Source organism: Brassica napus, chromosome C9 (genome assembly GCF_020379485.1).
Source record: "Brassica napus cultivar Da-Ae chromosome C9, Da-Ae, whole genome shotgun sequence".
NCBI classification, from domain to species: domain Eukaryota; kingdom Viridiplantae; phylum Streptophyta; class Magnoliopsida; order Brassicales; family Brassicaceae; genus Brassica; species Brassica napus.
The window spans coordinates 32,680,614-32,752,702 of NC_063452.1; the positions used below are offsets into that span (position 1 = coordinate 32,680,614).

The 72,089-nt window shown below is 45.4% G+C and overlaps 1 protein-coding gene across 1 annotated transcript; it reads left to right on the forward strand.

The window, feature by feature from the left end:
* Positions 1-23,965: 23,965 nt before the first annotated feature.
* LOC125593191 lies at positions 23,966-25,118 on the forward strand. The gene is made up of 2 exons (XM_048769450.1): positions 23,966-24,278; positions 24,350-25,118. Exon 2 carries the CDS (start codon positions 24,353-24,355, stop codon positions 24,920-24,922), a length of 570 nt encoding a protein of 189 aa, XP_048625407.1. The 5' UTR covers positions 23,966-24,278; positions 24,350-24,352; the 3' UTR covers positions 24,923-25,118.
* Positions 25,119-72,089: the final 46,971 nt, after the last annotated feature.

Consider the following 72,089-nt stretch of genomic DNA (forward strand, 5'->3'; position numbering starts at 1 on the left):
GATGATTTTCCGTGACTCACTTGGTACAACGGAAACTGAAAGAAATGCTTTGGTGATTGAAGATTTCTCGTAGAAATTTTTAAACGAAACTGGCTTTCTAAAACTGGAAAGGGCTTCAATACTTTGGCTAATCGTCGAGTTTCAGTTTGATATTGGTATATGTTTTCTGTACGCATGATTGCGACAAGAAATGATGTATAGTCTTTGAGATTATGTTCATCATCGTCTGGATATGTTGCTAGCATTTAGACGAATTTTAGATTGTCGTTTGCCTATTTGAGACGATTTGCAAGAGTTTTTGAAGTTTGGGAGTATACGAGTATAGTATACGTACCTACTCCCCCTTTTTTTTTAAGAAAGAAAACAAATGAATCGATACTTTAAAGGGTTGTGTACGTTTCTTCTTCTAAGGTTTGAAATGATCAATAATCCTGGACGATTTAAAGACGACGCTTGGACTGTGATTTGGTTTGTTTCAACTTTGACGATTTGGAATATGTCGGTTCCGAGAAAATTGCTAGAAACGAATCGATTTTAAGACGACGTTCATGTCTCTAGTTTTTTCTCTCATTAGGAAGCGAGCTTGATATGTGTGGCGATCGTTTCTCGTTTTTTGGAGAGTTTAGATCGGTTTGCAAGATCTGTCTGAACAGTTATGGAACGATATATCGAGACAAGAAAAATTGCCTAAGACTTAGTTCGCTAGACTATCCACCTAGGTTTTACGTTCCCTAAAGTTTTGTGGCAGTCTCAAAGGCGTTTTTATTTCTTAGTAATTTCCTACGAAAATTCCAAGTCTGATTTCAAAAATTTCAAGTTGGAAATACCTTAGTTCTTTTGAAGACGCAGTTTTGTCTCTTCTCAGTTTTGCTTGCTTATTTCCCCTTCCTCTTCTCGTGTATGTTCGCCATTTTCAATATTGGTCTTTATCCTTTAAACTTGACATTTATCTTCCGAACTTGGCTGTTATCTTCTCCTTAGATACGACGTCAATTTTTATAAAAAGGTTCAAGCGAGAAAACAAGTCTTCTCCTTAGAGGCGGCTAAGGTGTTAAGTTAACTAAGTTAACGGTTGCCGTTTTATACGATTAATCTGAATCCAAGCGAGAAAACAAGTCTTTGCGGGTTTTTTTTTATCGTAAAGTTTCAATGGTAACTCCAATCAAGACAAAACAAGAGACGTTTCGATCGAAATTTGAAGGAGAACACAAAGATGGAGGTAAGGGCGAGTAGGAGCAAGCGAAGGAGTTTAGACGAGTCTTACTTGTTTTTGTCGTAAAATCTCAATGGAAACTCCGATTGAGACGAAACAAAAAGCGTTTCGATGAGGATTCAAAAGAGAACCTAAAGGAGGACCTTTCTAAGGCCTGACAGGTCGCTATGTAGCGAGTGAAGGTCTGACAGGTCGCTACATAGCGAGTGGAAGCAAGCTAAGAAGAGTTCTACTTGTTTTCGTCGTAAAATCTCAACGGAAACTCTGATTGAGACGAAACGAAAAGCGTTTCGATGAGGATTCAAAAGAGAACCTAAGGGAGGAACTTTCTGAGGCCTGATAGGTCGCTATGTAGCGAGTGAAGGTCTGACAGGTCGCTACATAGCGAGTGGAAGCAAGCTAAGAAGAGTCCTTCTTGTTTTCGTCGTAAAATCTCGACGGAAACTTCGATTGAGACGAAACGAAAAGCGTTTCGATGAGGATTCAAACGAGAACGCAAAGGAGGACCTTTCTGAGGCCTGACAGTTCGCTATGTAGCGAGTGAAGGTCTGACAGGTCGCTACGTAGCGAGTGGAAGCAAGCCAAGAAGAGTCCTACTTGTTTTCGTCGTAAAATCTCAACGGAAACTCCGATTGAGACAAAACGAAAAGCGTTTCGATGAGGATTCAAACGAGAACGCAAAGGAGGACCTTTCCGAGGCCTTGCAGGTTGCTACCTAGCGAGTGGAAAGTTGGCTTGAGCTCGGTCGCTACGTAGCGACCGAGCTGTGTGCGTGCTCGGTCGCTACGTAGAGACCGAGCCGTGTTCGTGCTCGGTCGCTACGTAGCGACCGAGCCGTGTGCGTGCTCGGTCGCTACGTAGCGACCGAGCCGTGTGCATGCTAGGTCGCTACGTAGCGACCGAGCCTTGTGCGTGCTCGGTCGCTACGTAGCGACCGAGCTTGGCTAGATCTCGATCGCTTCGTAGCGACCGAGCTGTGTAATCGATTTCCTGCGCTTCCTTTTTCCGCGATTAACCTAGGGGTTTTCTGCGGTTTTTGGGAGAACAAGTTTTACCTTCCGAAAAGTTTTCAGAAAACGTGTTTTGGTAAAACCCTTACGTATTGAAACTTCTTTAGCTCGGAAATGAGCCAAACTTACGGGATTTGATAAAATTTAACATTTTCCTTTATGTTTAGACAGAGAAATCGCAAGCTCGTCTTGTAGCACTTCCTGTTGGCGAAAAGTCACAGCTAGGTTTTTTTTTTGGCCATAAGCGCAGTGGCGGCTGGGGTTGTCTTACCAGCATTGTTGCGAACTCCGATTTTGTCTTTCGTGTTTTCAGACATTGTTTTGATCAAGCGTTTTGTGGAATGGAAGTTTGGTTGCTACGTAGTGACTGAGCTTTGGCTCGAACTCGGTCGCTACGTAGCGACCAAGCAGAGCACGTGTTTGGTCGCTACGTAACGATCCTTTTGGAGCTCTTGTTCGATGACTCGCGTTTCTACCACAAAGCTTTTCGTAAAGAAGAATCTATTTCGAAAAAGTATTTGTCGAAGAATTTTTCTACGTTTTGCTTCTTCGGGGATTTGGACGTTAACTTCGTCGTAACCGTTTTCGACCCCAACACTACGTAGCGACCGATCTTCGGCGAGAGCTCGGTTAGCGACCGAGCCGTGTACGTGCTTGGTCGCTACGTAGCGACCAGCTTTTGCGCTGGTTGCTACGCGGCAACCTTGTTCGAGTCTATCTCCGATTTTTCGTGAATGTGTTTCCTCCGCAAGATTCTTCGTAAAAATAAATCTTTTTCTAAGATTTATTTTTCGTAAAAACCTTAATGCCGATATTTACGGACTTTCAGACATTGATTCCGCCGTGACCGATTTTGACCCCAACAGTGAACAACAGGTAAGATCCTAGGCCACAAGGGCTGTCGGTATGTTCGCTAGTCTAGCCACCTAAGTTCTAACCCAGTCGAGTCGCAGTTCGATATTAAAAACGGAGAAAAGCCTAAATTGCTCTAAGTATTAAGTTTGCTCTTAGAATGCCCCTTTTTCTCTTCGTCCTAGGTCCTCCTTATATACTCCTCCTTAGGTTGGTTTATCTCTTCTCGGGCCGGATTTGTCGTGAAGCGGGCTTTTCCATATTTCTTTCTTCTTTGTGATTATCTTCGGAAATTTGACATTTATCTCTCTCCGCGGACGAGATAAACCGTCATACCAGTCTTTGGGTTCAAGTCTTTTGGGACCAAAGATGGGCTGTTGTCCGCAATTCGGACCCTCTTTGGGCCGTATCGAGACTTAAGCGTTTTTACGATTTTACTCGCGAAGTAGCCGTTGGTATAGGCATGGTTCTTCCAACGGAACCCTATTTCTTCGCATAGCCGAGGCAGTTGGTGTTAAGTTAACCGTAACCTGCTCTACTACGAAGAATAGGAAACTGTTCGAGAGACATAACCTTCCCAACTTCCTGAATACTTTTGACGATGTTTTTAGACGGAACATTGGTGTCGTATCCACGGACCAGAAGACTGAGTTACGGAAACATCGGACGAAGATGCATGTTATGGGATGGGACCGGGTTCGGAATGGTCCATGGAAAATTGGCCGTGCTCGCCGGGCGAGCTGGCCCGTGTCACGGCCGTGCTCGCCGGACGAGCTGGCTCATGTCGCGGCCGAGCTTGCCGGGCGATCAATTTCGGCTGTTCGTTTTCTCGGCTTTTGATTTGACCGAGATTCGGTTTTTCTGAGGACTTTCGGACATCGATTCCGTCGTGACCGATTTTGACCCCAACAGAGTTCCAATCACAAATGATAACTTTGGATCTTTTCTCCAATCTTTCAAAATCCTAAAAACCTTGCTGTGAAAATAATAAAACAAGAAAACCACACCCTGTCTCTAACATGGCGGCAAAGTTTATAGGGTAAAACTCGTCAGAGGTAATCTTGTAAAATGGTGAAGACTTGGGCTTCAAGTCGGCTGTGACCAAACGGGTTTTCTGCGCGCTTCGCTGTCAATCGATACACAGATGTGAGTATCGATCGATTATTCCTCTCCAATATCGACCGATGTCGAGCTCGATGGTCATCTCGGGTGCTTGCTCCAAATATCTCCAAAATCCTCCAAAATCATCACTTATCTCCAAAACACTCCTGATCTTATAAATATAATAAATAGACTCTATAATATAATAATTATTAGTAAAAACACCTATAAACTATGGATGAAAATGGGTCAAATCCATAGTCTATCACCACCGGAAGCTCGGCCGATATCATCTTCAAAAACACCCTCGAAAGAATGGAAATCGTTCCATCCGAAATCGCGGAAGATCCAAATTCGAAAGTAGGACTCTCGGGGGAAGCTACCATGACTCTCGGGACAATCAACCCCTCGTTTAAAGACAGCAGCGTGACAAAAATCTTGGAGTTCTAGGTCATCGATAGACCCACATCGTATAACGCGATCGTAGGAACTCTGTGGCTGAATTCCATGCGAGGAATCCCCTCAACATACCACATGTGCCTCAAATTCCAAACCCCTCGTGGGACCGAGACCATCTAGGGAGATCGGAGAATCTCGCGAGTTTGCTTTGCTGCGGAATTGAAACGAAAAAACCTATCGGCCGAGTGTCCGCCTCAAAAGAAAAAGAAATCGTCTGTCATTGACAACGCCCTAGAACAAGAAAAAACTGAACTCTTTTGGCAATCACGAGTAGCCGAAGCTTTGGAAGCAAAACGCGAGCCGACCAGCAAGCCCGTAATCTCGGTATGCTTAGACGAAGCATTCCCAGATCACTGAGTGGAAATCGGCGCGAACCTAAGTGAGTCTCTAAAAATCAAGCTCATAGCTCACTGAAAAAGAACTTGCATACGTTCGCATGGGCCGCAGAGGACATGCCGCGGATTGACATCAAGGTCACATGTCACGAGCTAAACGGTAACCCAACTTTCAAACCTGTCAACCAAAAGAGATGAAAGTTGGGACCCGAACGCGCAGGTTCGGTTAACGACGAGGTCGAAAAACTCCTCAAAGTCAGATCCATAACAGAGGTGAGGTATCCCGACTGGCTCGCTAACCCAGTCGTTGTCAAAAAGAAAAACGGAAAGTCCGAAGGATAGCTTCCCATGCCACATATCGGTCAGTTGGTCAAAGCAACGGCAGGGACCAAACTCTTATCCTTTATGGACGCATTCTCCGGGTATAATCAAATCATGATGAACCCTGATGATCAAGAGAAAGCCGCATTCATTACTGACCGCGACACTTACTGCTACAGGATGACGACGTTCAGTCTTAAGAATGCAGGCGCAACTTATAAACGACTTGTCAACCGGATGTTCTCCGAACAACTCTGAGAAACAATGGAGGTGTACATTGATGACATGCTCCTGAAATCCCTCGGAGAGCGGGATCATATTACTCACCTCGAAGAGTACTTCGAAAGGTTAAACCTGCACAATATGAAACTTATCCCCGCTAAGTGTCGGTTCGCAGTAGCGTCAGGAGAATTCCTGGGATACCTCGTTACCTTCCGCAGAATCGAGGCCAACCCTAAACAGATCACCGCGCTAATCGAGATTGCATCCCCAAGAACGAAGCGAGAGGTACAGAGATTAACTGGGAGAGTTGCAGCGCTCAACCGCTTTATCTCGAGATCAATAGATAATTGTTTATCTTTCTACGACACCTTGAAGAGGAATAAAAAATTCGGGTTGACCGAAGAGTGGGAAAAAGCTTTCCAACAGCTGAAACACTACTTAGCCAAACCCCCGGTACTCGCAAAACCCGTAGAATGAGAACCATTGTTCCTGTACATTGCCGTACAAGTTACAGCCGTGAGCGGCGTCCTCATCCGAGAAGAACGCAGCAAGCAAAAGCCCATCTTTTACGTAAGTAAAACTTTGCTCGACCTGGAAAGTGTTCTTTCGTGTGATAGAGTGTTCTGATAACATTCGGGTTTTTAGGATGTTTTCCGCTGTGTTAAAAGGAAGTTTCAAAAATATCGAGTCTTGGACCGGATATTTCTTTTTGGGAGTATACGAGTGTACGTATATGTGTGGGAACCGAAATTCGCACTGTCAATTTCCGTTTAAATAAGGAAACTAGGAAACCCCTAATTTTCCAGAGGTCCCGGATATCTGCTAATACCACACGCCAAGCAATCAGAACACGAAACGAGAACAATAATAAAATAAGAAATTGAAAAAGAGAGCAAGATAGTTCTTATTCTGAATCTGCGTTTAAGCGTTTACAACAAGGTAAATTCCTGGGCTATGACAGCTGTCGGCGAGATTCCTAGTTCTAAAACCCTAAGACGGCAAAAACCTAATTGAGTCGCAGCTCGAATAACAAAAACGAAAAATTGCCTAAAATCGCTCTAAGTGCTAAGTTTGCTCTGAAAAAGTCCTCCTCCATGCCTCTCGCCTAGGACTCCTTATATACTGGCTCCAATGTCGGTTTACGCTTTTCCCCTTCTGCCCTTAAGCCGCCATAGCATAAAAATGGAGATATTCCATTTTTTCCGATCTTCGTAATTATCTTCAAAATTTTGTATTTATCCGCGGAAACTTAACATTTATCTTTCCTCGTGAACCAAGCGTAAACCGTCATGCGGCTTACGGGCTGTTGGTTAAGAAATTGTAAGTTGGGCCTCAAGTCATGTCTTAGGTCCCTTTGGGCCATCTTCCGACTCGAAGCGTTTATTACGGCTTCTTTCGATAAAGAACGAACTTTCCGCGGTTTTTACGGTAAAGTTTGATCGATAACTTAGAATGGCGGGGAATCGTGAAATGGGTTCGCTACGGTCTTCGGGAGATAGCATCGAAGGGTAGACGAGAATGCATGGACTAATGTCGTATCGACATTTCGGAAGAGCTTGGTCGCTACGTAGCGACTGAGCTCCTGCTCGAGCTCGGTCGCTACGTAGCGACCGAGTTTTGACTCGAGCTCGGTCGCTACGTAGCGACCGAGCGAAATGGACGTTCGGTCGCTACGTAGCGACCGAGCCTTGGCTCAAACTCGGTCGCGACGTAGCGACCGAGCGGAGCACGTGTTCGGTCGCTGCGTAGCGATCCTTTTCGAGCTCTTGTCTGATGACTTGCGTTTCCTCTGGAAAGCTTTTCGTAAAGAAGAATCTATTTCGAAATAGTATTTGTCGAAGAAGGTTTCTACGTTTTTTTTTCGGGGATTTGGACGTTAACTTCGTCGCAACCGTTTTCGACCCTAACAGTTAGCCCCCAGCTCGTTAGAGTCGAGACTCTAGCGGGCGGTTTGACGATTTTGGCGAAGCTAGGCGTATTGAACGAAGTTTATTTCAAACTCCACGGAAGAAAATTCAAGATAAAGTGTTTATTAAGAAATATAAAATTCCGAGCCCATACTTTTATAAGTAGTGAGCTCTTGTCATTCATTTGCTCCACACCTTCCTTTCTTCAATCCTCCAAAACCTCTCTAGCTTCAAATCTCTTGTTTTTAACATGTCTTCTTCCCATGGTGACAAGCGAAGTACTGATGTGGAGATGGGCGAGGCCACTTCTCCGGCGCCGATTCCGACTTCTCTGGTCGAAGCGCCGGCTTGCGTTGCCGACCATCTCTCCTTTCGAGAGAAATTAGTTCGTCGCCAAGCCGAGAAAGAATAGGTTCGAGCCGGCGCCGAGTTACCATCCTCTTCTGCACTGGCCGTTGCTCCGGGTCATGGGACCGAGGGCGTAACTCCGCGAGATACGGGAACTCTCGCAGGCTCGGTCATTCCGGATGCTTTGGCTTTACCTACTGGATCGTCCACGACTCCGATTCTCGTCGAAGATAAGGAGAGAGCTGCTGACTCTATGCCTCCTCCTCCGGCCAGGAAGGAGTTCGTTCTAGCGCTGCACGCTCCTAGTGTTGTTCTGGTTGCTCAGCCTAAGGGCCAGAAGAGGAAGTTTACCAATGGTGGTGACGGGGAATCTTCGCAGCAAGGAGACTCGAGCATAGCGTCGGGGCTTCGCGGAAAGGTTTGTTGCTCACTTACTTTCTTGATTGCTACATATTTCTCTAAAAGACAAAGAATCCCTAACTTTCTTCTCGTTTCGTAGTTCATGTTGTTGATCGACGGGATGATCAGAGAGTGCGGTTCTGAGACCAGTCGTCTTGCCGGGGAGTTGTTGGAGCTGCAGGGTAGATGGTCTGAAACCGAGGCCATGCTGACGGCTGTCAAGGATTCTCACTCTGTGAAAGTGTCGAAACTTGAGGTCGCGATAGGGGAGCTCCAGAGGGATCTCGGGAAGACGGCGAGTTCATTGCTTAAGGAGAAGAAAGCCAGGAAGGCCAAATCTTCGGATGTGCGTCGTCTTCAGCGTCAGATCGAGGGCTATGTAGGATTAGCGAGCCGCGGGATTTGAGAGGCCAAGGACGCTCTTCGTTCTGAGTTTCAAGCTCGCTTGTCGAAGATTTACGCCTTTCTGGGCTCTCTCGAATGCATCCGGAACAGGGATTTAGCCTTGGCGACGATTGAGGGCGGGATGGCCATGGTTCAGTCGTTCCAAAGCGAGACTCCTCTGACCTTAGAGGCCGAAGAGGCCCGACTGTCTGGCTGCAAGGGAGATTTGGCAATCGTGGATGGAGATTTCGATCTCATCCTATCTGACCTGAAATCCGCGTGCTTTCTACCGACGTGTTCAGAAGGCCCGGAGGGGAAACATCCGGTGCTCGGAGAAGGCGGACGTGATGTGGCTCCAGGTGTGAATGAAGTGACGGGTGAAGAGGGAGCGTGAGCTCTGAGGATGACTTTGGTTAGATCTCTTGTGGGAGATTTTTTTTATGTTTGACGTTTTGGCCTTAAATGGCCTCATTTCGTGTTTCGGGACTGGCCGTATGTGGCTTTGAATCCCTGCCGCTCTGCGGCTTTTTTTATCACAAGATGATCGAGTTACATTTGTCATAAGCTTACGTATGGCGTGGAAGAAGGGTGATGAGTTGTCGTCTCATATCCTTCTTCGATGTGAAATGTTTTGTTCGAGATCTGTTTCGAGATTTTTTCCGCGAGATATCGACTTCGCGGGATATCTGGAGATGTCAAATATAAACATAGAGGCATGGTTTTGGGATCTCATATCTTTTGGATATCATGCCTTAGGATGTTAGAGACCAGTGCGCTGGGTTTAGGGCAAGACCTAGGTTTACTTTCGGTTTAAAGATTTTATGCGGTGACTAGCCGGCTATCGATTTATCTCTTGTGATTTTAACCTGATTCGTACCGTTTTAAAGTCCGCGATGGGTTCTCGGCTTATATGACTTGTTAGATATGAATCGAGCATCTCTCCGGAGACAATTTTTAAGCCACCCGGAAGTGCTGGACCAAAATTTTGGGTTTCTTTTATAGCGCTATTATCCTTGTGTCGGATGTACGAGAGTCATCTTCGTAAGATGGCTATGTCTGTTTAGGACGTTCAAGAGTTCGATGTGATCAGCACTGAACTTGGCGGCAGATGCCGTCGTTTAGAGTTTTTTCGCAAGATATGTGTTTAAATGTTCATCATTTTTTGACGGAGTGTCCGTTTTCGTCGTTCGGAAGAAGTAACCCTCGAGGCATCTATCGTAACGTCTCGCGATGCCAAAGGCTACTTCTTACTAAAGGCTGATTTATTTTCGAATATCGAAAATGTTTTGTGGATAAAAGATAATTTGCTTGGTTAAGATATGTCGGAAACATCGAAGGCGCGGTCGGATGTTTTCGAGTTTGAGAGTATACGAGTATACGTATCCACTCCCCCCCCCCTTTTTAATGAGGGGGGACAGCTGAATTTGCCTTTCGACAAACTGCCTACGTACTCCTTATGGAGATCAAGCCGTCTTGTAGTTCGGTCATTGTGAGTTGGTTTGTTTAGTGATAGTATTTTTTGAGATGCATCGCGTTCCAGGTCCTTGGAATTGTTATGCCTTGCATGTTGGCTATTTCGTAGGAGCCCGGTCGGAAGACTTTTTCGATTTTATAGGGTCCTTCCCAGTTTGCTCCGAGTTTTCCCGCGTTTCGTTCAGCGTTGTTTTGGAAGACTTTGCGAAGGACTAGATCTCCCTGATTGAATCGGCGATTCCGTACGTTGGAATTGTAGTACTTTGCGGCTGCGTGTTGGTAATTTTGGATTCGGATGAGCGCTCGATCTCGGCGCTCGTTAATGAGCTCGAGATCGTCGAGGAGCATTGCACTGTTGAGCTCCTCTCGTTCGGGAAGTAATCTTCTTCGAACACCGGGGAACTCTACTTCTGCGGGAATCATGCATTCCGTTCCGTACACCAGAGCGAAAGGGGTTTCTCCTGTTGCTCGCCTCGGGGTGGTACGGTGGGACCAGAGGACTCCCTCGAGTTCGTCGGCCCACCTGCCTCTTTTGGCCTAAGCGTTTCTTCAGTCCGTCGAGAATGGTTTTATTTATTGTTTCAGCTTGTCTGTTACACTGCGGGTACCGGGGCGTTGATTTGTTAAGCCGTATCTTCCATTTTTCACAGAAAGCCTCGAACCGGGTCGAGATAAACTGAGATCCGTTATCGGTTACGATTTCGTAAGGAACTCCATGCCTACAGATGATGTTTCTCCATATGAAACTTTCGACTTGAACATCTTTTATCCTTGCGTACGAATCTGCCTCTACCCATTTTGAAAAGAAATCGGTGAGGACTAAAAGGAAAAGCTTTTGCTTTGAATTATGAAGGGGACCGACGATGTCCATGGCCGAGCGCATAAAAGGATAGGGCGATGTGATGGAGGAGAGAACTTCGGCTGGTTGTCGGATGGTTGGAGCATGCCTCTGGCATTTTTCGCATTATCGTGCGAACTTCTCGCAATCTCCGATCATCATTGGCCAGTAGTATCCATGGCGCTTGATTTTCACTGCCAGTGATCTTCCGCCGGAATTATTGCCGCAGGACGCGGAATGTACTTCTTCCATCACTTTTCTCGCTTTTTCACCTTCAAGGCACGTCATGAGTGTTCCGGAGAATCTCCATTTGTAAATTTCGCCGTCTACTGTTACGTAACGCGCGGCCTGTGTTTGGACTTTGCGGGCTGCCCATTTCTCGATGGGCAGGTGTCCGTTGATAATGTAGTTTCGAATTGTCTGCAGCCATGGGGTATCGCAGCCGTAATCAGATTGCTCTGATTGCGGTTGTATCGTAACTTATTCTTCGTCATTTTGGCCTTCTATGAGGTTGACGACGATTGGTGGTCTGATGGTCGGATGTTCGATGAACTCGACTGGAATTACCCTTTTAAGTCCTGGGTCAGAACTTGATGCTAAGGCCGCGAGAGCATCTGCCTGGACTTTTTCTGAACGGGGAATTCGCGTACGGGCAAAACAGTCAAACTTTTGAGCTAGTTTTTGGACCAGTTTGAGGTACGCGTCCATCCGTTCGTCCTTGGCTTCATACTCTCCGCTGAACTGACTTGCCACTAACTGGGAATCGCACTAAGCGTGGATGTTTTGTATTTTCAAGCCGTGAGGCAAACGCAGTCCTGCGACGAGTGCTTCGTATTCGGCTTCGTTGTTTGAGGCGTGGAATTCCAGCCTGAATGATTGCTCTAAGATCTCGCCTGTCGGAGATGTGAGACGAATTTCGATGCCTGAACCCAGCTTGGACGAGGATCCGTCGACGTGAAGGAGCCAAATGGAATTTGGTTCCTCGTTGGTTATGGTCGCTGTCGGTAATTCGACGAAGAAGTCCGCAAGCACTTGTGACTTTGCGCTTGTTCTCGGTCGGTACTCGATATCGTACTCGCTCAGTTCCACCGCCCATTTGGCCAACCGGCCCAATTGACTCGGGCTATGCAGAATCGTTCGTAGGGGAAAAGTCGTGAGGACGACGATCGTGTGGGATTGGAAATACGGTCTTAATTTTCGGGCCGATGTTACGACCGCGCATGCTAATTTTTCCATTAGCGGGTACCTAGATTCGGCATCCAGCAAGGTTTTGTTTATTTATAAAATAGGTTTCTGTTCGCCGCGTTCTTCCCTGATCAGCACGCCGCTCACAGCTGTTGCTGATACAGCGATGTACAAGAACAAAGGCTCCTCCTCCACGGGTTTTGCGAGGACTGGAGGGGAAGCTAAATACCGCTTCAGCTGTTGGAAAGCGTTTTTGCTTTCTTCCGACCATTCAAATTTTTTATTTCCCCGTAAGACATCATAGAAAGGCAGGCACTTGTCTGTTGATCGATAAACCGGTTAAGTGCCGCGACTCTACCGGTCAGCCTTTGGACTTCCCGCTTATTCTTTGGCTAAGCATCTCGATCAGTGTGTTGATCTGTTTTGGATTAGCTTCGATGCCGCGGAATGTGACTAGGTAGCCGAGGAATTCCCCTGATGCCACGACAAACCTGCATTTAGTCGGGTTGAGCTTCATGTTATGGGAATTTAACTGCGCGAAACATTCCTCGAGATGTGATACGTGATCCTTTGCTTGGAGGGATTTGACGAGCACGTCGTCGATATAAACCTCCATCGTTTTACTGAGTTGTTTAGAGAACATACGGTTCACGAGTCATTGGTAAGTTGCGCCAGCGTTTTTGAGGCCGAAGGGCATTACCTTGTAGCACACGATCGGTGATGAACGCAGTCTTCTCGCGATCGTCAGGGTTCATCATAATTTGGTTGCAACCTGAGAAGGCGTCCATGAAAGACAGAAGTTCGTTTCCCGCCGTTGCTTCTACTAATCGATCGATGTGTGGCAGGGGGAAACTATCTTTTGGACAGGCCTTGTCTGACTACTACAGGGTTAGCGAGCCAGTCTGGATACCTCAGTTCCGTTATTGACCCGACTTTAAGCAATTTTTTCGACCTCGTCGTTGACCGCGGAAGACCGTTCAGGTCCTAGCTTCCGCCTTTTTTGTTTGACGGGTTTGAAAGATGGATCGATATTTAATTCGTGCCACGTTATGTTAATGTCAATCCCTGGCATATCTTCCGCGGCCCATGCGAAAGTATTGAGGTTCTTTTTTAGACATGTTATGAGCTCTGTCCTCAATGGCTCGCGGAGAATGGCTCCGATCTCGACGCATCGTTCCGGAGATGTTTCGTTGAGACAGACTGTGACCACTGGTTCGCAATTTGGTTCGTATTTTTCCTCTAGGGCCGTGAAGTTACGAGACTGCCAGAAGAGTTCAGCCGAATCTTGACTTCGGAGACCTTTTTCTCTGTTTTTCTTGGAGTGGTCTCGAGGTCTGGTTTTTTCGTTTTTGTTCTGCGGCGTAACACACCCGTGATACTCTTGGGTTTCCCAATATTACCTCGACTCCGTTAGGGGTTGGAAACTTTAGGCAAAGATGGTACATTGATGGGATGGCACGCATGGTGTTCAACCAAGGCGTTCCCATGATAACGTTGTAAGATGCGGGACGGTCAACGACTAGAAACTCTGTGACTCTTTTCACGGTTCCGGCTTTGACTGCGAGATTAATCGACCCGTAGGCCATGGTTGTTTCTCCCGAAATCCCAGTAGTGGGCTAGGGTATTTCATGATTTCGGATTGATCGATCCCCATTTTCTCGAGAGTATCTTTGAAGATGATATCGGCCAAACTTCCGGTGTCGATTAGCACCCATGCGACGTCGATATCTCGGATCGTCAGTTCGATAACAAGGAGATCGTTTCGAGGTTTGGCTTGATCGACCGTTGCTTCTCCTTGAACGAGATGACGTTCGCGCACGTTGAGTCTTGCATATCGTTCCTGATCATTGAGTGGCTTTTGCGGGTTAGATTGATCAGTACCCCCCTCCCCTCTCTCTAGCGCCAAACTGTGGGAACCAAAATTCGCACTGTCGATTTCCGTTTAAATAAGGAAACTAGGAAAACCCTAATTTCCCAGAAGTCCCGGATATCTGCTAATACCACACGCCAAGCAATCAGAACACGAAACGAGAACAGTAATGAAATAAAAAATCAAAAAAGAGAGCAAGATAGTTCTTATTCCGAATCTGCGTTTGAGCGTTTACAACAAGGTAAATGCCTGGGCTACGAGAGCTGTCGGCGAGATTCCTAGCTCTAAAACCCTAAGACGGCAAAAACCTAATTGAGTCGCAGCTCGAATAACAAAAACGGAAAATTGCCTAAAATCGCTCTAAGTGCTAAGTTTGCTCTGAAAAAGTCCTCCCCCATGCCTCTCGCCTAGGACTCCTTATATACTGGCTATAAGGTCGGTTAATGCTTTTCCCCTTCTGCCCTTAAGCCGCCATAGTATAAAAATGGAGATATTCCATTTTTTCGATCTTCGTAATTATCTTCAAAATTTCGTATTTATCCGCGGAAACTTGACATTTATCTTTCCTCGCGAACCAAGCGTAAACCGTCCTGCGGCCTACGGGCTGTTGGTAAAGAAATCGTAAGTTGGGCCTCGAGTTATGTCTTAGGTCCCTTTGGGCCGTCTTCCGACTCGAAGAGTTTATTACGGCTTCTTTCGATAAAGAACAAACTTTTCGCGGTTTTTACGGTAAAGTTTGATCGATAACTTAGAATGGCAGGGAATCGTAAAATGGATTCGCTACGGTCTTCAGGAGATAGCATCGAAGGGTAGACGAGAATGCATGGACTAATGTCGTATCGACGTTTCGGAAGAGCTCGGTCGCTACTTCGACTCGAGCTCGGTCGCTACGTAGCGACCGAGGGGAATGGACGTTCGGTCGCTACGTAGCGACCGAGCCTTGGCTCGAACTCGGTTGCTACGTAGCGACCGAGCGGAGCACGTTTTCGGTCGCTGCGTAGCGATCCTTTTCGAGCTCTTGTCCGAAGACTCGCGTTTCCTCCGCAAATCTTTTTGTAAAGAAGAATCTATTTCAAAAAAGTATTTGTCGAAGAAGGTTTCTACGTTTTCTTTTCGGGGATTTGGACGTTAACTTCGTCTCAACCGTTTTCGACCCCAACAATATGTACCTATTCCCCCCCCCCCCCCGCCCTTTTTAATGAGGGGGGACAGCTGAGCTCGTCGTATGAAGAATTGCATACGTACCCTCTTCAGGGATCAATCCGTCTTGTGGTTCAGTGCGAAGTGTTACTTAGTGGTAGTATTTCTTGAGGTGCATTGCGTTCCAAGTTCTCGGAACTTTTACGCCCTGCATATTAGCGATTTCGTACGTGCCTGGTCGGACTACTTTTATGATTTTGTAAGGTCCTTCCCAATTGGTTCCGAGTTTTCCGTCATTCCGTTCGGCGGTGTTTTGGAAAAAGTTCCGTAAGACTACGTCGCCTTCTTTGAATTTATGGCTGCGTACGTTGGTGTTGTAGTACTTTGCAGCCGCCTGTTGATAGTTTTGAATTCGTATAAGGGCTTGGTCCCGTCGTTTGTTGATTTGATCGAGCTCGTCCAGCAACATTAGATTTTTTGAATCTTCTCATTCTGGAAGTAATCTTCTGGGTAATCCGGGAAATTCGACTTCCGCTGGGATCATACATTCGCTTCCATAAACGAGAGAGAACAGAGTCTCTCCCGTTGCGTGCCTCGGAGTCGTGCGATGTGACCATAAGACTCCTTCGAGTTCTTCGGCCCATCTACCCTTTTTGGCATCCAATCTTTTCTTAAGCCCATGGAGGATGATCTTGTTAATTGTTTCGGCTTGGCCGTTGCATTGTGGGTATAGAGGACTCGATTTGGTCTGTCGTATCTTCCATTTTTCGCAGAAGGCCTCGAATCTGGTTGAAATAAATTGGGATATGTTGTCCGTTACGATTTCGTACGGGATACGGCTGTAGACGATGTTTCTCCACACGAAGCTTTCAACTTGGTCGTCTTTGATGTTGCGTACGAATCAGCCTCGACCCATTTCGAGAAGAAATCCGTCAAAACTAACAGGAATTGTTTTTGCTTTGATATGTGCATGGGTCCGACTAGGTCCATCGATCATCGCATGAACGGATATGGTGCCGAGATTGACGAGAGAACTTCTGCCGGCTGATGGATAGTAGGAGCATGCTTCTGGCATTTTTCACATTTTCGCGCTAAGTTCTCGCAATCCTTGATCATCGTTGGCCAGTAGTGTCCGTGGCGTTTGATTTTGACTGCGAGGGATCTTCCGCCAGAATGGTTTCCGCATGATCCGGAGTGAACTTCTTCCATTATCCTTCTTGATTTCTCTTCTTCCACGCAGGTCATGAGTGGCCCGGAAAATCTCCATTTGTAGAGTTCTCCGTCGACCAAGACGTATCGCGCGGATTGGGTCTTAATCTTTCGGGCTGCCCATTTTTCCGCTGGGAGTTTTCCGTCGGTGATATACGCGAGGATCGTTTCTGTCCAATGTTGGTTGAATCCATATTCGGACTGCTCTGGATCCTACGTTGCCTAGACATCGACTTCCTCAGGGTCGCCGTTGGGTGAATCGATTAGGTGTACAATGACAGGTGGCCCGATGCTAGAATGCTCTATGAACTCCACGGGGAATACTCTGCTCAGACCTAGATCTGAACTAGATGCCAAGGCGGCTAGGGCGTAGGCCTGTGCGTTTTCGACCCGGGGAATCCGGGTGAGAGCGAATTGATCGAAACTTTTAGCCAAGTGTTGAACAAATTTTAAGTAAGTATCCATTCTCTCGTCCCTTGCTTCGTATTCCCCGCTGTATTGGCTAGCCACAAGTTGGGAATCACAATGAGCGTGAATGTTGCATATCTTTAGGCCACAAGCCAATTGTAAGCCTGCGATTAGGGCTTCATACTCGGCTTCATTGTTTGAGGCGTGGAATACTAGTCGGAATGATTGTTCCAACACTTCCCCAGTCGGCGATGTGAGCCTGATCCCGATTTCGGAGCCTTGTTTGGAAGCGGATCCGTCGACATGGAGGGCCCAGGTCAAATCGGGCTCTTGGTTAGTCGTGCACCCTGTAGGGAGTTCTACTAAGAAGTCGGCGAGTACTTGCAATTTTGCGCAAGCTTTTGCTCGGTACTCGATGTTGTACTCGCTCAGCTCGATTGCCCATTTTGCTAACCTTCTGGATTGACTGGGGCTATGCAGGATCGTCCGCATTGGGAATGATGTGAGCACTACGACTGTTTGGGACTGGAAATACGGCCTTAGCTTTCGCGCTGACATTACGACTATGAGCACCTGTTTTTCCATCATCGGATAACGTGTTTCCGGAAGTCCGTATAGGGCGATAACAGTTAGCTAAACACCTAGAATTGCCTATACGAGGAATTTGAATGTTCTTTTTAATCGACGTCGTTTTGAAAGCACTCTTTTTATGAAATCGTAAAAACGCTTAAATCAGAAAACGACCCGAAAAAGTCCAAAATGCGACAAAGAGCCCACTTACGATTTTATGCGGAATCAAGCCCAATCGTTACGACAGTTTATCATTTATTACCCAGAAGAAGATAAATATCAAGTTCGGAGGATAAATGTGAAGTTTCCGAAGATAAACACAAAGGTCAAAGAAAAATGGAAAGTTTCCGCGAAGTGATAAACTCAACCAAAGACGAAAAAGGAAGGGGGAACCGAACTTAGAGGATATATAAGAGGAGCCAAAGCCAGAGGCGAAAGAGGAAGATTTATTGGAGACCTAGAAAAACTATGCTAGCTTAGGCAAACTTAGAATTTAGGCGGCTCGATTTTACTTAGACTCTTTTCATTCTTGTTCTAAGATTAACCTAGCTAGCGAAACTCTGTCCGTCTTGTCTCACGAAAATCTTGTAATCTCGTTCTTTTGTCAATCAATAATACGCCGCCGTGCAATTTACTTCCGATATTATGTTATCTTTGTCTCTTTCGTTTTTGGTGGTTTATACAGATAATCCGGGACTTCTGGGAAATTTAGGGTTTCTATCTTTCCTTATTTTATGGAAAATCGACTGTGTGAATTTTGGTTCCCACAATCATATTCCTCAAGTAAGTACTTGAACCTGTAATTACTCAAATAGACTCTATATCGTAATAAAAATACCTTAAAACACATATATACAATGGTTATAAAGGGTAAAATCCATGGTCTATCAACTCCCCCAGAATTACTCATTTGCTTGTCCTCATGCAAAACATACTAGATCAGTCTATCTTAGAGAGGTTTGAAAACAGCCAGGATTCACAGAGTTAAAACTAAGAATCATCACTTTTATAATGTTGCTAATCGCATCAATGAAATCCTAACTTTAGAAACACATCATACATTATCCTAGTATAGCAACCAAATTCACCTAGCCAACAACTGAACATATCTTATCTGACATTATCCTCTACTAACCTTATTTCTTGCATAAATAAAAGTGTAGGCTAAATCTTGGGAGTATCGATCAAAGGACACATGGACTCTTACCCAAGCAGGTATCTGAGTAGACACGTAGTCTTATTCTAGGTTTCTTTTCTCCCTATATCTCTCTTCTCTGAATCCTTTTATCTCAAATCCAATGAAAAATGATGCTGATGCAGTGCATCTTATTCATCTTCTTTTCAATTTTCTTACATTGGCAAAGTGTAGGCGAATAGTGAGGTCATCGGTAATGTACCTACCCCTCGCTTCCAACGATGTGTGATCATTCCATTAGAGAAGAATAATGGTGTCGAAGGAGACACTCCTATCTCTCTAAACCGCAGGAAATCATTTCAATCTTTTTTTTTGAATGCCTGAAAGAGGAATCCGATTCAATGTATAGCAAGCCCCAAGACAAGGAGAGTTGAGATCAATTAGGTTCGAGGTCAGCATTGGTTTCTTCAAACATTCTCAGAAAGTGTTGTCATAGTTGATATGTTAATCCACTTTAGTATCTATAGTGCTTTCTGCAGCCAGTTAGTGTAAGAGTGGCGTTATAGAGTCGTTAGATGACAAGTGAAAACTTTGAAGAAGTTCATTATCCCCTTCTTGACTCGATAAAACATTTTTTTTCTTTGGAAACATTTTTTAAATAGAAATCATATAACAAACTAGTATCAGTAAATACCTCCCCCAAACTTAAACTTCACTGTCCCCAGTGATATCCAGTCTAAGATTGGTTAGAGAATAAATCATAAGTACTAAGTTAGATGTTAGACAAGAGAAAAGAATGTGCGTACCCTTTTGTCTCGAATGTCGATCGACATGAGTAAATCTTTGTCGATCGACAATAGCACCCATTTGTTTATCGACGTAAGCACCTCTTCGTCGATCGATGGCACAGAGACAGAAAACTTTTGTGCTTGGTATAACGTGTGGAAAGGTCCAACTCATCTCAATATGAGTTTCAGTCAGTGAAGTTAGCTCTGTTAGACATTCCAAACACATGCAAGATCAGTAATAGATAAACTCCAGTCATAGCATAATAGAATAAATTCGAAAAGTAATCCAAATAGTACGATAGAAAAAGAAAACATTAGTAGATAGGTGTGGGAACCAAAATCCGCACTGTCGATTTTCCGTAAAATATGGAAAGTTAGGAAAACCCTAATTCTCTAGAGGTCCCGGATTATCTGCGAAAACACACGAAGAACAAAAGAGACAAAGATAACAGAATATTGGAAGTGAGTGAGACAGTGGCGTATTATTAACTGATAAAAGAACAAGGTTACAAGAATCTAAGTCAAAATCTAGCCGCCTAAATTCTAAGTTTTCCTAAGCTAGCCGAGGTTCTTTCTAGGTCTCTCCTCCCTCGCGTCTTTGGCTTTAGCTCCCCTTATATATTCCTTCTAAGTCGGTTTCCGCTTCCTTTTTTGCCCCTGTGTCGAGTTTACTGCTTCGAAGAAACATACCTTTTCTTTTCGATCTTCATCATTATCTTGGAAACTTGATATTTATCTTCCGATTTCGTGAGATTTATCTTCTTCTACAAGTAAAGATAGGCTGTCGTAGCATCGTTGGGCTCGATTTCGTTATGAAATCGTAAGTGGGCCCGTAGCCACATTCTAGGCCTCTTTGGGCCGTTTTCCGACAAGCGTTTTTACGATTACTTTCAAAGAACGTTTCTTGGTGCGACGTCGATTTGCCGAGGAAGTTCACACTTCTCGTATAGTTAGACAAGTGTGGTGTTAAGTTAACCGTCGTCGTTTATACGAGAGCTATGAACTTTATTCGGGAAAACGAGTCTTCATGGTTCTTATTGTAAACCTCCAATGGTAACTCCGATCGATACGAAACGAGGGATTGATCTGTCAAAGCTCGGTGAAAGGCATGAGGTCCAGTCCACTGCAATAGGAGTTGGTCCAACTAGCCAAATGGGCGAGTTGGACGGTGTGATCGGTTCAACTCGCCAAATGGGCGAGTTGGACGGTGTGATTGATCCAACTCGCCAAATGGGCGAGTTGGATGGTGTGATCGGTCCATCTCACCAAATGGGCGAGTTGGACGGTGTGATTGGTCCAACTCGCCCATTTGGGGAGTTGGACTGCTCGTCCGATTCTGAGATCCATTTCTGTCAATTCTTTTCGCTTCGAGAACTTTTGTCGAGAGTGTGTTGAGAAAGCTTTCGTACAGAAAAGCAACTTTGAGACGTTGATTTCGAGATAACCGTTTTTTACCTCAAAAATAGGGATAGACACATGAGGACTAATCCTCATTAGTGGTCTCGTCGGAGGAATCCTCGGAGTCGCCTCGGCGCTGGCGTGATGGTCCTGCAGCTGACGGTGATCTGGCCCACACACTCGCCCTGCTCGAACAACGACATCTCGATACTCTAGCCCAGATGGCGGTGAGAGCATAAACTACAACGCGCTGGAAATCTCCCTCAGGGCGTGTAGACAGGTCTAGCATAGGCGGGAATGGCGCAAGCGCTGCCACTGGCTGCTCGTGATGAGGTCCTCCAGCTCGCTGCACGGTGTAGCGGCGCGGCATGGTTGATGGAGTACATAGGAAGAGCGGGTTAGGGTGAAACTGGATGCTGGCAAGGCCTGCTGAGAAGTCCATGAGTGCACGATGGGGTAGCCTTACCAAGTGTGTGCCGCCCTCATCCCTGAAGCTCCGGTAGTGGTTGTCCTTTAGCTAGTGTACGCTCGTGAGGTGTGCTGCATCCATATGCGCCCTTGAAGTGTGCTGAAGATCGGAATAAACAGACTCCGGACCGTCTCCTTCTTCGTTCCCGATGTTTGGAATGGCTTACTCTTGAGATTGACGAGGTGCTCAGCGAAGAGGGCTCCGAGGTTGGGCCATGTGTCGTCGTCCGGCTCCTCAATGTCCTCCATGTGAACCAGAATCCTCACCGCATAGTAGACCAATGTGAGCTCCTGCACCCGAACCTTGCTAGGTTCCATCTTGCACAACAGGGTGTTGGCAAGGACCTTCATGAAGTATAGCAGAGTCGGGTGACGGATGTCCGTCTGAAGGGCCAAGCCTGAGTCGAAGATGCCATAAGCTATATGCCCCAGAATTTTGATCTCCCAGGGAAGCTACGCTCAGCGGCGTGCTGAAGATTTGTGTTCTGAAACCCGTAGATGGTGCAAAGAGTCATGAGAGGGACTCTGTAGCGGATGCCGTGTATGAAGAAAGTTGTGGGAACCGAAATTCACACTGTCGAGTTTTGCTAATCCGAGGAAAGCCAAGTTACCCTAGCCTTCCCTGAAGGTCCTATTTATCTGCTCGGCCACACACAACACAATCAATATGAAAGATTCGAAAGTAATAAATCGTAAAAGAGCGAAAAGAGAACAAAGAGGTCTTATTTCCGAATTCGCGTTTGAGCGTGAACAACAGGTAAGATCCAAGGCCACAAGAGCTGTCGGTATGTACGCAAGTCTAACCACCTAAGTTCTAACCTAGTCGAGTCGCAGCTCGATAATAAAAACGGAAAAAGGCCTAAATTGCTCTAAGTATTAAGTTTGCCCTTAGAATGCTCCTTTTTCTCTTCGTCCTAGGTCCTCCTTGTATACTCCTCCTTAGGTCGGTTTATCTCTTCTCGGGCCGGATTTGCCGTGAAACGGGCTTTTCCATATTTCCTTCTTCCTTGTGATTATCTTCGGAAATTTGACATTTATCACTCCCCGCGGACGAGATAAACCGTCATACCAGTCTTTGGGTTCAACTCTTTTGGGACCAAAGATGGGCCGTTGTCCGCAATTCGGACCCTCTTTGTGCCGTATCGAGACTTAAGTGTTTTTACGATTTTACTCGCGAAGTAGCCTTTGGTATAGGCATGGTTCTTCCAACGGAACCCTGTTTTTTCGCATAGCTGACGCAGTTGGTGTTAAGTTAACCGTAACCTGCTCTACTACGAAGAATAGGAAACAGTTCGAGAGACATAACCTTCCCAATTTCCAGAATACTTTCGACGATGTTTTTTAGACGGAACATTGGTGTCGTATCCACAGAACTGAAGACTGAGTTACGGAAACTTCGGACGAAGATGCATGGTTATGGGATGGGACCAGGTTCGGAATAGTCATTGGAGAATTGGCCGTCCTCGCCGGGCGAGCTGATCCGTGGCACGATCGAGCTCGCCAGCTAGCCGACAGGAAACACGGCCGTGCTTGCTGGGCGAGGTGGCCCGTGTCACGGCTGAGCTCGCCGGCGACTCGACCGGCAACACGGCTGTGCTCGCCGGGCGAGCTGGCCTGTGTTACAGCCGAACTCGCCGGCGGCTGGACCGGCACCACGGCCGTGTCGCCGGGCGAGCTGGCTTGTGTCATGGCCGAGCTCGCCGGGCGATCTGGCTTGTGTCATGGCCGAGCTCGCCGGGCGATCCGTTTCGGCTGTTCGTTTTGTCAGCTTTTGAAGTTTTGACCGAGATTCGGTTTTTTCTGAGGACTTTTGGACATCGATTCCGTCGTGACCAATTTTGACCCCAACAGTTAGCCCCCCAGCTAGCTAGGATCCGTGGACCTGGGTGTTAGGTCCTAGCTTGCGGTATGGTCTGTTCTAGGTGGAATTTAGACGTAATCGTTTGTCGAAAGATCTAAGGTGAATAGTAAAAAAGAAAAAAAAATTGTATAAGTAAGGGAAGTAAGTTTTTCAAATTCTTTACTCACTTCTTCCCTGAAGAAAAGATTCCTCCAAGATAGAAATTTTTTCTCCAAGATCTCTCTTTGTTCAAAGAAAATGTCTTCAAGAAAAGGATTTCAAAGAGGAATTCTTCCTCACACTCATCTTTGGGTGACTCTTCTGCCAATGAGGTGATCGCCCCGAAAGAAGAGTTTGAAGTTGAGGAAGAAGCAAAGGATGCGTACTACAAAGCTCTTTGCGGCTCGCCTCCGCCTTCGCAAGACATTCCGATTCCTAAGAGGCCCGTGAGGCCCACTACCTCACTACTCTCAGGGACTTTTACCAGATCCCAAGTGGAGTCGTATTTCGGATCCCGAGTGGCCACGAGAGTGCGAAGAACCATCCAGAAGGTTTCTTTACTTGCGACAAGGCCTTCCTGGTGTATTACCATATGTTGTTTCCGATCCCTGGTACCATCGTCCGCGCGCTTCGCCACTTTGGGCTTTCGATCAGCCAGCTAAGCGTTCCGGCCTTGCAGCATTGGCTCAGCATGTTGATCTCGAGTTACGAGCTAGGAATGGATCTTAACCCTGGCGACTCCGAGGGATGGTGCCAAAGAAGGGTATGGCTATAATTCAGGGGCACACTTCACATCCTAAGGCATGGTTCGAGCGCTTTTTCTTTGTCCGGATAGATGGGGAGTCTGTCAAGGAGAGCTACCTCCACTTATTCCGTCGGGAGTGGAACTTCACCCGTGGTAATATGAATAGCTATATTTTTCGTTTTGATACCTTGAAGACATGCGAAGATGAGTTTTTTATTATCTTGCAGTGAACAGGATCCTTCCGTCGACTCCTGCCGATCTTTTTGCCAAGCGCGATCTTCTCCGCAGCAGGCCGTTCTTCTGGAATTCCTTCACCGTCGAACGGATTTGAAGCGCGGTGGAGCTCCATCTATCTCGAGCCATCTCTCAGCCTCTGGACATTCCGTATGACGTAGAACCGGTCATTGATGTCTTGCCCGCTCAGAGGCAGAGAATCAGGTCTCGGAAAGGCAAGGGAGTTGCCTCCGAGAATGTCTTGGGAAACCTTCCGCTGCCAGAATGGAACCCTAGTTTCTCCCCAGGGCAAGGAGTGGAACCAGCGAGGTTCCCCTTCCTATCGACTTTTTTGCCGACCTCCCTCCCGGTTTTACTACTCATAAGTCGCTGGACGAAGAGCCGAGGAGGAAAGTAGTCGCCGAAGGCTCCAGCTTAATCAACGAGGTTTATCCTTTGAACTTTGATCTAAATTATTTTTTTTTTTTGTTTCCCTTTCCGATCTTAAGTTCGTGCAGGGGATGAGGGTGTTCAATGCGGCGCTCGACGGAAGTTTCCGGGAGTCGCGTATCTCTCACTTCAAAGCCGAGGAGGCTGAAAGAGAACTCTTTCGGTTTCGGAAGGAGGTCGAAGAACAGAGCCGGAGACAGGCTGAGCTCCATTCTCGGGCCCTTGTCCGTGCGGAGAGGAGAGGAATGAGAGCGATTGTCACCGAAATGAGGCGGAGTGCTGCTTTGTTTGCCACCGAATTCGAGAGCTTTAAAGATGCTCAAGAATTCGTGGGCGATTTTCGCGAGTGTCGTGGATCAGTTGCTACCCTCTACAAGTCGCAGAACGAGAACTTCTCTTTTCCTGCCGAGGTCGCTGAGATGTCGGGTCTTATGAACGGGTGTGCCCATGCCGAATCTTTGGTTCCTCCGATCGAAGGAAGGGTCCGACAGCTTTGGGATTCCATCGAGGTCTCGGAGGACACGGCGGAAGCGGAAACCGGTGTCGGTGATGAAGGAGCCGGAGTCGCGGACGGAGAGGTGGATCTGCCCGTGAGCTCGTTCGGGATCTCCATGTCCAGGTTCCTCGACTTCGAGCTTTGAGGATTGTTGGAATTATTTCCCTTAGTTTTATTTCGAGGTTTAATGTATCTAGGCTGAGTGTGGCCGTATTTGATTTATGTGTGTTATGTCCTTGCGAGGCTATGTGAACTATGTGTTTGGGACCGGCCGTTTGGTGGCTTTGGGTCCTAGCCGTTTTTTTTGCGGCTTCTATATATATGATGAATGATTGACATTCTGTGCGGTTTAGTTTATACTTCTGCCAAGTGTGAGGGAAAGATACGAGTAGTCACTTCGTATCTTAACTCTTAGTTTATCATCTTGTTCGTTTGCTCTTAATGAACGAGGGCGTTCGGAAACGTTTAGGAGTTTCGCGAAGTTTCATTAGCGTATTAGATATAGACGATGGGATATATTTTTAAGATCTCGTATCATGTCTTGAGATGTTAGTGGACCAGTAGGACTGGGTTTAGGGCAAGACCTAGGTTTACTTTCGGCTCTAAGGCTGTGCGACGACTGATCGGCTCTCGTTTTGCCTGTGGGCGATTTCCACCTGGTTCTTTCCGATTTAAAGTCCGCGACTTGGCGCCGGCTTATAAGACTTGTATGGAACAAACCGAGCACTCTCCAGAGACCGTCTGGAGTGCTGACCAAAATTTCGGATTTCTTGTATAGCGCGCTATGGTATCCTCGTCGGATGTAAGAGAACCTTTACTTTTACGAAAGGTTAGACTACGAGTTCTTTTTTGAGAACTTTTTGGGTTTGTCCGTTGGGGCCAATCGACGGGCAATTTTTAGAGTCGCGGACGGACCGTGTGTTTGGATAATATCTCTCGAAAATATTTACGACGTCTCGCTTTTTCCGAAAGGTATATCCTTTGTAGTGAGAAAGTTATGATCTTCGTTTTTAGAGAAGATGTATTTGGTCTTGCTTGACCATTGATACGCAGTGATTGTTGTTTAAGTTAGTTCCCATCCAAGGACTGCTTGAAAGGTATGCGTGTTTGGAGACCCTTGTTTTGGGTGTTTCCCTGGTCAATCTCCGATTGTTATGGCTTATTGCAAGTGAATCGGGAGACCGAAATAAAATGAGTTTTATTGGAAAAGTTTTGAAAATATCGAGTACATGTGTAGATATTCCGAACTTTGTGGGAGTATACGAGTATACGTACCCACTCCCCCCCCCTTTTTGGAGAGGGGGATAGCTGAACTTGTCAATAGGACAAGCTGCCTACGTACCTCTTTCGAGGATCAAGCCATCTCGTAGTTCTGCTTTGTTGTTGCGGGCGTTCCTACTCGTTGGATATGGCTTTTTCTGTTACTTCGGCCGTTGAGGCTTTAGTTAAATTGGCGGCCGTTTCGTGAGTCAGGGTTTCCGCTGGTAGGGCGATGGACTCCGGGATCGCGTTGCTGTCCGGAGCCATTGCCTGGGCGAGTGATTCCGAATCGCTCTTTGTGGAACCTTCGGGAGTACTCTGAGTTTTCCTGACTCGCTTCGGGCTAACCGCAGGGGTGTTCTGAGTTTGTCGAAGCTTATGCTCGGCCAAAAGCAGAGCCTAGATTGTTTCTGGCATCCCCAGATCACTACTGTTCCGTTTGGTGTTGGGAACTTGATGCTAAGGTGGTAAGTCGATGGTACCGCCTTCATTGCGTTGATCCATGGGGTTCCCATCATAACATTATAGATGGTCGGGTTATCGACTACGGCGAAGTCAACGATTTTCGTGACTTCCCTTACCATGACCGGAAGTTTGATCGATCCGAGGGTCATTGATGTTGTGCCCGAAAAACCGGTCAGTGGTTTTGGTTCTGGGATGATTTCCCCGAGTACGATGTTCATTCTCCGGAGAGTGTCGCGGAAAATGACGTTGACCGTGCTGCCTGTGTCGATGAGGATTCTTCCCACTTCGAGGTCTCGAATCACCAAGTCGATGACCAGCGGGTCGCAGTGAGGTTTATCGAGTCCGACGGTTTCCTCCTCCTCAAAAACAATCGTATCGCTTGGAGCGTTGTCGGTCAGGGACCGAGTCATCCAGTTAGAACTTGTTTCTGCCTTTCTTTCGTAGTCCTTGATGGATGAAACAGAGTCACGGTAGAATTGCGATTCTCCAATGATCATGTTTATCCTCCGGTGGGTACTATCGTCTCCAAGGTCATCCTGCCTTCTTCCGCGTTTCTCGCCAGACTGATTTGCGCGTGCGTCCCTCTCGGGAGACTCTTTATCAGTCCTGGGAGGGAGGCCGGAATCCAGGATGAGGTCTTTTATGCTAGTGACCTTCGAGAGCTTGCCAGCGAGGATTTTTGCGGCTAGCCTTGCGCCGAGAACTTTGCAGTTGGTAGTGGAATGCCCTTTGGTCTGGTGGAACTCGCAGTAGGAGTTATCCTTATACTGGTTCCTGGACCAGGTGTTTCCGGAGGTCTTCCCTTGTTCGGAATTGATAGTGTAGTTGTGCTCGCCCTGGATGTCTTCTCCCTCGTGGTGGACATACTTGTCGTTTCGAGAGCTATTCTTTTTTTGTGGGGGTCTTCTGCGGGTTGTACTTCTGGGTGAGGATTTTCATCTCCTCTTCCATTACGATGAAGTCTGTTGCCTTATGAAGAGCATCCTGAATCGTTCTCGGTTTTTCGAGGGATACCCATTGCCAGAATTTCGACCGGTACCAGAGAGTTTTCTTCAGACCATCGATTGCCACTTTGTCGCTGATCCCGGTGACTCTTGCCATTACTAGCTTGAATCTGTTCATGAACTCGCGAAGTGGCTCGTCTTTTCTTTGAGACAGGCTCCAGAGATCGACGTCCGAGGTTTCTCTGTCCATGAACATGGAATACTGCTTGAGAAACTCTGAAGCAAGTTGGCGGAAACTTCCGATGGAATTTCGTTTTAGGCGAGAAAACCATTCGAGCGCGGCTCCTTTGAGGTTTTCTACGAAGAGGAGGCAGTAGCCAGCGTCTCGTTTGCGTTCCTTGAGTTTGCACCTCCCAATCGCGATCTGGAAAGACTGCAGGTGCGCTTTCGGGTCGGTGGTGCCATCGTAGATGGGAATTTTGATCTTCCCCGGGTCCGAGACGTTGGTCTTAGTAATCCGGGCAGTGAACGGGGTTTTGCGTGCTTCCTCGAGAAGTTTGTCGATCTCGGGCGCAGCGCTTGTTGCGTGGTGGATTTGTGATTTCACCGCTTTCACGTCCGCTGCGGTTTTCGCGATGTACTCGCGGAGATCGTGGATCTCATCAGGATTTCTGGCAGCCTTGCGAGCTTGTCTGTGTTGGCCGCGGTGGATCCTGGCCTGCTTTTCAGCCAGCTCCTCCTGTTCTACCCAATAAAGGTTTTCTTCTTCCTCAGTCATGGGTTTTTCGAAGGACGCGTCCTGCCGAGCGGACTGGCTTCGCGTTCTTCTTGGGTGGATGTCAGCACCGTCGTCCGAGTGATCGGACTGGTCGCTTATATCTAGGTCGATGCGCTCGATTTCTTCTCCAAAGTTGCTCCCGATAGGAGGTGGAAGATTCTCCGCAGTTGGCTGTGCACCTGGCCGGAGCATTTCATCAGGGTTTTGGCCTGAGGAAGCCTTGTCCGCGTGTGCAGCTCGATTACCCGGAGTCTCGAAATCCTGTCTTCTACCGCTGCGGGCTCTCGTGGTTCCGCGCGGGGCTTTGCTCCTGGCCTTCGCCGTTAAGGTTTCCACCTGTTTTGCGAGAGAGGCTACGTGTTTTCCTTGTTCGTCCGTCTTTTTCTGAGCGGAGCGAACATTTCCTTCATCTGGTCTAGTATCGCGGTGTCGGCAGTGACCGTTGATACGTTTCCAGCTGGAGTTTTATCAGCGTTGGCATTGACAGGAGTCGCGTCGTGCGTTTGCGGGTCTTTGTCAGCGTTGGTCATCTTATCGGACTGAGCTTGTGTGGTTGCGAGAGAGATAGATCCGTACCCCCCCCCTCCTTCTAGCGCCAAACTGTGGGAACCGAAATTCTCACCATCGAGTTTTGTTAATCGGAGGAAAGCCAAGTTAACTTAGTCTTCCCTGAAGGTCCCAGTTATCTGCTGGGCCACGCACAACACAATCAATATGAAAGATTCGAAAGTAATAAATCGTAAAAGAGCGAAAAGCGAACAAAGAGGTTTTATTTCCGAATTCGCGTTTGAGCGTGAACAACATGTAGGATCCTAGGCCACAAGAGCTGTCGGTATGTTCGCTAGTCTAGCCACTTAATATCTAACCTAGTCGAGTCGCAGCTCGATAGTAAAAACGGAAAAAGCCTAAATTGCTCTAAGTATTAAGTTTGCTCTTAGAATGCCCCTTTTTCTCTTCGTCCTAGGTCCTCCTTATATACTCCTCCTTAGGTCGGTTTATCTCTTCTCGGGCCGGATTTGTCGTGAAGCGGACTTTTCCATATTTTCTTCTATTTTGTGATTATCTTCGGAAATTTGACATTTATCTCTCCCCACGGACGAGATAAACCGTCATACCAGTCTTTGGGTTCATGTTTTTTGGGACCAAAGATGGGCCGTTGTCCGCAATTCGGACCCTCTTTGTGCCGTATCGAAACTTAAGCGTTTTTACGATTTTACTCGCGAAGTAACCGTTGTTATAGGCATGGTTCTTCCAACGGAACCCTGGTTCTTCGCATAGCCGAGGCAGTTGGTGTTAAGTTAACCGTAACCTGCTCTACTACGAAGAATAGGAAACTGTTTGAGAGACATAACCTTCCCAACTTCCTGAATACTTTCGACGATGTTTTTTAGACGGAACATTGGTGTCGTATGCACGGACCCGAAGACTGAGTTACGAAAACTTCGGACGAAGATGCATGGTTATGGGATGGGACCGGGTTCGGAATGGTCCATGGAGAATTGGCCATGCTCGCCGGGCGAGCTGATCCGTGGCACGATCGAGCTCGCCGGCGAGCCGACAGGCAACACGGCCGTGCTCGCTGGGCGACCTGGCCCGTGTCACGGCCGAGCTCGCCGGCGAGTCGACCTGCAACACAGTCGTGCTCGCCGGGCGAGCTGACCCGTGTCACAGCCGAGCTCGCCGGTGACTCGACCGGCAATGCAGCCGTGCTCGCCGGGCGAGCTGGCTCGTGTCGCGGCCGAGTTCGCCGGGCGATCCGTTTCGGCTGTTCGATTTCTCGGCTTTTGAAGTTTTGACCGAGATTCGGTTTTTCTGAGGACTTTCGGACATCGATTCCGTCGTTACCGATTTTGACCCCAACAAAAGTCAAGGAACCCTCACTGGCTATCTTTGCTCTCTCGCAGGTGTAATAGACCTGCACCGTGGCCATGAACTGACGGACCAGCTCCGGGTAGAGGACGTGTTGGTTGGTGGCCATGTTCCTCATTCCAAGCTCCACAAACATGTCCTTTAGGTCCTCTCAGAGACCTAGCCGTCGAATCACATCCGAGTCGACGAATCGCGTCGGCTCAATGGAATGCTTCAGCCACTCATTGTAGAATATGCTGTCATAGTCGTCCCTGATCGCTCGGTTCTTGCATTCCAAGATTTTGGCCGCAGCATGAGGGTTGGCGGAGTGTTCAAAGAGAGGGATGGGTTCATCCTCCCGCTTTCGTGGCAAAGTGATACGCCTCGAATCGTAGACCCGAACCAGGATGATGCGACCATGGCTGAGTCAGTTGATTCTTCAACAAACAAACCAGGAGGGCTTAATGGCGAGTATACTGATCTAAAACCAGCTGGTGAGACAGAGGAGGAGCTGAAACATAGTGTGCATGAACTGGAACCAGCTGAAGAGAGTGTGCATGAGCTGTAACCTGCTGAAGCGAGAGTAGATGAGGTGGATGAGCTGAGTGAGTTAAGTGACGCTAGCTTGGAGGTGAATGAGCTAAGTGACACTGAAGATGGAGTTGGTTTAGCTGCTGGGCGAAATGGACCCTTTTCAGCCCAAGGAAAAATTCATAACAAATTCAATTTGGATAGGTTTTACACCAAATTCGACAGGCCTTTGCTGATGGTTTCCTGCCCATTTGCATCAAGAAATATCAACAAAAGGAAAAGAAGTCAAAGTCGTGATCATCCAAGAGGCATTCAACAACACACTTATTTCTGGTCAAAAGTCTTAGTCTTTGTTTGTGGTTTCTAAGTTTGTAATTTTCCACAATTTCTTTATGTCTTTCTTTGACTATTGCTACTATAAATATGTAAACTCTTCTATGACTAAAATCAGTCTAAGTTTGAGTTATATTTTTGTTTCTTCTTTTCGCTGAGTGAGAGGGAAAGTTCTTTATCTAGTTCATTGGTGTGAACTGGCTTGTTGATTTGGTGGTCATCCAATTCATCTTTGTGTGTTGTTTGGTGGTTAGCCAACACATTCATTCTTTCTTAGGTGGTTAGCCTTAGATCGTGGGTATATCAAGAGCCATTCTGCATCTCTTGACGATCCTTTCATTCCATTTCATTTCCAGAAGTGTCATTTGCCTTCTCGGATCATATCCAACACCCAGCTAAAGTGATCCTTCAATTTAGGGCGTATCACCAAGGGTGTTGGTGGCGTCTCTATCGAATCGCCTCTTCGTTCTCCTTTCATTCATCTGCAACCAAAGTTCACAAACAAGGATACAAAATCAGCGAATCGCAGTGGTTCAGTGCCTGATATCGATCGACGGTTGTGTGTCGATATCGATCGACATATCAGCGCTAAAATCGATCGATGAAAGTGAGTATCATCGATCGATTATCTATCGCGAAAACCTGTAAAAACTCACTCAACGCAAATTCGGATTGCATTGAATAATAATCATTGACAATCGATCTATAATCCCTATTCTATCTTTTCATCACAACAAAGCAATCTATATAAGCCCTAAAATCCCGATTCTAGTTCATCTTCTAAGTCAACCCTAGCAAGAACGAAAATTTAGAAAATTTCGTGTTCATACCATGTTGATTCGTGGATTAAGTGATCTAAACGAATAGAGAACTGAAAATCGAGGGGATTTCGTGCAAGAATCCTCTGAATTGGCCAAGAAACGAGAGAGAAAAAGAGTGGTGATTGTTTCGAAGGGTTTTCGGGTTTGTTTGAATGTCGACTTAATGTCGACTTAAATGAGCCCGTGGTGTTTCATTTCCTGTCGATCGATGAGGGGATATCTTCATCGATCCACAGCCGTTATGTTTTTCTGATAATTTGTTTTTTTTTAACGAAATCCAAAATATCCTAAAACTAGAAATGGGTTGCCCGCCATTCAGCTCTTATTTTAAGTCTTGAGCTTGACTCGAAGTTCGATCTGTCTAATTGTCAGGAAGAAGGCCTAAATTCAAAGGCATGCTGATTCGCGGCTTAGCCTAATAATGTTTTACTCGTTGACCATTCACTGTGAATTCGTCTATCTTATCGTTTATTAGTGTAATGGCTCCATAAGATTTGACATCCACAACAGTGAAAGGACCTGACCAACAAGATCGGAGTTTCCCGGGAAACAACGTAAGCCGAGAGTTATATAGTAGGACTTGATCATTTGGTTCAAAGTACCTCGAGATGATCTTTTTATCGTAATATGCTTTCGTCTTTTCTTTATATATCTTTGAACTCTCATAGGCTAAGTGTCTTTTTTCATCCAGCTCGTTAAGCTGCATGAGTCTCCTTTCTGCAGCTGGTTTGATGTCAAAATTTAGTAATTGGCCAGTAGGCCCAGAGTGCATTGTCCAGTATCCTTTTTATATTTATGTTTTAGGTCAACCGTTAAGGTAACATGATTTTCCATAGAGTAGGTGAAATGGGGTCGTTCCTAATGGAGTTTTGAATGCAGTCCGGTAGGCCCAAAGTGCATTGGCCAGTAGGCCCAGAGTGCATTGTCCAGTTTCCTAGGCTAATCTCTCCTAGAGGTTCCTACGGTCTTTTCTAAGATTTCTTTGATCTGCCGATTTGAGACTTCTACTTGTCCGCTTGTCTGCGGATGGTAGGGTGTAGCAACTCTATGGTGCACTCCGTTCTTCTAGAGTAATCCGTCAAAAATTTTGTTGATGAAATGGGATCCATCGTCACTTATGACTACTCGGGGAATTCCAAATCTCGGGAAGGTAATGCTTTTGAAAAGCTTGATAACTACAGACGCTCCATTTGTTGGGGAAGCTACCGCTTTGACCCATTTTGATACATAATCAACAGCGACTAGGATATATTTGTTCCCGTACGAGGAAGGGAAAGGACCCATGAAGTTTATCCCCCAACAATCAAATACTTCTACTTCTAGAATAGACTTCTGTTCCATTTCATGTCTTTTGCTGTTTTTCCTCTTCGTTGGCATCTGTTGGATTGTGCTATGAATGCATGAGCATCGCGAAACATGGTTGGCCACCAGAATCTTGCCTGAAGAATCTTTGATACCGTTTTAAAGGTTGAAAAATGTCCAGCATAATCGAATCCATGGCATTGGAATATAATATCAGGGATTTCAGTTTCGACGACGCAGCGTCTATATAAACCGTCAGAGCAATGTTTGTAGAGATATGGATGATCCCAATGATATCTCCTAACTTCTCTTAAAAATTTCTTCCTTGTATAACCTCTTAACTCTTCGGGCTCTACGTTAGCAGCCAGATAGTTTACTATATCAGCGTACCAAGGTCTATCCCTTAAACTTTTTTTGGCTGCGTGCACTTCCCGACTCAGACTTCCGTCTACGGGCGGGGGGGGGGGGGGGTTCATGTTCAGGATGCAACTTGTTACATGCGACACTGATTTTTATATCGAAAGTGATGGTTATGGGAGAAGTTTCTTGGTTTTGATCATCGGAAGTGTCGATCGTCATAGCATTGTCGGCGTCGATCGATTGCTCCTTGGATGTGAGACATATTTTTCCGACGAATGAATCTGTTTGGTAAACGTTTTCTGTTGGTAAGAAATCGACGATAGGAACATCATCTTCTATTCGTATCCGGGAAAGGTGATCTGCGATTCCGTTTTCTACTCCTCTTTTATCTTTAATCTCGATGTCAAACTCCTAGAGTAGCAATATCCATCGCAAGAGTCGTGGTTTCACGTCATTCTTCTGCATTAGTTATTTTATTGCAGTGTGGTCGGTATGGACAATGATTTGCAAACCGAAATGCATAGACTAAAGCAAGTAATTCTTTTTCTGTTGTTGCCTAATTCCTATGTGCCTCATAGAGTGTTCGATTGGCATAGTAGACAACATGTAGCTGTTTGTCTTTCTTCTGGCCTTGAACTGCTCATACAGCGAAATCGCTCGCATCGCACATAATTTCGAAAGAAAGATTCTAGTAAGGTGCTTGTACGATAGGGGCAATTATTAAGGCTTTCTTTATTTCTTCAAAATCTTTTATGGATTCTGGTGTGAAGTCAAATTTAACTTCTTTACAGAGGAGGGCGGTTAGTGGTCTTGCGATTTTGCTGAAATCTTGTATAAACATCCTATAAAATCCGGCATGCCCGAGAAAACTTCTCACGTCTTTTACATTTGTGGTTGCAGGCAAACCGGTCATTACCTCATTTTTTGCTCGATCCACTTCTATACCAGTAGCAGATACTTTATGTCCTATGATGATTCCATCGTTAACCATGAAGTGGCATTTTTCCAAATTTAGAACGAGGTTTTTTCTTCACATCTTGCCAGAACTTTACTTAGGTTATCGAGACAGTTTTTGAGACTGGATCCATATACTGAGAAATCGTCCATGAAGACTTCCATGAAATCTTCTATCATATTTGTAAAGATTGACATCGTGCAACATTGGAAAGTGGCAGGGGCATTACAAAGACCGAATGGCATTCTGCGGTATGCAAATGTTCCGTAAGGGCTTGTAAAGGTGGTCTTTTCTTGATTGTCAGGATGTATAGGGATTTGGAATAATCCAGAGTAGCCGTCAATAAAACAGTAGTATTGGTGATTTGCCAATCTTTCGAACATTTGAGCAATGAAGGGTAAAGGAAAGTGATCTTTTCTGGTGGCAGCGTTTAGCATTCTATAATCGATACACATTTGATGTCCAGTGACAATTCGTGTAGGGATGAGTTTGTTTTTATCATTCTTCACCGCAGTAATCCCGCCTTTCTTAGGTACAACATGCACAGGGCTCACCAAAATTGGGTAGATGACTCCAGCATCTAAAAGTTTGATAATTTTCTTCTTAACAACTTCTTTCAAGTTTGGGTTTAGACTTCTTTGTTGTTCCACTCATGATTTGGAATCGTCTTCCAAGTGCATTCGGTGGATGCACAGATCTGGAGAGATACCAAGAATATCCTCGAGAGAGTATCTGAGGGCTTTCCTATACTTGCATAGTTTATTTAATAACAACGTAAGTTCTCTGTTGGTTAGGTTGGCGTTTACGATTACGGGGTATGAATTATTATAGAGAAAAACATATTTGAGTCCGGCAGGCAGTTGCTTTAACTCAATTTTTGGTGCTTTTTTTGGATCCCAATTTTCTAGCGAGGATGGTTGTCGATCGACAGCAGCCTTTAAATATCGATCGAGGTTGATTTCCGAATCGTCATCTTCCATGTTATCGATATTTGCTATTTCTACACTTGCGTCCATTAATCGTGCGTATTCATCAGCCATGCTGTCGATGCTAAATGTTTCCTCTTCGGTAAATGTGAGCACTTTTTCCAGAGGATCATCTGAGCATAGGTCTATGAAGGATTCTGTTGGGGTCAAAAACGGTTACGACGAAGTTAACATTCACAACGTCCGAAGAAGAAAATGAGAAACTTTCTTCGACAAATACTTTTTCAAAATAAATTCTTCCTTACAAAATATCTTTGCGGAGGAAACACGAGACATCGTACAAGAGCTCGAAAAAGGTCGCTACGCAGCGACCGAACGTTCGTTCCGCTCGGTCGCTACGTACCGATGGAGCGTTCATTCCACTCGGTCGCTACGTAGCGACCAAGCTCGAGCAGAAGCTCGGTCACTACGTAGCGACCGAGCGTTCATAGCGACCGAGCTCGAGCCGAAGCTCTTCCGAAACATCGATACGACAATTAGTCCATGCATTCTCGTCTACCCTTTGATGCTATCTCCCGAAGACCGTAGCGAACCCATTTCATGTTTCCCGCCATTCTAAGTCATCGATCAAACTTTACGGTAAAAACCGCGGAAAGTTCGTTCTTTATCGAAAGAAGCCGTAATAAATGCTTCGAGTCAGAAGACGGCCCAAAGGGACCTAAGACATGACTCGAGGCCCAACTTACGATTTCTTAACCAGCAGCCCATAAGCCGCATGACGGTTTACGCTTGGTTCGCAAGGAAAGATAAATGTCAAGTTTCCGCGGATAAATAAGAAATTTTGAAGATAATTACGAAGATTGAAAAAAATAGAATATCTCCATTTTTACACTATGACGGCTTAAGGACAGAAGAGGAAAAGCGCAAACCGACCTAAGATCCAGTATATAAGGAGTCCTAGGCTAGAAGCATAGGAAGGACTTTTCTCAAAGCAAACTTAGCACTTAGAGCAATTAGGCAACTTTCCGGTTTTTGTTATTTCGAGCTGCGACTCAACTAGGTTTTGCAGTCTTAGGTTGTTAGAACTAGGAATCTCGCCGACAGCTCTCATAGCCGAGGATTCTACCTTGTTGTAACGCCCATACGCGAATAAAACTCCTTTTGCTCTCTTTTACGATTTCTTATTTCTTTTCGTCTTTACTTGAGTGTTCTGATTGCTTGGCGTGTGGTTTAACAGATATCCGGGACCTCTGGAAAATTAGGGTTTTCCTAACTTTCCTAATTTAAACGTAAATCGACAGTGCAAATTTCGGTTCCCATAGTTTGGCGCTAGAAGGAGGGGGCTCTACTGATCAATATAACCCGCAAAAGCCACTCAACGATCAGGAACGATATGCAAGACTCGACGTGCGCGAACGTCATCTCGTTCAAGGGGGGAGCAACGGTCGATCGAGCCAAACCTCGAAACGATCTCCTTGTTATCGAGCTGACGATCCGAGATGTCGACGTCGCTAGGGTGCTAATCGACACCGGATGTTCGGCCGATATCATTTTCAAGGATACTCTCGAGAAAATGGGGATCGATCAATCCGAAATCAAGAAATACCCTAGCCCACTACTGGGACTTTCGGGAGAAACAACCATGGCCTACAGGTCGATTAATCTCGCAGTCAAAACCGGAACCGTGACAAGAGTCACAGAGTTTCTAGTCGTTGACCGTCCCGCATCTTAAAACGTTATCATGGGAACGCCATGGTTGAACACCATGCGTACCATCCCATCAACGTACCATCTTTGCCTCAAGTTCCCAACCCCTAATGGAGTCGAGGTAATATGGGGAAACCCAAGAGTATCACAGGTGTGTTACGCCGCAGAACAAAAACGAAAAAGACCAGACCTCGATTCCACTCCTAGAAAAGCAGAGAAAAAGATCTCCAACAAGGATTCGCGAAGTCAAGATTCAGCGGAACTGTTCTGGCAGTCTCGTAACATCACGGCCCTAGAGGAAAAACGCGAACCAACTTGCAAACCTGTGGTCACAGTCTGTCTCTACAAAGCATTTCCGGAACGATGCGTCGAGATCAAAGCCAATCTCCGCCAGCCTTTGAGGACAGGGCTCATAACCTGTCAAAAAAGAACCTCAATACTTTTGCATGGGCCGCAGAAGATATGCCAGGGATCGACATTAACATAACGTGTCACAAATTAAATATCGATCCGACCTTCAAACCCGGCAAACAAAAAAGGCGGAAGCTAGGACCCGAACGGGCTTCCGCGGTAAACGACGAGGTAGAAAAATTGCTTAAGGTCGAGTCAATTACGGAAGTGAGGTATCCAGACTGGCTCGCTAACCCCGTAGTAGTCAAAAAGAAAAACGGGAAATGGCGAGTTTGCGTGAATTTTACCGACCTAAACAAGGCATGTCCAAAAGATAGTTTCCCTCTGCGACACATCAATCGATTAGTAGAAGCAACGGCGGATAACGAACTTCTGTCTTTTATGGACGCCTTCTCAGGTTACAATCAAATTATGATGAACCCTGACGATCGCGAGAAGACTGCGTTCATTACCGATCGCGGAACCTATTGCTACAGGGTAATGCCCTTCGGCCTCAAAAACTTTGGCGCAACTTACCAACGACTCGTGAACCGTATGTTCTCCAAACAACTCGGTAAAATGATGGAGGTTTATATCGATGACAGGCTCGTCAAATCCCTCCAAGCAAAGGATCACATATCACATCTCGAGGAATGTTTCGCGCAGTTAAATTCCCGTAACATGTAGCTCAACCCGACAAAATGCAGGTTTGCCGTGGCATCAGGGGAATTCCTCGGCTACCTAGTCACATTCCGTGGCATCGAAGCTAATCCAAAACAGATCAACGCACTGATCGAGATGGCTTCACCGAAGAATAAGCGGGAAGTCCAAAGGCTGACCGGTAGGGTCGCGGCACTTAACCGATTTATTTCACGATCAACAGACAAGTGCCTGCCTTTCTACGATGTCTTACGGGGAAATAAAAAATTTGAATGGTCGGAAGAATGCGAAAATGCTTTCCAACAGCTGAAGCGGCATTTAGCTTCCCCTTCAGTCCTCGCAAAACCCATGGAGGGGGAACCTTTGTTCTTGTACATCGCTGTGTCGGCAACAGCTGTGAGCGGCGTCCTGATCATGGAAGAATGCGGCAAACAGAAACCTATTTTCTATATAAGCAAAACTTTGCTGGATGCCGAATCTAGGTACCCGCTAATGGAAAAATTAGCATGCGCGGTCGTAACATCGGCCCGAAAACTAAGACCATATTTCCAATCCCACACGATCGTCATCCTCACGCCTTTTCCCCTGCGGACGATTCTGCATAGCTCGAGTTAGTCGGGCCGATTGGCCAAATGGGCAGTCGAATTGAGCGAGTACGATATCGAGTACCGACCGAGAACAAGCGTAAAATCATAAGTGCTTGCAGACTTCTTGGTCGAATTACCGACAGGGACCATAACCAACGAGGAACCAAATTCCACTTGGCTCCTCCACGTCGACGGATCCTCATCCAAGCAGGGATCAGGCATCAGAATTTGCCTCACATCTCCGACGAGCGAGATCTTAGAGCAATCATTCAGGCTGGAATTTCACGCCACAAACAACGAGGCCTAATACGAAGCACTCATCACAGGGCTGCGTTTGGCTCACGGTTTGAAGATACGAAACATCCACGCTTACTGCGACTCCCAGTTAGTGGCAAGTCAGTTCAGCGGAGAGTATGAAGCGAGGGACGAACGGATGGACGCGTACCTCAAACTGGTCCAAACTCTAGCTCAAGAGTTTGACTGTTTTGCCCTTACGCGAATTCCCCGTTCCAAAAACGTCCAGGCAGATGCTCTCGCGGCCTTAGCATCAAGTTCTGACCCAGGACTTAAAAGAGTAATTCCGGTCGAGTTCATCGAACATCCGAGCATCGGACCACTAATTGTCGTCAACCTCATAGAAGGTCAAGATGAAGAGGAAGAAGAAGTTACGATACAACCGCAATTGGAGCAATCTGATTACGGCTGCGATACCCCATGGCTGCAGACAATTCGAGACTACATTATCAACGGACACCTGCCCACCGAGAAATGGGCGGCCCGCAAAGTCCGAACACAGGCCGCGCACTACGTAACAGTGGACAGCGAAATTTACAAATGGAGATTCTCCAGACCACTCATGACGTGCCTGGAAGGGGAAAAAGCAAGAAAAGTGATGGAGGAAGTACATTCTGGGTCATACGGCAACCATTCCGGTGGAAGATCGCTGGCGTTGAAAATCAAACACCATGGATACTACTGGCCGACGATGATCGGAGATTGCGAGAAGTTCGTACGAAAATGCGAAAAATGCCAGAGGCATGCTCCAACCATCCGACAACCAGCCGATGTTCTCTCCTCCATCACATCGCCCTATCCCTTTATGCGCTGGACCATGGATATCGTCGGACCCCTTCATAATTCAAAGCAAAAGCGTTTCCTTTTTGTCCTCACCGATTTCTTTTCAAAATGGGTAGAGGCAGATTCGTACGCGAGTATAAAAGATGTCCAAGTCGAAAGTTTCGTATGGAGAAACATCATCTGTAGGCATGGAGTTCCTTACGAGATCGTAACCGATAACGGATCTCAGTTTATCTCCACGAGGTTCGAGGCGTTCTGCGAAAAATGGAAGATACGACTTAACAAGTCGACGCCCAGGTATCCGCAGTGTAACGGGCAAGCTGAAACGATTAATAAAACCATTCTTGACGGGCTAAAGAAACGCTTAGAGGCCAAAAAAGGCTGGTGGGCTGACGAACTCGAGGGAGTCCTCTGGTCCCACCGTACCACCCCGAGGCGAGCAACGGGAGATACCCCTTTCGCTCTGGTGTACGGAACGGAATGCATGATTCCCGCAGAAGTAGAGTTCCCTGGTGTTCGAAGAAGATTACTTCCCGAACGATAGGAGCTCAATAACGCCATGCTCCTGGATGATCTCGATCCCATTAACGAGCGCCGAGATCGAGAGCTCATCCGAATCCAAAATTACCAACACGCAGCCGAAAAGTACTATAATTCTAACGTACGGAATCGCATATTTAATCAACGATATCTGGTCCTTCGCAAAGTCTTCCAAAACACCGCTGAACAAAACGCGGGAAAACTTGGAGCAAACTGGGAAGGACCCTATAAAATCGAAAAAGTCGTCCGACCGGGCTCCTAAGAAATAGCCAACATGCAAGGCATAAAAATTCCAAGGACCTGGAACGCGAAGCATCTCAAAAAAATACTATCACTAAACAAACCAACTCGCAATGACCGAACTACGAGACGGCTTGATCTCCATAAGGAGTAAGTAGGCAGTTTGTCGAAAAGCAAATTCAGCTGTCCCCCCTCATTAAAAAGGGGGGGGGAGTGGATACGTATACTCGTATACTCTCAAATTCGAAAACATCCGACCATGCCTTCGATGTTTCCGACATATCATAACCAAGCAAATTATTCTTTATCCGCAAAAGATTTTCAATATTCGGAAATAAATCAGCCGTTAGGGAGAAGCAGCCTTTGGCATCGCGAGACGTCGCAAGAGATTCCTCGACAATTACTTCTTCCGAACGACAAAAACGGACACTCCGTCAAAAAAAAAATGATGAACATTTTAACACATATTTTGCGCAAAAACTCCAAACGACGGCATCTGCCACCAAGTCCGGTGCTGATCACATCGAACTCTCCAACGTCCTAAACAGACATAGCCATCTCACGAATATGACTCTCGTACATCCGACACAAGGATAATAGCGCTATAAAAGAAACCTAAATTTTGGTCCAGCACTTCCGGTTGGCTTAAAAATTGTCTCCGGAGAGATGCTCGATTCATATCTAACAAGTCATGTAAGCTGAGAACCTATCGCAGACTTTAAATCGGTACGAATCAGGTTAAAATTGTGACAGATAAATCGATAGCCGGCTAGTCACCGCATAAAATCTTAAAATCGAAAGTAAACCTAGGTCTTGCCCTAAACCCAGCGCACTGGTCTCTAACATCTCAAGGCATGATATCCAAAAGATACGAGATCCCAAAACCATGCCTCTATGTTTTATATTCGACATCTTCAGATATCCCGCGAAGTCTATACCTCGCAGAAAAACTCTCGAAACAGATCTCGAACATAACATTTCACATCGAAGAAGGATATGAGACGACAACTCATCACCCTCCTTCCACGCCATACGTAAAAATGCAACTCGGTCATCTTGTCATAAAAAGAAAGCCGCAGAGCGGCAGGGATTCAAAGCCACATACGGCCAGTCCCGAAATATGAAAAAAGGCCATCTAAGGCCGAAACATCAAACATAAAAAAAAAATCTCTCGCAAGAGATCTAACCAAAGTCATCCTCAGAACTCACGCTCCCTCTTCACCCGTCGCTTTGTCCAAGCCTGGAGCCGCATCACCTATGCTTTCTCCGAGCACCGGATCTTTCCCCTCTGGACCTTCTGAACACGTCGGAAGAAAGCACGCGGATTTCAGGTCAGCTAGGATGAGATTGAAATCTCCATCCACGACTGCCAAATCTTCCTTGCAGATGGACAGTCGAGCCTCTTCGGCCTCTAAGGTCAGTGGAGTCTCACTCTGGAACGACTGAACCATGGCCACCCCACCCTCAATCGTCGCCAAGGCTAAATCCCTGTTCCGGATGCACTCGAGGAAGCCTAGAAAGGCAGAGATCTTCGCTAAGCGAGCCTGAAACTCAGAACGAAGAGCGTCTGTGGCCTCTCTGATCCCGCGGCGCGCTAATCCTGCATCGCCCTCGATCTGACGCTGAAGCCGATGCACCGCCGAAGATTTGTCCTTCCTGGTTTTCTTCTCCTTAAGCAGTGAACTCGCCGTCTTCCCGAGGTCCCTCTCGAGCTACCCTATCGCGACCTCGAGTTTCGACACTTTCACGGAGTGAGAATCCCTTACAGCCGTCAACATGGCCCCGGTTTCAGACCATCTACCCTGCAGATCTAACAACTCCCCGGCAAGACGACTGGTCTCAGAACCGCACTTGCTGATCATCCCATCGATCAACGACATGAACTGCGAAACGAGAAGAAAGTTAGGGATTTTTTGTCTTTTAGAAAAATATATAACAATCAAGAGATTAAGTGAGCGACAAACCTTTCCACGAAGCCCCGACGCTATGCTCGAGCCTCCTTGCTGCAAAGATTCCACATAACCGCCCTTGGTAAACTTCCTCTTCCGGCCCTTAGGCTGAGCAACCGGAACAACACTAGGAGCGCGCAGCGCTAGAACGATCTCTTTCCTGGCCGGAGGAGGAGGCATAGAGTCAGCAGCCCTCTCCTTATCCTCGACGATAATCGGAGTCGTGGACGATCCGGCAGGTAGAGCCGAAGCATCCGGAACGCCCGAACCTGTGAGAGTTCCCGCGTCTCACGAAGTTACGACCTCGGTCCCGTGACCCGGAGCAATGGCCAGTGCAGAAGAGGATGGGAACTCGGCGCCAGCTCGAACCTGTTCCTTCTCAGCTTGGCGACGAGCTAGTCTCTCTCGAAAGGAGAGATGGTCAGCAACGCAAGCCGGCGCTTCGACCGGAGAAGTCGGAATCGGAGCCGGAGAGGTGGCCTCGCCCATCTCATCATCGGAACTTCTCTTGTCACCGTGGGAAGAAGACATGTTGAAGGCAAAAGATTTGGAGCTAGAGAGGTTTTGGAGGTTTGAAGAAGGGAATGTGTGAAGCAAATGAATGACAAGAGCTCACTACTTATAGAAGTATGGGCTCAGAATTTTATATTTTTAATATATAATTTCTCAAGAATATTCTTCCCCGGAGTTTAAAGTAAACTTCGTCCAATACGCCAAACTTTGCCAAAATCGTCAAACCGCGCACTAGAGTCTCCACTCTAACGAGCTGGGGGCTAACTGTTGGGGTCAAAAACGGTTACGATGAAGTTAACATTCAAAACGTCCGAAGAAGAAAATGAGAAACTTTCTTCGACAAATACTTTTTCGAAATAGATTCTTCCTTACAAAAAATTTTTGCGGAGGAAACACGAGACATCGGACAAGAGCTCGAAAAAGGTCTCTACGCAGCGACCGAACGTTCGTTCCGCTCGGTCGCTACGTAGCGACCAAGCTCGAGCCAAACCTTGGTCGCTACGTAGCGACCGAGCGTTCGTTCTGCTCGGTCACTACGTAGCGACCGAGCTCTACCGAAACATCGATATGACAATTAGTCCATGAATTTTCGTCTACCCTAGGTCACAAAGGGATCGAGAAAAACTCTTGTTTCGTATGTTGCAATCTAGAAAAAAATTGCTCGGATCAGGTCTCTTGATCAGAGTTTCGCCTTGGATTATTGAACTTACTTCCTCCGAAACCGTCATGACGCTGTGTTCAGCAGCTGGGAAGCTGTTGGATACCATGTCCTTTACATATTTCTTTATCGAAGGAGATACTTTTATGGCATCACTTAGTGGCATTTCTAGCGTACTTTTATCGAATGCTTTCTTGCAGATCGCTTTATCCAATTGTCGCTTAGTTTGCGTCTTGTTAGGTGGAAAGGGTGGCAAAAGTCCTATACACTCTCTCTACCACAGGTTTGGCAAGAGTCGGGCGTCGATCGATATTTACCGTGGTCGGTCGATCGACATTGTTTCCTTCTTGTCGATCGATTTCCATATCTTCTTCCAACTCCTCCTAATCTTCATCGAGGTTGATAGTTGCTTTCTCAGCTTTTTCAGTGTTGGACCGTCCTTTCTCTCGAGAAGTTTATGATTCTAGGTTGGGATTATCGAGAATTATTGGTTGTGATCTACTTTCGCCAGTTTTCTCAACTTCAGCGGGTTTTTCTGCATAGTTGATTTCTATAGTGCTCGGGGTCAGGCGTTTTTCGCTTCTTCGTGACACAACCTTAACTTGACGTTTTGGATTTGCGTCAGTTCTCCCAGGGAGACGTCCTGTTTCTCTTTTGATGGCAGTCGCGTTTTCCGCTACTTGACTGTCAAGTCTCTTAATGTGTTCACTTAGAGCGTCAAACTTCCTCATTAGCTCATTGTAGATTAAATTTATCTTTCCATTCAGGTCAGTGGCCATTTTGGGATTACCCGTGAAGGCTTGGTTTAACCTAAATTTTGCTCGGCCTCGGCGTGATCCAACAGTAGCATCATAATTTTGGGTAAAACTGTCGGTGTCAGGAATGGGATACCGATCTTTCAGGGTTAGAATATCCACGAAATCTACTTGTTGCTCTAGATCAGAAAGGGCATCATCGTCAATTTGGTAAATCCCAATTTGATTTTGCTCGTCTAGCACAGAGTGAAGTGAGTCCAGAGATTCTTTAATTTCAGTGAAATGTGGCCCATCTATGGAATCAACTCTTCTTCCTCCTTCTACGTCCATCATTTCATAGGATCTACCCGTCGATACATTTTTGATCAAACGCTTTGCTTCTTCATGGTTCCTGGTACGGAAGCTCCCTTCACTAGCTGTGTCGAGCATGATTTGGTAATGTAGGTGAACACCCCCCCCCCTGTAAAAGGTGTTAATAAGTTGTGGTTCTGAAAAACCATGGTGGGGACATTCAAGTTGGTAACTCTTGAATCTTTCCCATGCGTTTCTGAATGATTCTCGTGGATCTTCGCGGAACGCGGATATTTTCTTCCTTACATCCCAGTAACGCATCTCATCGAAGAAGCGATTAATGAAAACACTCCTAATTTCCTTCAGGTAGGTTAGAGATCCTGCTGGTAGTTGGTCCAGCCATTTTCTGGTGTCGCCCTCGAAGGAAAATGAGAAGAGTTTACAAAGATCCTGCTGGTAGTTGGTCCAGCCATTTTCTGGTCGTCATTCATCATGTCTTCTAGGTGTTTGATGCGATCGTGTGGGTGTTCTGAGACGGTTCCATGGAAAGGGTTCTCTCGTACCAAGATTAGCTGTTCAAGGCTAAGCCCGAATTTCTTGGTATTGTCCTTTGGTAGTTTAATGGCTACCAGAATTTATTGGAATAGGTCCTGCCATGATTTAAGTTGTCTTGCAGAGGCAATTTTGCTTCCTCCTCTATGTTTGAGATTGAATTAAATTTAATAGGGATTGCAGTCCGCTGTTCATTTATGATTTGGTTAATTGCGTTGCTTAGTTGACCTTTAGGTTCACCTAGGACTACTTCCTCATTAGCATGATTGGTAAGAAAAAACTTACCTGCTTCCGGCGGGGTATCGTCGATCGATATTCGTAGTGAAACTTCAATCGATGTTTCCGTCAACTCGTCACTCGATGTTGTTTTCATTTCGTCGATCGATGTCCGGCCAAAATCCATGTCCTCCATCTTAGGTATCTGTCTCAACAGGAAAAGACGAAAACTTTAGCAAATCCAGTAACAAAATCTAGACTAAATTCTAAACTTAATCTAATGGTAATAAGAAAGAGTCCCCGGCAACGGCGCCAAATTTGATATCACTCAAATTACCCTAAGGAGTGAATTACTCTCTCAAATAAGAGGTTCAGATGTTGAACTTAGGAATCGAATCCACAGAGACTCTAGGATTACACAATAGATTTAGAGTCTTTGAAATAAAGCTAGATCAGTAGGTTTTAAAGCACTAAATGAATTGACGAGCAAGGCAGTTGCTCGATTGGTTTGATTTGAGGTTGTTAACAGTTGGTAAAATAGCTAGATTCAGGTAATTTCTTAGGTATGATAAATAACTTAATTTGGGTTTTAGGGGTTTATTGATATTAATTGTTTTCGAACTCAAACTTAGGTATAATCAATTAGATTATCTAATTTGGATCTCGGATTTAAACTCTCGTATGTTAATCACGAGAAAGTGTCGATCGATGATTCGTAAAGAATATCGATCGATACACCTTTCAAAATATCGATCGACAGAACTGTTGTTGTGTCGATGCTTCTTCCAGAAAGTTTTACGGACGGGTTTGATTAGTATTCTCTAACTTACTAGACCAACTCTCTTGTGTATCTAGTCAGTTAGATCATGCTAGTTTATTTTCAGGTATTGAGTCAAGCAATGGCATGTTCTCAATTAATCCTAAGATCTAAGTTTAAAGGGTGATCAATCCTAAACTTAGCTTTAAGAACAACTAGATGAAGAACTATAGTTTTAACACCCTAGGAACAGTTCAAGTTATTAATACATATATCAACCTATTGAGAAACCTAAATCTAACAGCTAGACTACTCAGGTATATTCATAAGGCACATGGTTATGATGGTCTGAATAATACTTAATAACAAGAGTAAGCAATAGAGTAAATAGAAGCATGGGAGTTCAAGATCTTCTCTGTTTTGTAGTTCATATCTATCTCTCCAATGGTGGTTTGTTGCTTCTCTCCAAACTAGGTCTCAAAGGTCTCTAGGCAAGTCTGCCTCTAAAATAATATAAAACCCTAATAAAGCCTAACACGTGACCAGGGACTTAAAATGTAATTGTTGGAACTTTTGTGAAACTTGCAATCTTCTAATTTGTCATTAACTCTCGGGTGGCTTCGCCGTCGATCGATGATACAAGCCTTCCATCGATCGATTGTTCGGGTCAAAATCGGTCACGACGGAATAGATGTCCGAAAGTCCTAAGAAAAACCCAATCTCGTTCAAAACTTCAAAAGCCGAAGAAACGAATAGCCGAAACGGATCGCCTGGCGAGCTCGACCATGACACGAGCCAGCTCGCACGGCGAGCACGACCGTGTTGCCGGTCAACTCGCCGGCGAGCTCGGCCGGGACACGAGCCAGCTCGCCCGGCGAGCACGACCCTGTTGCCGGTCGACTCACCGGCAAGCTCGGCCGCGACACGAGCCAGCTCGCCCGGCGAGCACGACCGTGTCGCCGGTCGACACGCCGGCGAACTCGGCTGCGACACGAGCCAGCTCGCCCGGCGAGCACGACCGTGTCGCCGGTTGACTCGCCGTCAAGCTCGGCCGCGACACGAGCCAGCTCGCTGGCGAGCTCGACCGCGGCACGGATCAGCTCGCCCGGCGAGCACGGCCAATTCTCCGTGGACCATTCCAAACCCGGTCCCATCCCATAACCATGCATCTTCGTCCGAAGATTCCGTAACTCCGTCTTCGGGTCCGTGGATACGACACCAATGTTCCGTCTAGAAAACATCGTCGAAAGTATTCTGGAAGTTGGGAAGGTTAAGTCTCTCGAACAGTTTCTTATTCTTCGTAGTAGAGCAGGTTACTGTTAACTTAACACCAACTGCCTCGGCTATGCGAAAAACAGGGTTCCGTTGGAAGAACCATGCCTATGCCAACGGCTACTTCGCGAGAAAAATCGTAAAAACGCTTAAGTCTCGATACGGCCTAAAGAGGGTCCGAATTGCGGACAACGGCCCATCTATGGTCCCAGAAGACTTGAGCCCAAAGACTGGTATGACAGTTTATCTCATCCGCAGGAAGAGATAAATGTCAAATTTCCGAAGATAATCACAAAGAAGAAGGAAATATGGAAAAGCCCGCTTCGCGATAAATCCGGCCCAAGAAGAGGTAAACCGACCTAAGGAGGAGTATATAAGGAGGACCTAGGACGAAGAGGGAGGGGACGAAAAAAGGAGATCAGAGCAACTTAGCACTTAGAGCAATTTAGGCATCTTTTTCCGTTTTTACTAATCGAGCTGCGACTCAACTAGTTTAGATTTAGGTCGCTAGACTAGCAAACGTATCGACAGCTCTTCTAGCCTAGGTCTTTACTCGTTGTTCACGCTCATACACTAATTCGGAAATAAGATCCTCTTATTCTCTTTTTCTACTTATTTTCCATTTATTCTTTCATATTGATCGTATCGTGTGTGGCCTAGCAGATAACCGGGACCTTCAGGGAAGGCTAGGTTAACTTGGCTTTCCTCCGATTAATAAAACTCGACGGTGTGAATTTCGGTTCCCACAGTTTGGCGCTAGAAGGAGGGGGGGGGGGACAGATCTATCTCTCTTGCAACCACACACGCTCAGTCAGATATGACGACCAACGCTGATAAAGACCGGCAAACGCACGACGGGACTCCCGTCGATGCCAACGCTGATAAAACTCCAGCTGGAAATCTCTCAATGGTCACTGCCGACACCGCGATACTAGACCAGATGAAGGAAATGTTCGCCTCCTCTCAGAAAAAGTCGGACGAACAAGGAAAACTTGTGGCCCCTCTCGGAAAACAGGTGGAAACCTTAACGGCGAAGGCCAGGACAGAAGCCCCGCGCGGGACCACAAGAGCCCGCAGCGGTAGAAGACTTGGTTTCGAGACTCTGGGCAATCGAGCTGCACACGCGGACAAGGCTTCCTCAGGCCAAAACCCTGATGAAACGCTCCAGCCAGGTGCACAGCCAACTGCAGAGAACCTTCCACCTCCTACCAAGAGCAACGAAGGAGAAGAAATCGAGCGCATCAACCTGGATATAAGCGACCAGTCCGATCACTCGGACGACGGTGCTGACATCCACCCAAGAAGAACGCAAAGCCAGTCCGCTCGGCAGGATGCGTCCTTCGAAAGACCCACGACCGAGGAAGAAGAAAACCTCTATTGGGTAGAACAGGGGGAGCTGGCCGAAAAGCAGGCCAGGATCCACCGCAGCCAACACAGACAAGCTCGCAAGGCTGCCAGAAATCCTGATGAGATCCACGATCTCCGCGAGTACATTGCAAAAACCACAGCGGAGGTGAAAGCAGTGAAATCACAAATCTACCACACGACAAGCGCTGCACCTGAGATCGACAGACTTCTCGAGGAAGCATGCAAAACCCCGTTCACTGCCCGGATTACTGAGACCAACGTCTCGGACCTAGGGAAGATCAAAATTCCCATCTACGATGGCACCACTGACCCGAAAGCGCACCTGCAGTCTTTCCAGATCGCGATGGGGAGGTGCAAACTCAAGGAACACGAACGAGACGCTGGCTACTGCCTCCTCTTCATCGAAAACCTCAAAGGAGCCGCGCTCGAATGGTTTTCTCGCCTAAAACAAAATTCCATCGGAAGTTTCTGCCAACTTTCTTCAGAGTTTCTCAAGCAGTATTCCATGTTCATGGACAGAGAAACCTCGGACGTCGATCTCTGGAGCCTGTCTCAAAGAGAAGACGATCCACTTCGCGAGTTCATGAACAGATTCAAGCTAGTAATGGCAAGAGTCACCGGGATCAGCGACAAAGTGGCGATCGATGCTCTGAAGAAAACTCTCTGGTACCGGTCGAAATTCCGGCAATGGATATCCCTCGAAAAACCGAGAACGATTCAGGATGCTCTTCATAAGGCAACGGACTTCATCGTAATGGAAGAGGAGATGAAAATCCTCTCCCAGAAGTACAACCCGCAGAAGACGCCCACAAAAAAGAAAAGCTCTCAAAACGACAAGTATGTCCACCACGAGGGAGAAGACGTCCAGGGCGAGCACAACTACACTATCAATTCCGAACAAGGAAAGACCTCTGGAAACACCTGGACCAGGAACCAGTACAAGGATAACTCCTACTGCGAGTTCCACCAGACCAAAGGTCATTCCACTACGAACTGCAAAGTTCTCGGCGCAAGGCTAGCCGCAAAACTCCTCGCTTGCGACCTCTCCAAGGTCACTAGCATAAAAGACCTCATCATGGATTCCGGCCGCCCTCCCAGGACTGATATAGAGTCTCCCGAGAGGGACGCACGCGCAAACCAGTCAGGCGAGAAACGCAGAAGAAGGCAGGATGACCTTGGAGACAATAGTACCTGCCAGAGGATAAACATGATCATCGGAGAAACGCAATTCTACCGCGACCTTGGAGACAATAGTACCGCAATCAAGGCCTACAGAAGAAAGGCGGAAACAAGTTCTAACTGGATGACTCGATCCCCGACCGACAACGCTCTAAACGATACGATTGTTTTCGAGGAGGAGGAAACCGTCGGACTCGATAAACCTCACTGCGACCCGCTGGTCATCGACTTGGTGATTCGAGACCTCGAAGTGGGAAGAATCCTCATCGACACAGGCAGCACGGTCAACGTCATTTTCCGTGACACTCTCCGGAGAATGAACATCGAACTCGGGGAAGTCGTCTCGGAACGAAAACCACTTACCGGTTTTTCGGGCACAACATCAATGACCCTCGGATCGATCAAACTTCCGGTAATAGCAAGGGAAGTCACGAAAATCGTTGACTTCGCCGTAGTCGATAACCCGGCCATCTATAATGTTATCATGGGAACCCCATGGATCAACGCAATGAAGGTGGTACCGTCGACTTACCACCTTAGCATCAAGTTCCCAACACCAAACGGAACAGCAGTAATCTGTGGATGCCAGAAACAATCTAGGCTCTGCTTTTTCGCCGAGCATAAGCTACGACAAACTCGGAACACCCCTGCGATTAGCCCGAAGGGAGTCAAGAAAACTCAGAGTACTCCCGAATGTTCCACAAAGAGCGATTCGGAATCACTCGCCCAGGCAACGGCTCCGGACAGCAACGCGATCTCGGAGTCCATCGCCCTACAAGCGGAAAACCCGACTCACGAAACGGCCGCCAATTTAACTAAAGCCTCAACGGCCGAAGTAACAGAAACGGCCCTATCCAACGAGTAGGAACGCCCGCAACAACAAAGCAGAACTACGAGATGGCTTGATCCTCGAAAGAGGTACGTAGGCAGCTTGTCCTATTGACAAGTTCAGCTATCCCCCTCTCCAAAAAGGGGGGGGGGGAGTTGGTACGTATACTCGTATACTCCGACAAAGTTCGGAATATCCACACATGTACTCAATATTTTCAAAACTTTTCCAATAAAACTCATTTCATTTCGGTCTCCCGATTCACTTGCAATAAGCCACAACAATCGGAGATTAACCTGAGAAACACCCAAGGCAAGGGTCTCCAAACACGCATACCTTTCAAGCAGTCCTTGGATGGGAACTACCTTAAACAACATCACTGCGTATCAATGGTCAAGCAAGACTAAATACATCTTCCCTAAAAACGAAGATCGTAACTTTCTCACTACAAAGGATATACCTTTCTGAAAAAACGAGACGTCGTAAATATTTTCGAGATATATTATCCAAACACACGGTCTGTCCGCGACTCAAAAAAAAAAACAAATTGCCCGTCGATTGGCCCTGACGGACAAACCCAAAACGTTCTCAAAAAAGAACTCGTAGTCTAACCTTTCGTAAAAGTAAAGGTTCTCTTACATCCGACGAGGATACCATAGCGCGCTATACAAGAAATCCGAAATTTTGGTCAGCACTCCAAACGGTCTCTGGAGAGTGCTCGGTTTGTTCCATACAAGTCATATAAGCCGGCGCCAAGTCGAGGACTTTAAATCGGAAAGAACTAGGTGGAAATCGCCCACAGGCAAAACGAGAGCCGATCAGTCGTCGCACAGCCTTAGAGCCGAAAGTAAACCTAAGTCTTGCCCTAAACCCAGTCCTACTGGTCCACTAACATCTCAAGACATGATACGAGATCTTAAAAAATATGTCCCATCGTCTATATCTAATACGTTCACGAAACTTCGCGAAACTCCTAAACGTTTCCGAACGCCCTCGTTCAGTAAGAGCAAACGAACAAGATGATAAACTAAGAGTTAAGATACGAAGTGACTACTCGTATCTTTCCCTCACACTTCGCATAAGTATAAACTAAAATGCACCGAATGTCAATCATTCATCATATATATAGAAGCCGCAAAAAACGGCTAGGATCCAAAGCCACCAAACGGCCGGTCTCAAACACATAGTTCACATAGCCTCGCAAGGCCATAGCACACATAAATCAAATACGGCCACACTCGGCCTAGATACATCAAACCTCGAAATAAAACTAAGGGAAATAATCCCAACAATCTTCAAAGCTCAAATTCGAAGAACCCGAACATGGAGACCCCGAACGAGCTCGCAAGCTGGTCCACCTCTCCGTCCGCGACTCCGGCACCTTCATCACTAACACCGGTTCTGACGTGTCCTCCGAGACCTCGATGGAATCCCAAAGCTGTCGGACCCTTCCTTCGATCGGACGAACCAAGGATTCGGCATGGGCACACACGTTCATAAGACCCGACATCTCAGCGACCTCGGCAGGAAAAGAGAAGTCCTCGTTCTGCGACTTGTAGAGGGTAGCAACCGAGCCACGGCAAATGGAGCTCAGCCTGTCTCCGGCTCTGTTCTTCGACCTCCTTCCGAAACCGAAAGAGTTCTCTTTCAGCCTCCTCGGCTTTGAAGTGAGAGATACGCGACTCCCAGAAACTTCCGTTGAGCGCCGCATTGATCACCCTCATCCCCTGCACGAACTTAAGATCGGAAAAGGAAAAAAAAATATAATTTAGATCAAAGTTCAAAGGATAAACCTCGTTAATTAAGCTGGAGCCTTTGGCGACTACTTTCCTCCTCGACTCTTCGTCCAGCGACTCATGAGTAGTAAAACCGGGAGGGAGGTCGGCAAAAAAGTCGCTGGGAAGGGGAACCTCGCTGGTTCCACTCCTTTCCCATGTGGAGAAACTAGGGTTCCATTCTGGCAGCGGAGGGTTTCCCATGACGTTCTCAGAGGCAACTCCCTTGCCTTTCCGAGACCTGGTTCTCTGCCTCTGAGCAGGCAAGACATCAATGACCGGTTCTACGTCATACGGAACGTCAAGAGGCTTAGAGATGGCTCGAGATCGATGGAGCTCCACCGCGCTTCGAATCCGTTCAACGGTGAAGGAATTCCAGAAGAACGGCCTGCCGCGGAGAAGATCTCGCTTGGCAAAAAGATCGGCAGGAGTCGGCGGAAGGATCCTGTTCACTGCAAGATAATAAAAAAATCATCCTCGCATGTTTTCAAGGTATCAAAACGAAAAACATAACTATTCGTATTACTACGGGTGAAGTTCCACTCCCGACGGAATAGGTGGAGGTAGCTCTCCTTGACAGACTCCCCATCTATCTGGACAAAGAAAAAGCGCTCGAACCATGTCTTAGGATGTGAAGTGTGCCCCTGAATTATAGCCATGCCCTTCTTTGGCGCCATGCGGTATGAGCCATCGATCCCCGTTCCTCTCGTAAACCAAAATCCCTCGAAGTCATCAGGGTTTAGATCCATTCCTAGCTCGTAACTCGAGATCAACACGCCGAGCCAATGCTGCAAGGCCGGAACGCTTAGCTGGCTGATAGAAAGCCCAAAGTGGTGAAGCGCGCGGACGATGGTACCAGGGATCGGAAACCACAAGCGGCAATACACCAGGAAGGCCTCGTAGCAAGTAAAGAAACTTTCTGGAGGGTTCGTCGCACTCTCGTTGCCACTCGGGATCCGAAATACAACTCCACTTGGAATCTGGTAAAAGTCCTTGAGAGTCGTGAGGTAGTCGGGAGAGACCATGCTCGGTGTGAGGGGTGCGTTTGGCGACCTCACGGGCCTCTTAGGAATCGGAATGTCTTGCGAAGGCGGAGGCGAGCTGCAAAGAGCTTTGTAGTACGCATCCTTTGCTTCTTCCTCAACTTCAAACTCTTCTTTCGGGGCGATCACCTCATTGGCAGAAGAGTCACCCGAAGATGAGTGTGAGGAAGAATTCCTCTTTGAAGATCCTTTTCTTGAAGACATTTTCTTTGAGAAAAGAGAGATCTTGGAGAAAAAATTTCTATCTTGGAGGAATCTTTTCTTATGGGAAGAAGTGAGTAAAGAATTTGAAAAGCTTACTTCCCTTACTTATACAATTTTTTTTTTTTTACTATTCATCTTCAATCTTTCGACAAACGATTACGTCTAATTCCACCTAGAACAGACCATACTGCAAGGTAGGACCTAACACCCAGGTCCACGGATCCTAGCTAGCTGGGAGGCTAACTGTTGGGGTCAAAATCGGTCACGATGGAATCGATGTCCGAAAGTCCTCAGAAAAACCGAATCTCGTTCAAAACTTCAAAAGCCGAGGAAACGAATAGCTGAAACGGATCGCCTGGCGAGCTCGTCCATGACACGAGCCAGCTTGGCCGGCGAGCACGACCGTGTGGTCGGTCGACTCACCGGCAAGCTCGGCCGCGACACGAGCCAGATCGCCCGGCGAGCACGACCGTGTCGCCGGTCGACTCGCCGGCGAGCTCGGCGGCGACACAAGCCAGCTCGTCCGGCGAGCACGACCGTGTCGCTGGTCGACTCGCCGGCGAGCTCGGCCGTGACACGAGCCAGCTCGCCCGGTGAGCACCACCGTGTTGCCGATCGGCTCGCCGACGAGCTCGGCCGTGGCACGGATCAGCTCGCCCGGCGAGTGCGGGCAATTCTCCGTGGACCATTCCGAACCCGGTCCCATCCCATAACCATGCATCTTCGTCCGAAGTTTCCGTAACTCAGTCTTCGGGTCCGTGGATACGACACCAATGTTCCGTCTAAAAAACATCGTCAAAAGTATTCGGGAAGTTGGGAAGGTTTTGTCTCTCGAACGGTTTTCTATTATTCGTAGTAGAGCAGGTTACGGTTAACTTAACACCAACTGCCTCGGCTATGCAAAGAAACAGGGTTCCGTTGGAAGAACCATGCCTATGCCAACGGCTACTTCGCGAATAAAATCGTAAAAACGCTTAAGTCTCGATACGGCCTATAGAGGGTCCGAATTGCGGACAACGGCCCATCTATGGTCCAAAAAGACTTGATCCCAAAGACTGGTATGACGGTTTATCTCATCCGCGGGAAGAGATAAATGTCAAATTTCCGAAGATAATCACAAAGAAGAAGGAAATATGGAAAAGCCCGCTTCGCGACAAATCCGGCCCAAGAAGAGGTAAACCGACCTAAGGAGGAGTATATAAGGAGGACCTAGGACGAAGAGGGAGGGGACGAAAAAAGGAGATCAGAGCAACTTAGCACTTAGAGCAATTTAGGCATCTTTTTCCATTTTTACTAATCGAGCTGCGACTCAACTAGTTTAGATTTAGGTCGCTAGACTAGCAAACGTACCGACAGCTCTTCTAGCCTAGGTCTTTACTTGTTGTTCACGCTCAAACGCGAATTCGGAAATAAGATCCTCTTATTCTCTTTTTCTACTTATTTTCATTTTATTCTTTCATATTGATCGTGTCGTGTGCGGCCCAGCAGATAACCGGGACCTTCAGGGAAGGCTATGTTAACTTGGCTTTCCTCCGATTAACAAAACTCGACGGGGTGAATTTCGGTTCCCACATCGATTGTTCTTGGTAATCGTCAGTCGACATTCTGATAAATAATCGACTCTCTCTGTTTCCAGCAAAGCTCTCAAAAAGTCTCCAAATTGCTCCAAATACATCATTTTCCCCAAGTAAGTACATGAACATGTATTCCTACTCTATTTCTCCTTTGAATGGTGGAGAGGGAAGATACCATCTGCATCATCGCAATAAGGAGCTCCCAGTTCAAGAAATTTTGAAGAAAGAGAGGAAACGCCATCCGGTCTTCGATGGTCGTTGGACCGAAAAGTTTGCTTTCATGCGCCTTCCGGGGTTTTCCTCTGTCTGGCGCGTAGCTGGTGGATTATAAGAGTCATAACGCCTGTTTTTAGCGGTATGATACTAATAATTTCTGTTTCCTTTTGCAGACGTGCCTCGCGTGAACTCTTCCGTAGTAAAAAGGACGACAGAACGAGTGTTGAAGCTTCCTACCGAACAACGCCAGATCCCTTTTCTCGTGAGCAGATAAGCAATGGAACGTTGCAGCATCTGGGGTAAGTATTTATCTATCGTCTTGTTCCTCGTAATAGTTCTTGAGCCATGTTGGTGCCATGCTTCAGGTAATATGTCAGAATCGAAGGACGAAGAAGCATTGGTGGAGTACAAGAAAGCCTTCGAGGTCATGTCAGCGAAGAGAGCTGCTCCCAAGCGGGCTGCGCCAGCTGAGAATGATGATGAAGTTCAGTTCATCAGGAGTAACAAGCGCCAAGCAGCGACCGTTCCAGCTCCTTCTTCTTCTATGAAGAAGTCCAAGGCTTCTGGATCTACTCAAAAGGCCTCTCCGTCGTCGTCAAATGACCCGGCCACTGTACTCGCCAATCTTAAGACCAGGGTGTTTCCTTCGACCCCAATGCTTCTACCTGAAGAGGATTCTCTTGCAGCCATCCGATCCTTCCAGGGCGATCTTCTCCAGGTAACGTATTCCTCTTCTTTTTGTTTCGCTAGATAGTTTGACTTTAATTGATGATCAAACCGTTTTCGTGCAGGTGATGTCTCAGCTATTTTGTCACGGGAAGATGATGGATTATCAGGCTTCAATCAAGGTTGAGATGGATACTCTAGCCTCCCAGCTGCATGAGAAGAAGGATAACGTTTTGGCCAAGGAGAAAGAGATCAATGCATTGAGGCTCAAGGTGAGGAACCAGGATGAAGAAGGGATGATGGCAGCGTCGGATAACGTCTCCTTAAGAGAGCAGCTGGAGCGTCGAGAGGAAGAGATATGTGATCTGAAGTGCGCAGCAGAGACTTTTGATGTCGAGAAGGCTATGGCAGTGAGTGGTGCCAAGGTGGTGGCTCGTTGGGAGCTAATGAGGGAATGGCTTAATCACCAGACCGATGGCTGGAAGCCTGCGGTCGCGCTGGAGCAGTACAAGTGATACCACTCAAATTACCCTAAAGAGTGATTTATACTCTCTCAAATAATAGGTCGAGTTGTAGTACTTAGGGATCGAATTCACAGGGAGCTAGGGAACCTAAGAAATCTAATATGATTTGTTAAGCAGAATGTTTTAATGATTTAAATGTAAATTGCAGTTTATATCAAGCAAGTTTGCTCAATTGATTGGTTGGGGTTTTGGTGCTTAAAAGGAAATAGCTAGATTTAGGGTTTTTATTCAGGAAACTTGGGATTATAATCCTACAGATGCCTAATGAGTTGCATGCATGATAATGTAAAGCTCAACTACTTAGTCAACAAGTCTATCAGCTTTCGCATGTTTGGACTTGTCTATTAACTAGATCTAATGATCTCAAGTATCGTTTGTCGATCAATTAGAAAGTGTCGATCGATGATCCTATAGGGATATCGATCGATTCATTTTTTGCTCCGTCAGTCGATTATTCAATAATGATACCGATCGACGCGCTTCTAGTTAAGCTTTATTTGCGGGTTAAATGGTAGCTTACTAAGCTCACTAGATCAGCTCTCGCCTTACTCATAGCAAGAAACTTAGCTCAGTTAGAATGTTTTCAGGATGCAAATGAAGCTCTCGCTTTTATCTGTCAATCCTAAGGCAAGTTCTAGGTAGCTAATCTAGAAACATGCATTAATGAACAATCGTAATGACAATTACCACAACTCAGCAATCTATAGTTGGGGAAAATCCCTCCTAACCTATTTAAACCCTAAAATCTAACAATGGAACTACTCAGATATTGCTAAGCAATTCATAACAACAATTAGATAGGAAAACTTCATTAGAAAAGTAAATAGATATTAATGGAGTTCCAATCACAAATTATAACTTTGGATCTTCTCTCCAATCTATCAAAATCCTAGAAAACCTTGCTGTAAAAATAATAAAACAAGAAAGCACACTTTGCCTCTAACATGCTGGCAAAACTTATATAATTAGGTTAAAACTCATCAAGGTTAATCTTGTAAATTGGTGAAGACTTGGGCTTCAAGTCGGTTGTGACCAAACAGGATTTCTGCGCGCTTCGCTGTTGATAGATGTCAAGACATGAACATCGATCGATTATTCATCTTCAATATCGACCGATGGTCGAGCTCGATGGTTATATTGGATGCTTGCTCCAAATATCTCCAAAATGCTCCAAAATCATCACTTATCTCCAAATCACTCCTGATCCTATAAATATTCTAAATAGACTCTATAATATAATAATTAGTAGTTAAAACACTTATAAAACATGGCTAAAAGTGGGTCAAATCCATCGTCTATCAACTCCCCCAGGCTTACCCTTTTGCTTGTCTTCAAGCAAAACAAACAGGTAGTCTCTCTGAAAGATGTTTGAAAACAGCAGGGACTCACATGATTTAAAACTTAGAATCATCACCTCTACAATATTCCAATCCACATCTAAAAAGTCCTAATCACAAAAGCACATTATACCATATCCTACCTTAGCAACCAAATTCATCTAGCCAACGACTTAGCAAATCTTGTCTGACATTCCCCTCTACCAACCTCATTTCTTAGCATAAATAAAAGTGTAGGCTTTACCTTGGAGGTATCGATCACAGGATGCAAGGACTTTCAAACAAGTATCTAGACCTGCAGGTAAACATTAGTTTCTATCCTCTCTCTCTCTACTAATTTTTTCTCTTAGTCAAAGTGTGCTTATATTTGCAAAATCATTGACCAAGATTGGACAGGCTTCCATGAATCAAGCCTTAATGGTGGTTGCCACCAAGTCCTGTTCACTTCTTTTTGACCTATATCCTAGGATTATTTGTGAAGCAAGCCTTAATGGTTGTAGCCACCAAGTCTTGTTCTAATCCTTTACCTACAGAATTCTTATGAAGTAAGCCTTAATGGTTGTAGCTACCAAATCCTGTTCGAATTCCTTCCTAATAAATCTCTAATAGATATATATTATAAATATTTATTTTATTTTATTTTATTTTTTTAATTTTTATTTTATCTATCTATCTATCTATCTATAATTCGAAAATAGAGAGAGAAAGGGTGATAAATCTATCTACACAAGGCTTTACCTTCCAGACTTGTTTGAAGAATCCAATCCCATGTATACCAAGCCCCAAGACAAGCAGTTGTGTCAAGTTTAGTGTTGGAGGTCAACTTTGGTTCCTTCAAACAATCTCAGCAAGTGTGAATAGTTGACAGGTTGATCCACTTTAGTATCTTTAGTACTATCTGCAATCAGTAAGTCTAGAATGGTGCTAAAGAGTGGTTAAATAAAAAGCAAAAATCTAAAAGTTCATTACCCCTTCTTGACTCAATAAAAAATTTTTGAAAAACATTTTAATAAGACTCATAAATAAATTACTATCAGTAAACCTCCCCCTAGACTTAAACTATACTGTCCCCGGTGTAAATTCAGTCAGAGTTATGGTGATAACTAAATCATAAGGACTCAATGTAACAAGTTAGAACGATATACCACACCGGAATGGATGTCGACCGATGTAAGAATGTTGATATCGGTCGTGGCAGGTAAGGAAATGTCGATCGATGTCGACAACTTCTCGTCGGTCGATCCTCATGGCAATCGTCTACTCGGATTTTTTTTTAATGACCTGCAATAATTAAAAACCAACATAAATAGTATATTAATAAAAACTAAATAAATATTACCTAATAGTGGGTTGCCTCCCACTCAGCACTTTGTTATAGTCATTTAGCTTGACTTTTGGAGGTGATTGGGCTAGTAGTGTTGAAAACTTGAACTTGTTGGAAAACAAGTATCCATCTCTTCTCTGCGCTTGTTGAACCATGTACCAGTGAAGTCTCTCATTGCTTCATCCCCTCTGCGCCATTTTTCCTTCATTGTTGCAGTTGTGTTTTCCATTCTCTGCAATCTATCTCCAAGACTCTCAAGGTTGAACTGATGTCTTCTAAGTATGGCGTAAGTGTCAGCTGAGATCTCCTCTCCATGGTAATATGTGTCAGACATGTCTGATTTCATCTTTGGTACTAGCTGGCCTAAGTTTGTAGCTTCGTCGACCGATGTCTGTCTACGAATGTCAGTCGATATGTTGCTGCATCTTTCGATCGATGCAGATGCTTCTGGTCGACGGGTAATGTAAATCTGAATCTCCACCAATTCCCCTTGTATAGCTTCAATCTTGGAAGTCAAAGCACTAATGCTAAGATCCATTGGGAAGTAGATGTCATCACATCTCCCATCTAGCTTCTGTAGTGTCCAGAGCTCTATAGATCTCTGCTACCAACTGATCTATCTCTTCTCTGGTGTGAAAATCTTGTTGAAACTTCATCGGAGGTGAGTGTGGTGGACTGTTGTCGACCGATGCTGGTAAGCGATGGTCGATCGATGTTGGTAAGGGATTATAGATCGATGCATGTTGTCTTCTGTCGATCGATGCATGGCGAGAAGCGTCGGTCGCTTGCTGAATTTTGGCTATGTCTTGCCTCATCTCTTCAATGCATGTAGTTAACCAACCGATATCATTCAGTGGATGGTAGACACCATCAAGCTTCATCTGGAAATCACCTTCATACTTCTCTTGGACTCCACAGGCTCCATAAAACAACTCATTGATCTCGTCCTTGGTGTAAAGCTCTGGTACCAATTTGGTATGTGTGAATAAGCTAGTGATAGACCATGGATTTTACCCACTTTTAGCCATGGTCTATAAGTGTTTTAATATATATTTATGACTATATAGAGTCTATTTAGAGTATTTACAGGTTCAGGGACGATTTGGAGGAATGTGGTGATTTTGGTGTCTTTTGGAAACTTTTGAGTGCATAGGTGCATAGACGTGTCAGATGTCTAGCTATGGATGGAGACCTTTCCATTGTTAGATTGAGTCCATATTTTGACACAAGGTATAGCTTTGAGTTAACTTTCCAATGCCACCAGTTTAAGGTCAATCAGCATCTTGTAGCGGATGTTATGCCCGTTTTACAGAAGAGTAGTCAGTCTGGCTCGCAAGAGGAAGCTGTCGAGGAGATGAAGGACTGTCGATCGATAACACATCATTGGTGTCGATCGAAAGTGATGCCAGAACGTGGGCCAAGCATATTTCAAGACCGTTTCACACCAAGTTACCAAAATACCCATAGACGACCAGATATCCTACTTATGTATTTCTAAGCCATTATTGACGACAACAAGCTTTCTATTATCATATTCTATTGATTTCTCTTAGGTTTGGAGAGAAGATCAATTCTACTTCAGAGATTCATTGGAACTCCATTGGTTTTATCAATGATTTATCTATTATATTATTCAGACTATGATTTGTGTTATTGCTTGCATGTCTGCGTAATTCATCTTGTTAGGTTTAGGGATTTCATGAGCTTAATGTCAAACTGATAATAAATTAGGATTGCTCGATTATCTATAGATCTCTACACCAGGGTGATTTGTAATACTAGGATCTGGAATAGTTAGAATAGAATGATTGTGTGACTAATTGTTTGAACCTAAAATCATAGGATAATTGAGAGGCACGAAAGTGCAATCAATTAACGGAACCCGAACTCTGCTAGATTAGATACCTAGCCGCATACGAGAGTTGGTCTAGGAATCTAGTTGAACTAAATTGATTACGTCGTTAATGCTTATCTAAGGAAGCATCGATCGACGCTCAGGCCATAGCATCGATCGACGCTCAGGCCATTGCATCGATCGACGCTCGCTCCAAGTCAACAAGCGACAGCTGAGACTGGACGTAGACATCTGATTAGCAAATGCATGCGAAAGCTGGATTGCTTTCTTATTAAAATCGAGTTCTAGAATTGAATCTATAAACCATTAGCATCCTTGAATTGAAGTTTTGAATCTCTTGATTGATAAATTCCTAGGTTTAGCTATTTCTCCTAATGTTTACAACCTCAATCAACCAATCGAACAACTACTTTGTTCACCTTGCTTTCATTGATTTACTGTTTTATAAACTGTTTGCCTAGCTTAATGTTGATTTCTATAGTCTATTGTGTGCCCTAGCTCTCTGTGGATTTCATCCCTAAGTACTACAATTGAACCTCTTATTTGAGAGAGTAAAATCACTCCTTAGGGTAATTTGAGTGATATCAACTAGCATGTTCAGGAAGACATATGTAGCTTGGCTCATCTCTCGAAGCTCTTTCCAGAAGTCTTCTGATATCTCTGTTGTGAACACGAATGGTGTGTCCCTCTAGATCTCTGGCATATCCCTGATCATCTCTGTAGACTCCATACTCATTTTTCTCTTCCCAATAGAAGTTCCTAGTACCGTAGAATTTAAAGGCCCTTCTGCCGAATTTTGGATGTCTGTCGACCGATGTTGTGACGTCAACGTCGATCGATGGTCGAGTGGGATGACGAGACCTTTGTTTGAAGCTTTTGTCTACGCCACCAGCTGTGTCATAGAATTCTTTTGTATCCTTCTGTTGGTATTCTAGAATGTTGCGTTGATGTACGAACAAATTTTCTGCTCCATTGGCTGTCTCAAGGATGTCTGCAATATTTTTTCGAGATATGTTCAGTTTACGTCCATCTATTGCTCTTCCGTAGCCATCTGGGTCCCTGAAAACACCAAGTTCGTCTGGAGTTAGATACGCGTTATCAAATTTATCTTGTTCGCTTACGGTGGTGTTTGGTTTAGAGCGGATGACGATCGATGTTGTATGATCAATGTCGATCGATGTTGGAGGATTAATGTCGATCGATGGACGGCTTGCTCTATCGATCGGATGGCTGGATCGTGTTCTTCACCAAGCAGCTTCTGATCGAAGTTGATCTGTGTCATCGCGTCATTGCATGTTGAGAAGTTCCTCATATGTGAAACCTTCATGTAGTTCGTCTTCTCCTGGCTCATACATTGATGTTTCTACATCATAGCTTTCGTGATGGTGATCATCTGCCCAACTGCCCATCGAGTAGTCTCCTTCTTGCACATGGTTGACTTCTGCGTCGATCGATGAGTAGTTGGCTATGTCGGTCGATGCTCGTTTCCGGTTTATTTGATGAGGTTGAGTATCGATCGATGGTGAGCTTGTCATGTCGATCGATGGAGCATTCCTTTTCCAAGAGGAATAATGTAGAAGTGTATCTTCCTCATCAAGGATGGCTTTGTACTCAGTAGCTCGTTCCTCCTCATAGTCTGCATCATACTCTTCTATATGCATGTTTTGTCTGGTGTACGTATCAATAGTGGGGTTGTAGTAGTCATTTCCCAATCATCTGGACTACTATCGACTGATTCTTCATGTGGTGTATCGGTCAATTTCTGATGGCAACTGTCGATCGATGTTGCAGTGTGAGTTTCGATCGACGCCGAGTATTCGGTCTCGTATTCCACTCCATAGTGGCAAGCTGCAATGATTCCTGGATCATTGATTCTCCTGGAGGACGTCTGTGGCTTCTTGACTGGAATGGGGTCGTAGTGGGTATGAGGATCTATGAGCGTCAAGCACAACTGATTGGATTGCTGGTTGCATACTTCTCCTACTGTTGACAAGAAGGCTCTCCCAATCAATAGAGAACAGTTTCAGTTTAGCTTGATGTCCAGGACATGAAAATCAACTAGAACTAGGGCATTACCAATCTGCACCTCTAGGTCTCTCACAATTCCTCCTGAATTCCTCTGAGAACAGTCAACAAAAGTGAACAATTCGTTGGAAGGCTCCACCTGCGACCCAGATGGTCTGCCATAACCCTTGGTAGGATGCTGACTGATGCTCCTGTGTCGCACAAGGCATGTGGGAACTCAATACCCTTCACCGTGCATGGTATTGCGAATGCCCAGGATCACTCTTCTTCTTCAATGTAACCCTCTTCCTCACCTTTTCTCTAGCTTCACAGAACATTCTCTTGATGTCTTCTTCTTTCTCCCTTGTCTATCTGTTAACATCCACAACTGTCATAGTTACTTACATAAAAAAAACTTTCTTTTCTTTTAGGTACATGCGTATCAGTACCAGAAGCAGCAAGTATGAATTACTTTTTTTCTCAGACCCAGCACGTTTCGAAAGCTCTATCCGCAAAGAGAAACGCACATCATCGATCGACACTACCTCTACTACGTCGATCAACACCACCTCTACTACGTCGATCGACACCACCTCTACTACGTCGATCGACACTTGTGACAGAGCAAAGATCGACAGTTCAACTCGAAGATCGATTGATACCAATCCGCGAGCAGACATGGTCGCGACACTTGTGCTACAGAGGGATGAGAATGGAGACCTGCATGACCCTGGAGGTCATCTGTGTAATGCAGCAGGTCAAAGGATAGATGGACAAGGGACTGCAATCCTTGAGCCATTTGCTGCCACCGAGGATGCTAAAGTTCCTCTTCAGAGATCGTTAGCAGATTTGACCAGGCCTAGTCAGTTCTACACCAACAGGTCTGCAATTCAACTTCTAGAAATCCAGGGATTTCAAATACACCACACACACTTCTCTCATGTGGGTCAGCACCCTTATCGTGGTCTTCCTGATGAAAATCCTCTGGACCATATTAAGACACTCGAACACTTTGTGTATGGCATCCAGGAGGATGAAGCAACCAAAGAATACATCTTCTGCAAGCTGTTCAAATATTATCTCTCTCGGAATGCTAAAAATTGGTTGAGATGCCTACCACCAGGATCTCTCACTACATGGAATGATGTCAAGACTGCGTTTATGACTGAAATTTTTAGATGATGCAACGGCTGAAAAGATGAGAGATAAAATTTGGACATTCTCTCAGGACCTATAGAAGCTTTCAAAATCTCTTGGGAAAGGTTTAGGAGATACCAAAGGGAATGTCCACATCATGGTTTTACGGAGATTCAACTGTTGAATAAATTCTGCAAGGGTATTGATGTGCGATATCATGTGATGCTGGATACTGCAAGCGAAGGAAACTTCGAGACAAGGACCCCAGAAGAAGCTAAAAGACTGATTGAGAACTTAATGTCTAGAAAGAGTTCCAAAAATCTGGATATGCACAGGATAAAATCAGCTGCAATGGGTAGTGACAAGATCATTGAGGCTGAGATTGGTTCTGTACATGAAGTCTCGTTGGTAGAACATGCTGAGGATCAGGGCTATGTAGAAAAGATGGAATCTATGATAGAGAAGATCCTGAAAATTCAGCAGAAGACGAGTGCATACTTAAATCTGAGGTTGGATGTTATCTACAAAGAGCTAAATGAAAACTTTAAAACTTTGATGCCCATGTCATTATGCTAGATGCCCAGGTTTCTTAGACTGCAGAAGCTGTGAAGAAGCAAGAAGCTCTGGTCAAAGGGAAAGCAGTGGAAAGTGAGAGGCACCAGGTTAACGCCATCTCAGATGATGACTTTGGGGAAGTGCTCGAGCTGGAAAAACTGGAAGAAGATGCTTTCCTAGTCGAAAGCTGCATGTCAATAGGCAGCTCGTATTGGTGTCGGCCGACATCAACAGCTGAGCACCGATCGACATCATCAGCCGAGCATCGATCGACACCACTTTTGGGATCGGATAAAACTGTTCGAATTCATAGCCACTCAGATTTTGCTGCTCGACACCTTTATCCTCCCACCCTAGCTCGAGTTAAAAGGGACAACATCGATCGACAACAACACAATGTAATCGATCAACAGCAACATGGGAATATCGATCGACAACAACAGAAGAGCAGCGATCGACAGCCGCCAATACTATATCGAGTACGTTTACCAGATCTTGATGCACATCGCTTGAAGGCCTCTCGGAATCCATCTCAGACATCAGTTTGCTTGAAGACAACAGAGAAGATAAGTCAGCAATCTGCAGAAGCACGAGAGCAAAAGCAAACCCTAGTTGAAACCTCTTTTTTTTAGAGTGTCGATCGACGACATCTACCAGGTATCGATCGACGACATCTACGAGGTATTGATCGACACCAAACAGACGGATCTGAACCTGCCATGGGAAAGAAGGCAACGAAAGAAGAAATTCTAGTTGAGAAGAGAGTGAAATCTAGGAAACCATATATTCCCAAACACCTCAGGAGAGAAGTTAACAAAGAGGAACTTGAAGGATTTCACAAGAGGGTGAAGAGGGTTCCTAAGGATATGTCTTTTGAGGATGCATATCATAAGTATAGACTTGGTAAATTCTTCAGAGAGAGCAGAGAGACTGATAAGGACATTGAGCTCCTATTCAACAAGGCCAGCCGTAAACCCAAGAGGACACTAAAGAAGGAACAATATCCTGGAAAGTTCTTAATTCCATGCTCTATACATAGCCACCATTTACCAAACGCCCTATGCGATACTGGATATGCAGTCAGCATCATGGCCATAGACACTGCTGAGCTATTAGGACTGAAGATGGAACCTTCTAAAGATAGTTTCACTTTCGTGGATAGCTCCCGAGTAAACTCAGCAGGCATGATCAAGAATGTTAAGGTGGGGATAGGGGAATGCATTATCCCTGTGGACTTTCATGCTATGGATATCAAATCAGGCAAGACATCTCCACTTCTTTTTGGAAGAGCCTTCATGGCTACAGTGGGGTCAGTTTGTGATCTTAAAAGAAATAAGATGTGTCTGACTAACGTTGATGAAACTGTCTTCTATGATCCCATGAAAAAGAAAAAAAGTGAGGAGCTTATTTCATGCATAGAGATGTTTGAAGATCCAGGACATACAGCTGATTCAAATCACGAGCCTGCAATACCAGAATCAGCGTCGGTCGACATTGGAATTGCAGTATCGGTCGACTTCCAGTCCTCAGAATCGATCGACAATCAGATTTCAGCATCAGACGACTCTTATTCTTCATAATCGATCGACACAAAGCCTTCAGCATCGGTCGACACCCTCCGAATTTCATAACAGCCCGAGACTGAAAAGTCTAAGTCTAGGGGAAGGACCAGGAATAGAAAGAAGAAAAAGAAAAGGAATGCATATGCAGATTCCCTATCAGTGGTTCCTGTGCAATGTCAAGAGGCAATTCTTGCGTATAGAGTGCGCTGCAGAGGAGGTTCTGAATCCTTTACCAAGGTTAGAGTGCTATGTGATCCAGAGCTGAGAGACAACGGGGAAGCTTCTACAAGAGCTTTTATCAACTGCATCAACAAGATGAGAAATAGAGACACTGAGACTTGTTTTGGAGCAAGTTCACATCCTCATCCAGACTAAATCAGATATCCAAAAGTCAAGCTAATGACTAAAAATAAGCGTTTAATGGGAGGCAACCCACTATTAGGTAAATTCATTCGGTTTATGTTAGATTGTTACTAATTTTTGTTTTTTTTTTATTTTTATGCAGGTCAAAAAAAAAAAGTGAATAGTAACAATGGCACTGTAGCAGCGCCGAGCGACACTGTAGCAAGAAAATCGAGCGACACTGAAGGAAGAACATCGACCGACACTGTAGCAGAAAATCGGGAGTTACTGTAGCAGAGCTACTGTTGCAGTCACAGTTCATCGAGAAAAACAATATATTTGAATTGGTTTTATTAGTTATCTATTACTGACTTTTAGTGTTTTATTTATGTTAGGTAAAAGGAAAATATCCGAGGAAGACAAGTTTGCACGAGGATCGACGATGGTTGCGCAACATCGATCGACAGAGCATCACTAGCATCGATCGATCGCCACTTAACTGTGTTGATCGACAGAGTTTCAAGAGTATTGATCGCCACTTAAATGTGTTGGTCGACAATCACATCAAAGTCAGGTATACCGTTTTTCCTTGTTAAATATTGTCCTTATGATTTATTACTCCACCGATCTTAGACTGTATACACTGGAGATAGTGTTGTTTAAGTCTGGGGGAGGTTCTACTAATATTGTGTTTTAGTTAGCTATTTAGAAGAAAAAAAAAAGAGATTCGAGTAGACGATTGCCCAGCATATCGATTGATGAGAGCATGTCGATATCGATCGACAGTACATTAGTTGCAGCGACCGATGGTAACTCCTTTCCATCGATTGACACTTAACCCGATCAGGTATATCGTTCTAACTTGTAAAATTGGGTACTTATGATTTCTTTATCACCATAACTCTGACTAGATATACACTGAGGACAGTGTAATTTAAGTTTGGGGGGAGGTTTACTGATACTTAGTTTATTGTGAGTCTTATCAAATGTTTTCAAAAAAGTTTTATTGAGTCAAGAAGGGGATAATGAACTTATTAGATTTTTGCTTGTTATCTAACCACTCTTTAGCACCATTCTAGACTTACTGATTGCAGATAGTACTAAAGATACTTAAGTGGATCAACCTGTCAACTATTCACACTTGCTGAGATTGTTTAAAGGAACCAAAGCGGACCTCCAACACTAAACCTTACACAACTGCTTGTCTTAGGGCTTGGTATACATGTGATCAGATTCTTCAAACAAGTCTGGATGGTAAAGCCTTGTGTATATTTATCACATTTTCTCTCTCTATTTTGACCTTAGATAAGGTAGAGATATTTATTGTCAAAAAACAAAAAAAAAAACCCAAAAATGAAAGAAAGATACAGAAAAATATATATATATAATAGGTGTTAGTTAGGTGGAATCCGAACATGACTTGGTGACTACAACCATTAAGGAACGAGACTTGGTGGCGGCAATCATCAAGGTTCGATTCACATGAATTCTTGGATATAGGTCAAAATGAAGTGAACAGGGCTTGGTGACAACCACCATTAAGGCTTGGTGACAACCACCATTAAGGCTTGGTGACAACCACCATTAAGGCTTGCTTCATGGAAGCATGTCCAATCTTGGTCAGTGATCCTACAATGGAAGCAGACTTTGACTAAAGAGAGAAATTATTAGAGAGAAAAGATAGGAACTAACTTTTACCTGCAGATCTAGATACTTGTTTGAAAATTCTTGCATCTTGTGATCGATACTCCCAAGGTAAAGCATGTACTTTAATTTATGTTAAGAAATGAGGTTGGTAGAGGGGAATGTCAGACAGGATTTGCTAAGTTGTTGGCTAGGTGAATTTAGTTGCTAAGCTAGGATATGGTATAATGTGCTTTTGTGATTAGGACTTCTTAGATGTGGATTGCAACATTGCAGAGGTGATGATTCTAAGTTTTAAATCATGTGAGTCCCTGCTATTTTCAAACCTCTTTCAGAGAGACTGCCCGTCTGTTTTGCTTGAGGACAAGCAAAATGGTAAGTCTGAGGGAGTTGATAGACCATGGATTTTACCCACTTTTAGCCATGGTCTATAAGTGTTTTAATATATATATACTACTATAGAGAGTCTATTTAGAGTATTTACAGGTTCAGGGACGATTTGGAGGAATGTGGTGATTTTGGTGTCTTTTGGAGCCTTTTGAGTGCTGAGGTGCACATACGTGTCAGATGTCTTGCTATGGATGGAGACCTTCCCACCGTTAGATTAGGCCCATATTTTGATCCAAGATATAGATTTGAGTTAGCTTTCCAATGCCACCGGTTTGAGGTCAATCAGCATCCTGTAGCATAAGTTATGCTCGTTTTACTGAAGAGTAGTCAGTCTGCCTCGCAAGAGGAAGCTGTCGAGGAGATGAAGGACTGTCGATCGATAACACAGCATTGGTGTCGATCGACAGTGATGCCATAACATGGGCTAAGCATATTTCAAGACCGTTTGAAGCCCAGAAGCCACACCAAGTTACCAAAATACCCATGGACGACCAGAAACCATATTTATGTATTTCTAAGCCATTGTTGACGGCAACAAGCTTTCTATTATCATATTCTATTGATTTCTCTTAGGTTTGGAGATAAGATCAATTCTCCTTCTGATATTGATTGGAACTCCATTGGTTTTATCATTGATTTATCTATTATATTATTCAGACTATGATTTGTGTTATTGTTTGCATGTCTTAGTAATTCATCTTGTTAGGTTTAGGGATTTCATGAGCTTAATGTCAAACTGATAATAAATTAGGATTGCTAGATTATCAATAGATCTCTACACCAGGGTTATTTGAAATACTAGGATCTGGAATAGTTAGAATAGCACGACAGTGTGACTAATTGTTTGAACCAAAAATCATAGGATAATTGAGAGGCACGAAAGTGCAATCAATTAACGGAACCCGAACTCTGTTGGATTAGATACCTTGGCGCATACGAGAGTTGGTATAGGAACCTAGTTGAACTAAATCGATTAGGTCGTTAATGCTTGTCTAAGGAAGCATCGATCGACGCTCAGGCCATAGCATCGATCGACGCTCAAGTCAACAAGCGATAGCTGAGACTGGACTTAGACATCTGATTAGCAATTGTATGCGAAAGCTGGATTGATGTCGATTGATGGATGGTTGCTCTATCGATCGGATGGCTGGATCGTGTTCTTCCCCAAGCAGCTTCTGATCGAAGTTGATCTGTTTCATCACGTCTTTGCATGTTGAGAAGTTCCTCATATGTGAAACCTTCATGTAGTTTGTCTTCTCCTGGCTCATACATTGCTGTTTCTACAGCATAGCTTTCGTTATGGTGATCATTTGCCCATCTGCCAATCGAGTAGTCTCCTTCTTGCACATGGTCGACTTCTGCGTCGATCGATGAGTAGTTGGATATGTCTGTCGATACTCGTTTCTGGTTTATTTGATGAGGTTGAGTATCGATCGATAGTGAGCTTGTCATGTCGATTGATGGTGCATTCCTTTTCCAAGAGGATTGATGTAGAAGTGTATCTTCCTCATCAAGGATGGCTTTGTACTCAGTAGCTCGTTCCTCCTCATAGTCCGCATCATACTCTTCTGTATGCATGTTTTGTCTAGTGTACGCGGCAATAGTGGGGTTGTAGTAGTTATTTTCCCAATCGTCTGGACTACTATCGACCGATTCTTCATGTGGTGTGTCGGTTAATTTCTGATGGCAACTGTCGATCGATGTTGCAGTGTGAGTTTCGATCGACGCCGAGTATTCTGTCTCGTATTCCACTCCACAGTGGCAAGCTACAATGATTCCTGGATCATTGATTCTCCTAGATGACGTCTGTGGCTACTTGACTGGAATGGGGTCGTAGTGGGTATGAGGATCTATGAGTGTCAAGCACAACTGATTGGATTGCAGGTTGCATACTGCTCCTACTATTGACAAGAAGGCTGTCCCAAGCAATAGAGAAGAGTTCCAGTTTAGCTTGATGTCCAGGACATGGAAATCAACTGGAACTAGGGCATTACCAATCTGCACATCTAGGTCTCTCACAAATCCTCCTCAATTCCTCTGAGAACAGTCCACAAAAGTCAACGATTCGTTGGAAGGCTCCACCTGCAGACCCAGATGGTCTGCCATAACCATAGGTAGGATGCTGACTGATGCTCATGTGTCGCACAAGGCATGTGGGAACTCAATACCCTTCACTGTGCATGGTATTGCGAATTTCCCAGGATCACTCTTCTTCTTCAATGTATCCCTCTTCCTCATCTTTTCTCTACCTTCAAAGAACATTCTCTTGATGTCTTCTTCTTTCTCCCTTGTCTCTCTGCAGAACATCCACAATCTGTGAGTATAATAAGCCTCCTCGAACGGCTTATCTATAGGAATCCTGAAGACTCTTTTTCGGAAACTTTCCTTTTCCTTATCATTGGCCCCCCTCTTCAGATGCTTCTCCACTTTTTCCTTTCTTTTCCTTAGGGTTATTCCCATAGGAACCCTATCTGAAGGTATCCTGACGGTCTCTGGTGGGTTATCTGAAGGCTTAGGTTTGGGCCTGGGTGCATTAAGACGTGCAACTTCTATCTTTGGCATCTGCACTCAGTACGTAATAGGTTCTCGTCGATCGATGGACGATATCGGTTGTCGATTGATGTCGACATCTATTTGTCGATCGATGGGGGTAGCAGCATGTCGAGCGATTCTTACGTTATCAGGGTTGGGCGGATGTGGGTGTTTTGCTGCAAACTCCTCGTGAGTTAGAATCCTCACGGTATTGCAAGATGCGGCTGACTCCGTAGGTATCATCGATCGATGCTCCGGAGATCCTATCGATCGATTTGGACTGGGGACCGTCGATCGATGTTCATGGTCTGGCATTGATCGACACCAGTGCGATCCGCTGAAGCTCATCAGACTTTCTACTTCAAAATCTCCTTCTTGCAGCTTCTCTTCCTTTAACACTTGCCAGAAATCATCCCCAATGATGGCATTCACGTGGTGTTTCGTCACATCATCTCCTACCCCTCTTGTCAAGGCTTCCTGCCTCTTAACAGCTTCTCCTGTCTGAACAACCTGCATCTCCAGCTTCTTCACATGAGTGCTCAAAGTTTCAAACTTTGTGTTCATG

Coding starts and splice junctions, on each gene's coding strand:
- LOC125593191 (XM_048769450.1), top strand. CDS start 24,353: ATGAGGGTGTTCAATGCGGCGCTCGACGGAAGTTTCCGGGAGTCGCGT.